Genomic DNA, 72089 nt, shown 5'->3' with positions numbered 1-72089 from the left:
ATGTTTGCTGCCATCTCTTCCATGTGCGATCATGCTCCAATGCTTGTCCCTCTCATCCATGCTAGGTCCATCATTCGCAAGAGTAACAAACACATCTCATGTATGTGAGGAATAGTTCCAAGAAACGAAAGTACCTGATAGTTAAGTTGTTTGACACGAGCTCGAGTAATTGGTCCTCGTATTTGTGTGGCTGTAGGTACAGCGGTTGTATCAACAGATGGGATGTCCTCATCATGCTCTCCTTCTTGAATTTAAGTCGTCCTCGACGCAAGCTCATCTTCTTCACCAAAGTAAGGCTTCAAATCTGCAATGTTAAATGTCGGACTAACCGGACACAATTCTGCAGGAAGCTCAAGTTTATATGCATTATCATTTATTTTCTCTAACACCTTAAAAGGACCAGCGGCACGTGGCATTAGCTTGGACTTGCGCAATTCAGGAAAACGATCTTTGCACAAATGCAACCAAACAAGATCACCAACATCAAACACAACATGCTTTCTTCCTCTATCCCCATCAATTTTATACTTAGCATTCATGCGTTCTATGTTGTCTTTAGTAGTCTCATACAATTTTAATATCAATTCAGCATGTTGTGTAGCATCCAAATTATTTTGCACCGAAGATGGTAAAGGCAACAAATCAATAGGTGCACGTGGAACAAAACCATACACAATCTCAAAAGGGCACATCTTAGTGGTAGAATGCAGCGAATGATTGTAAGCAAATTCAATATGAGGTAAACATTCTTCCCACAATTTTAAGTTCTTCTTCAAAACAGCCCGCATCATAGTAGACAATGTTCTATTTACTACTTCAGTTTGTCCATCAGTTTGGGGATGACATGTAGTACTAAACAAAAATTTAGTCCCCAACTTAGCCCATAAACATCTCCAAAAGTGGCTAAGAAACTTAGTATCACGATCAAAAACAATAGTATTTGGTACACCATGTAAACGAACAATTTCGTGAAAGAACAAATCAGCAACATGTGTAGCATCATCAGTCTTGTGACATGGAATAAAGTGTGACATCTTAGAAAACCGATCCACAACAACAAAGATACTATCCCTCCCCTTCTGTGTACGAGGCAATCCCAAAACGAAATCCATAGAAATATCCTCCCAAGGTACACTAGGAACAGAAAGAGGCATATATAAACCATGTGGATTAAGGCGAGACTTAGCTTTTTGACATGTAGTGCAGCGTGCCACAAATCTCTCAACATCTCGACGCATACGTGGCCAAAAGAAGTGTGCAGCAAGTACATCCTCCGTCTTCTTCACACGAAAGTGACCCATCAATCCTCCTCCATGCGCCTCCTGCAACAACAATAGACGAACATAACTATCTTGGATGCATAGCTTGTTAGCACGAAACACAAATCCATCATTGATGACGAATTTGTTCCATGTTCTACCATCTCTACAATTCAGCAACACAACTTTAAAATCAGCATCATGCAAGTATTGTTCCTTTATAGTTTCTAATCCAAAAATCTTGAAGTCAAGTTGAGATAGCATAGTATAATAGCGCGACAAAGCATCAGCAATAACATTATCTTTACCCTTTTTGTGTTTGATAACATAAGGAAAATACTCAATAAATTCAACCCACTTTGCATGGCGACGATTCAACTTAGCTTGACTACGAATATGCTTCAAAGATTCATGATCAGAATGTATAACAAATTCTTTAGGCCATAAATAATGTTGCCAAGTTTCTAATGTCCGAACCAGCGCATATAATTCTTTATCATAAGTAGAATAGTTCAGACTAGGCCCACTCAATTTCTCACTAAAATATGCAACAAGTTTGCCCTCTTGTAATAACACACCTCCCAAACCAATTCCACTAGCATCACATTCAAGCTCAAAAGTCTTATTTAAATCAGGAAGTTGGAGTAATGGAGCATGTGTTAACTTATCTTTCAATATCATGTAGGCTTCTTGTTGTGCATCGCCCCACACAAAGGGCACATCCTTCTTTGTAAGCTCATTCAGCGGCGCAGCAATGGATCCAAAATCTTTCACAAAGCGCCTATAGAACCCAGCGAGGCCAAGAAAACTCCTCACTTGTGTGACCGTCTTTGGCTACGGCCAACTCTCAATTGCCTCAATCTTGGCTGGATCAACTTTAATAGCCTGTGCAGTAACAACAGAGCCAAGAAACGCAACTCGATTGGTGCAAAAGGTGCACTTCTCAAGATTACCATACAAACATGCTGTGACACCCCAACTTTTGCAACCATGTTTAGTTGTCCTTAGTGCAAAAATCAGGGGGAACAAAAACTTTTTTCTAAAGACTATATAATAAGATGAATTGCCTTTATCTGTCTGTTGTAATGAATTGCTTTGATCTGTTGGTAGATGAATTGTATTGTTCTGCTTGTTGAGTTTTGACTTGAACTACCCCTTAGAACAACACCTCTAGTGGTCAAACAAGCAACTCTCCTAATAAAACACTTGTGTGGCTTAGGAAAAGTTGTTTTCCTTCTTACTACATCAAACTTTTCCACTTATGGCAACATGGGTGTGCCTACTTAAAAACTAATCTTTGTGGTATTAACTATCTCAACCCATCCTTGATTCAAAACTTGGGATCATCTACCCCTTACTACATCCTTCTCCCTTATCATAGTCAAAAACCCTCAAACATCACAATTTTGGCTAAGTCCTAAAATTGTTATCAGATTCACTTTTGGAGCCTTTAGATTAAGATATCCTTTTCCATCCAATGTACCTCACTTGGCCCTAGACCTACCTTGTCATGTGAACTCCCCAACCATACCAATGCCTTGGGTCAGATCACTCTCATACCTACTTATCCTTGTTGGTTTTGAGGCCAAGTCAACAATCTGTTTTGGCAGGCTTAAAAGATTCCAATTTTGGCAGTTGATCTCTAAGCACCCACAACTGTTATTGGTAACCTCAATGCATGGATCTCATCTATGCAACACCCTCTACAACTTCCACGTCTTGTATGTCTCATTCTACCCTTGCAACTCTTATAGTCACTTGGTCTTGTACCCTATTCAGTGTTTCACCACTAGATCACTTATTCCTCTTTTACCTCTTGTTTTTATTTTAATCCAAGTCTAATCTTCACAAAACCAAGAGTGCGAATGATGGGTACATTATGTAGTCACCATCTACCTTGAGATCACTCCTCCTTAAATTAGTTTTCTTTCTCAAGACCCTATTGTTTTCTTCCTTAGTTTAACCACAAAACCACTTCCAGTTTTATTAAATATTTTCAAAATATTTCTTCAAGTACAACAAGGAAAATGAAATGGGTTTTGTTTATCATCTCATTTCTTCTAAGTGATGATTTATATATCATTAGTTTCTACTTTCCTCTCCTTTTAACAAAAAGCTTGTTTATGGTACCTATACCACTTCATGTTGTTCTCTTGATTATTTTAAAGCTGAGATGATCCACCTTGCTTAGTAGAGTAAGTAGAACTTTTTGAACTCCTGTGTACTACCTTGAAACCCTCAACTTTCTCAAACTCCCTTTCAAATAACTTTCTTTCAAATGAGCCATAGGCATAGAAGGTGATCCAAACCTTTACCAAATGTTGTTCAAATTTTCAAAAGGCAACCGTTATGTAACAAATGTGCCTCCTCGATCAAATAACATCACCACACCCTTCAACCAATCCGTACTCCTAACAAAAACCTCTATGTGTTGAACCATACTCTCATCTAGCCCTTATCTCCTGGGCATTTTAAAACCTTCCAAAAATATCACCACTACTCCTTCTCCTCTACACTTTGTGCCTTGTAGATTCAGTTTGCTACCATCACCCTCTCTCTCACATCTTGCTATGAGTAGTTCCAGTCTCAAATCTTGTTGCAGCCATCTCCAAAATGGCATGCACATGAAACCTTGTACACCACCATCACCATCATATCCTTGGCACAAAACCTTCAAGCAACAAATACCATCATGGTGCATATCACCATCACACCCTCCTTCCATCTCTATCTCTTTCATATGTACACATACATCATATGAGCCACCATCTTGGCAAGAAATCATGCGGCTCCACCTAAATCGCCATGCATGATGGGAATCCCCTTTTTATCGTCCACCCATGTGCATAGCTTAAGGAGAGCCGACCATGTCTTGGTGATGGCATTGATGTTTCCTTTATCTCTCCCACATATCTCTCAACCTTGCTTAACCATCATTTCCTTGACAAATCTTGTATTATGTTGAAATGCCACCACCATCTACTTTATCACCCTTGTGCATTGTTATCACTTTGCCTAAATTTTATATCTCTTTAGGCCACCATTTTAGCAAACCTTGTGAGGCACTCAAACTTAGGTGTCATGCATGTGCGGCAATGCTCTCTAGTTGATCACTTGTGCATGGCCAAAAACTTGTGGCCGGCCATGCCATGACACACATGCATCATGCCTCCCCATTTCTATCTCTCTCCTATATTACTCCACCTTGGGAAGCCTCTCTTTCTTTGTCCCTTCCCAATGACACTAATGACAAAAGCTTGGGTCAAAGAGCCCCTCCTCACTTCCTTCTCCCACAAGCCTTACCACCCACCTTAGCCAATCAAGGAAGGGGCTGCCACCCCACTCTCCCTCTATAAAAGGCCCTTGGCCGGCCACCTCCTCCTCTCTTTCTCTCATTTTCCACTCTCCACTCATTCCTCCACCTTATCCACTCCCTCCCATCCTTCTTCTCCACTCCACTCACGTGGTGCAGCCTCCCCTAGGCTCCATGGCCGAGCCATGGCCATGGGAACACGCTAAGATGCAGCTCCCCTCCTCCCTCGAGCTCCTCCTCTCCCCGGGTCACCATGAGGAGCATCTCCCTCTCTCTTTTCCCCTAACCCTAGATGGCTCCTTCTCCCTTTCTTTTTTCCCCTCTTACTAGATTGGATCTTGATGCAGGTGCATGTTGAACCAAGCTTAGAGAAGCTTCAGCCACCCTCAGATCTGGATTCTTTGACCAAAGTTCGTGCAAATCCATTCTGTAATTTCTTCAATCTAGTTGTTTCAGATTCTGTACGAATTTGTAAAAACCGCCAAAACTCCTGTATAGCTCCGAATCGAGTGATTCAAAATTACACGGGACACCAAAATTTGCCTTGATTAATAAAGTTCTGAAAACATGCAGAAGCACTGTTTATTAGATCTCAATTTTTCTACAAAACATTTTTTCGCCAAACTCAACTTTGGGTGAAAGACCTTTGCTATAGCTTACTTTTGCCATAGGTTACGCTTCAAGTACCCACCTAAAATTGAAATGGTACACATAACAAGTTTTGGTCAAATATGACTTTGTCCAATTACACCAGGAGCTTGGAAATGAACTTTTGAGTGAAACCAATTGCGTTAGAACCAGACTTTCAATACCTTTCAGATGCCACTGACCTCATATTTTTATGATTTTTCTACGATTTTTGGCATACAGATCTTTCTCTATGTACAGTTCAGATTCAACCAAATTCCTAAATTTGTAGGATTAACCTTTTTGAGTGAATTCAATTGGGTTAGTCTTTTTTTAGTACTGGCCATCTAGGAAAATATTGTTAGTCTCTGTTCATGCATATTTGTTACTGTTAGTAATATGTGTGTGTTACATGAGTGGTTGAACCAAAACTTTTTGTTTATTTTAAAAAACCTTTGACCACCTCTTTTATTGAAAAAATGGTCAACCTATATTCTATTCTTGCAAAACAAAACCTCTGCAACTTAACCTTAGTTCTATTGTTTTGCTTAAGTTTCCAAATAGTGTGGTATAATGTTTACCTCCTATTTTTTGTCTAGTGTTCTATTAGCCAAATGAAGTAGGAAAGTGTTTTCTGCTTCTCCAAAAATGTTTGAAAATATAATATGAATGTTTTTGGTGCAAAACCAATGCACTTGTCTTCTTTGTGGTGTTATCTACCAGGGGATATTTAATTTATGCCATGGTGATAACCGGAGAGGCAATTGCTAATTTCTGAGGCTCTCATGCTTTTATTAAGTAAAATAAATTGGTTTTCTTTTGAAGAGTTGTTTTGAAGTAACTGTAAGTCCTTTGTATGTTAGCCCTTAGTAGAGTGGTTAGCTATTGATTGTTGATTGTTGAATGTTGTTTTGTTGGTACAATGTGTTGATTGTGCTTATTTTATATTTTCTGGCGATAGATGCGAACAATTTCGGAGAAGAAGAAGAAGAAGTGGTTCGGACGAGGATTTTATTTATATGTTGGAATTCTTATTTGATGGAGTTGAAGAAGTCCAGGGACAAATAAGCCAACCAAGGCAAGCCATCTTTTGATCTCTTGCTATTTATCCTTCTTGATGTGTTCATTGTTCCATTATATACTTGGTTCCTTGTATCTTGCGTTATGTTTGATCTTCTACACTATGCATACTTACTCCCAAGTATGTTGAACCCCTTGTTGATTTTATGCATATGTTGAACCCCTTGTTGATTTTATGCATACTTACCCCCAAGTATGTTGAACCCCTTGTTGATGTTATGCATACTTACTCCCAAGTATGTTGAGCCCCTTGTTGATGCTATGCATACTTACTCCCAAGTATGTTGAACCCCATGTTGATGTTATGCATGCTTACCCTAAAGCATGTATGCCCCCTTTTGACACCTCAATTAGCATCTCCTTAGTGGTATGGTGATTAGCATCATGACCCTTGTTGTATTGTCCCTTATGTTGACACTATGCATGCTTGCCCTAAGTATGTATGAACCCCTCCTTGACACCTCATTTACCCTCTCATTAGTGATATGATGGCTAGCATCACGCCCCTTGTTGTTTTAGTTCACTACAATAAATCCTTAGGTTGGGAACCCACTAAAGTTTATGTTTTGGAAAGGCTTTGAAAACCTTGGGAAGATGTGGTCTTGCCCAAGTGTGGCTTTCAAATGAAAGGTTTAAAAAGGAAGTGACAATGTGGTTGTGATGGAAAGGCAAGAATGGTTGTAACTTGGGTTTTTGGAGAAACAACACATGGTTCTATGTATTCGCCCGGAACAACCAACCCGCGCAACCACAATACCCCAACATGGGCACGGGGCTTAGCTCGTAGTTTGTTCTTCTTATCATGGGACACCGCACAACTATATAAGGATAAGGTTACCCCTGAATCCGGGTTGTCGTTGGTAGAGGCAATAGTATAACGGGATGCCTTCGGGGCTACCCGTCCGGAAGACACTATGGGTCTCCCGCTGTGGCAATGGAGTCACGCTCAAAGTGAGGTGAGCTGCCATGGTTTGCCGGGGAGGTATACTCCATAGGGTAGGATCCCGTGCTAAGATGAATAGGCGAAAGGTTATGTCCGAGTTTTTGTCATGGCATAGTTGATATGCAGGGATGATGCCCACATGATAGACTCGCGGATCTTGTGGGGAAAGTGTGCAAACTCTGCAGAGTATAATCTATTCGAATAGCCGCGTCCGCGATCATGGACAGTTGGGATGGCCGTTGCTTAGTTGTGTTGATTTTTTTTTTTGAAATGCTTTACAAAGCAAAAGAGGAAGTTGTTATCGGAGTACCGGAAGGGCATGGGAAAGTTTTGGTGACCATGTGAAGATGGTCGGAAGGGAAATAAAAAGGGTTACCCCCATCCTAGTGTTTTATGTCGTAGAACTCTTTTGATGTATCTTCTTCAACAAAGATATAGAGATGTCATAGAACCCCTTTGAGTATCCCCTTCTACCAAGATGTCGGGATGCTATATCCACAAGAGAAACTGCTTCTCTTCTTCATGCTATATCCACAAGAGAAACTGCTTCTCCTCTACATGATATATCCACAAGAGAAACTGCTTCTCTTCTACATGCTATATCCACAAGAGAAACTGCTTCTCTTCGATATGCTATATCCACAAGAGAAACTAGTCTTTCCCTCTTGTCATCCTAGATTAGCACTTGTTATCCTGCACTCTTGCAAAGTACCTTCTTTATGGTTTGCGAGTACAATTCCATTGTACTCGCGGCTTTGTCCCTGGCTATTTACTTGGCTAGACTTGGAGGAATTCGATTACTGAAGAAGGATTGGATGACGTCTATGCGAGCTAGGAACATTCTCCCAGTTAGTTGCCTGTAGGGTTATGGTAGATGACTTGGGCTCTGCGCTGTTGAAGTGATTCCGCTACTCTGGTGATTTAGTTAGGCCCTTCGAGGCTATTGTGTAAAGATTGGTCATGTGACCTTATTGTAATTTTCTTATTCCGTTTTGTAATGGATGATATAACTTTGATATCAGTTCGGTTATGTGTTCATGCCGCGCTGATCATGGGATCGTGAACTGTATACATAATGGGTATTTTGGACAGCTAGTCCGGGGTCCCCACAGAGCTGGTATCAGAGCCATCCTGATTGTAGGAGACCTTAATTAGCATGGACGTTAGTTAGGAAACAAGTACTTGAGGGAAAACTATTTACAAAACAAATTCTTTCCATAGTAAACGGTAGAATAGCTTCCAATTTTCTTATCTCGTCAAAACTTCAGATTCTTACCTCGCTCTCTGATTTCCAAAGAATTTGAAAGCTTTTGATTCTACTACCTCATCCTCTTCCAAACCAACATATTGGACGATGTCCCTGATACATCTCCGACGTATCGATAATTTCTTATGTTCTATGCCATATTATTGATGATACCTACATGTTTTATGCACACTTTATGTCATATTCGTGCATTTTCTGGAACTAACCTATTAACAAGATGCCGAAGTGTCGGTTCTCTGTTTTCTGTTGTTTTTGGTTTCAGAAATCCTAGTAACGAAATATTCTCGGAATTGGACGAAACGAAGACCCAGGTTCCTATTTTCACCGGAAGCATCCAGAACACCCGGGAAGGACCAGAGGGGGGGCACTGGGCCCCCAGACCATAGTCCGGCGCGGCCCAGGCCCTGGCCGCGCCGCCATATTGTGTGGCCACCCCTTCGACCCTCCTGCGCCGCCTCTTCGCCTATATAAAGCCTCCGTCGCGAAACCCCTGATGCAAAAAACCACGATACGGAAAACCTTCCAGAGCCGCCGCCATCGCGAAGCCAAGATCTGGGGGACAGGAGTCTCTGTTCCGGCACCCTGCCGGAGCGGGGAAGTGCCCCCGAAGGCTTCTCCATCGACACCGCTGCCATCTCCACCGCCATCTTCATCACCGCTGCTTGCTCCCATGAGGAGGGAGTAGTTCTCCATCGAGGCTCGGGGCTGTACCGGTAGCTATGTGGTTCATCTCTCTCCTATGTGCTTCAATACAATAATCTCATGAGCTGCCTTACATGATTGAGATTCATATGATGATGCTTGTAATCTAGATGTCATTATGCTAGTCAAGTGAGTTTTACTTATGTGATCTCCGGAGACTCCTTGTCCCACGTGTGTAAAGGTGACGAGTGTGTGCACCGTGTGGGTCTCTTAGGCTATATTTCACGGAATACTTATTCAACTGTTGAATGGCATAGTGAGGTGCTTATTTATATCTCTTTATGATTGCAATGTGTTTGTATCACAATTTATCTATGTGCTACTCTAGCAATGTTATTAAAGTAGTTTTATTCCTCCTGCACGTGTGCAAAGGTGACGAGTGTGTGCACCGTGTTAGTACTTGGTTTATGCTATGATCATGATCTCTTGTAGATTGCGAAGTTAACTATTGCTATGATAATATTGATGTGATCTATTCCTCCTACATATGCATGAAGGTGACAGTGTGCATGCTATGCTAGTACTTGGTTTAGTCTTTTGATCTATCTTACACTAAAGGTTACTAAAATATGAGCATTATTGTGGAGCTTGTTAACTCCGGCATTGAGGGTTCGTGTAATCCTACGCAATGTGTTCATCATCCAACAAAAGTGTAGAGTATGCATTTATCTATTCTGTTATGTGATCAATGTTGAGAGTGTCCACTAGTGAAAGTGTAATCCCTAGGCCTTGTTCCTAAATACGCTATCGCTCGCTTGTTTCTCGTTTCTTTGCGTTACTACTGACTGCGTTACTACTGCTTGTTTACTGTCGTGGGCAAAGCACTTTTCTGGTGCTGTTGCTACTACTTATTCATACCACCTGTATTTCACTATCTCTTCGCCGAACTAGTGCACCTATTAGGTGTGTTGGGGACACAAGAGACTTCTTGCTTTGTGGTTGCGGGGTTGCATGAGAGGGATATCTTTGACCTCTTCCTCCCTGAGTTCGATAAACCTTGGGTGATCCACTTAAGGGAAACTTGCTGCTGTTCTACAAACCTCTGCTCTTGGAGACCCAACACTGTCTACAAGAATAGAAGCTCCCGTAGACATCAAGCACTTTTACAGCGCCGTTGCTCGGGAAGAAAGGTAAAAGGCACTCATACACCGGTTCCGAGTAACGATGCTTTTCCGGCGCCATTGTGTTTGTGCTCGAAGCTATTTCCTTTAGATCCTGCAATTGCATCTTGTTGTTTCTTGTTTACACTAGTTTGGCATAATGTACAAGAGTGAGCTTCTTATTCTATTTCCTGATTTAAAACATGGATTGTTTGATGCGAAAATTAAAAAACCTATGAAATCTTATTTGCATGCTTGGTAGTAATATTAGTATGAACGCTTTGAACACCATTGTTGATAATGATATAGAAAGTTCTAAGCTTGGGAAAGCTGGTTTTCATGATCTTTTTAGTCCCCCAAGCATTGAGGAGAAAATTTTCTTTGATGATACTTTGCCTCCTATTTATGATGATTATAATAGTGGTCTTTTGGTACAACCTACTATGGAGAGTAATTTTTATGATGATTATAGTATGCCTCCTACACTTGATGAGAATAATAATGATAGCTACTTTGTTGAATTTGCTCCCACTATTACTAATAAAATTGATTATGCTTATGTTGGGAGTAGTAATAATTTTATGCATGAGACTCGTGATAAGAATGCTTTATGTGATAGTTATATTGTTGAGTTTGCTCATGATGCTACTGAAAGTTATTATGAGAGAGGAAAATATGGTTGTAGAAATTTTCATGTTACTAAAATGCCTCTCTATGTGCTGAAATTTTTGAAGCTACACTTGTTTTATCTTCCTATGCTTGTCACTTTGCTCTTCATGAACTTGTTTATTTACAAGATTCCTATGCATAGGAAGCATGTTAGACTTAAATGTGTTTTGAATTTGCCTCTTGATGCTCTCTTTTGCTTCAAATACTATTTCTTGCGAGTGCATCATTAAAACTGCTTGAGCCCATCTTAACGGCTATAAAGAAAGAACTTCTTGGGAGATAACCCATGTGTTATTTTGCTACAGTACTTTGTTTTATATTTGTGTCTTGGAAGTTGTTTACTACTGTAGCAACCTCTCCTTATCTTAGTTTTATGTTTTGTTGTGCCAAGTAAAGTCTTTGATAGTAAAGTAAGTACTAGATTTGGATTATTGCGCAGTTCCAGATTTCTTTGCTGTCACGAATCTGGGTCTAATTCTCTGTAGGTAACTCAGAAAATTAAGCCAATTTACGTGAGTGATCCTCAGATATGTACGCAACTTTCATTCAATTTGAAAATTTTCATTTGAGCAAGTCTGGTGGCCTAATAAAATCCATCTTTACGGATTGTTCTGTTTTGACAGATTCTGCCTTTTATTTCGCATTGCCTCTTTTGCTATGTTGGATGAATTTCTTTGATCCATTAATGTCCGAGTAGCTTTATGCAATGTCCGGAAGTGTTAAGAATGATTGTGTCACCTCTGAACATGTGAATTTTTATTATGCACTAACCCTCTAATGAGTTGTTTCGAGTTTGGTGTGGAGGAAGTTTTCAAGGGTCAAGAGAGGAGGATGATATACTATGATCAAGAAGAGTGAAAGCTCTAAGCTTGGGGATGCCCCGGTGGTTCACCCCTGCATATTCTAAGAAGACTCAAGCGTCTAAGCTTGGGGATGCCCAAGGCATCCCCTTCTTCATCGACAACATTATCGAGTTCCTCCCCTCGAAACTATATTTTTATTCCGTCACATCTTATGTACTTTACTTGGAGCGTCTGTTTGTTTTTGTTTATGTTTGAATAAGTTCATCATGCTTGTGTGGGAGAGAGACACGCTCCGCTGGTTCGTATGAACACATGTGTTCTTCGCTTTATCTTTTAGTGTTCATGGCGAAGGTTAAAACTGCTTCGTTCATTTTTATATGGTTGGATACGGAAAATGCTACATGTAGTAATTGGTATGATGTCTTGGATAATGTGATACTTGGCAATTGTTGTGCTCATGTTTAAGCTCTTGCATCATATACTTTGTACCCATTAATGAAGAAATACTCAGAGCTTGCTAATTTGGTTTGCATATTTGGTTTCTCTAGAGTCTAGATAACATCTAGTATTGAGTTCTGAACAACAAGGAAGACGGTATGGAATCTTATAATGTTTACAATATGTTTTTTATGTGAGTTTTGTTGTACCGTTCATCCTTGTGTTTGTTTCAAATAACCTTGCTAGCCTAAACCTTGTATCGAGAGGGAATACTTCTCATGCATCCAAAATCCTTGAGCCAACCACTATGCCATTTGTGTCCACCATACCTACCTACTACATGGTATTTATCCGCCATTCCAAAGTAAATTGCTTGAGTGCTACCTTTAAAATTCCATCATTCACCTTTGCAATATATAGCTCATGGGACAAATAGCTTAAAAACTATTGTGGTATTGAATATGTACTTATGCACTTTATCTCTTATTAAGTTGCTTGTTGTGCGATAACCATGCTTCGGGGACGCCATCAACTATTCTTTGTTGAATATCATGTGAGTTGCTATGCATGTCCGTCTTGTCCGAAGCAAGAGAGATCTACCACCTTCATGGTTGGAGCATGCATATTGTTAGAGAAGAACTTTGGGCCGCTAACTAAAGCCATGATTCATGGTGGAAGTTTCAGCTTGGACATATATCCTCAATCTCATATGAGAATAATAATTGTTGCCACATGCTTATGCATTAAAGAGGAGTCCATTATCCGTTGTCCATGTTGTCCCGGTATGGATGTCTAAGTTGAGAATAATCAAAAGCGAGAAATCCAAAATGCGAGCTTTCTCCTTAGACCTTTGTACAGAGCGGCATGGAGGTACCCCATTGTGACACTTGGTCAAAACATGTGCATTGCAAAGATCCGGTAGTCCAAGTTAATTAGGACAAAGTGCGGGCACTATTAGTATACTATGCATGAGACTTGCAACTTGTAAGATATAATGTACATAACTCATATGCTTTATTACTACCGTTGACAAAATTGTTTCATGTTTTCAAAATAAAAGCTCTAGCACAAATATAGCAATCGATGCTTTCCTATTTGAAGGACCATTCTCTTTACTTTTATGTTGAGTCAGTTCACCTATCTCTCTCCACCTCAAGAAGCAAACACTTGTGATTAACTCGTGCATTGATTCTTACATACTTGCATATTGCACTTGTTATATTACTCTATGTTGACAATTATCCATGAGATATACATGTTACAAGTTGAAAGCAACCGCTAAAACTTAATCTTCCTTTGTGTTGCTTCAATGCCTTTACTTTGATTTATTGCTTTATGAGTTAACTCTTATGCAAGACTTATTAATACTTGTCTTGAAGTACTATTCATGAAAAGTCTTTGCTTTATGATTCACTTGTTTACTCATGTAATTACCATTGTTTTGATCGCTGCGTTCACTACATATGTTTACAAATAGTATGATCAAGGTTATGATGGCATATCACTTCAGAAATTATCTTTGTTATCGTTTTACCTGCTCGGGACGAGCAGTAACTAAGCTTAGGGATGCTTGATACGTCTCCGACGTATCGATAATTTCTTATGTTCTATGCCATATTATTGATGATACCTACATGTTTTATGCACACTTTATGTCATATTCGTGCATTTTCTCGGAACTAACCTATTAACAAGATGCCGAAGTGCCGGTTCACGTTTTCTGCTGTTTTTGGTTTCGTAAATCCTAGTAACGAAATATTCTCGGAATTGGATGAAACGAAGACCCGGGTTCCTATTTTCACCGGAAGCATCCGGAACACCCGGGAAGGACCGGAGGGGGGCACCGGGCCCCTGCACCATAGGCCGGCGCGGCCCAGGCCCCGGCCGCGCCGCCATATGGTGTGGCCACCCCTTCGACCCTCCCGCGCCGCCTCTTCGCCTATATAAAGCCTCCGTCGCGAAACCCCCGATGCAAAAAACCACGATACGGAAAACCTTCCGGAGCCGCCGCCATCGCGAAGCCAAGATCCGGGGGACAGGAGTCTCTGTTCCGGCACCCTGCCGGAGCGGGGAAGTGCCCCGGAAGGCTTCTCCATCGACACCGCTGCCATCTCCACCGCCATCTTCATCACCGCTGCTGCTCCCATGAGGAGGGAGTAGTTCTCCATCGAGGCTCGGGTCCGTACCGGTAGCTATGTGGTTCATCTCTCTCCTATGTGCTTCAATACAATAATCTCATGAGCTGCCTTACATGATTGAGATTCATATGATGATGCTTGTAATCTAGATGTCATTATGCTAGTCAAGTGAGTTTTACTTATGTGATCTCCGGAGACTCCTTGTCCCACGTGTGTAAAGGTGACAAGTGTGTGCACCGTGTGGGTCTCTTAGGCTATATTTCACGAATACTTATTCACTGTTGAATGGCATAGTGAGGTGCTTATTTATATCTCTTTATGATTGCAATGTGTTTGTATCACAATTTATCTATGTGCTACTCTAGCAATGTTATTAAAGTAGTTTTATTCCTCCTGCACGTGTGCAAAGGTGACAGTGTGTGCACCGTGTTAGTACTTGGTTTATGCTATGATCATGATCTCTTGTAGATTGCGAAGTTAACTATTGCTATGATAATATTGATGTGATCTCTAGTGATGCTCCCCTACCCCCCTCTGCCTAGGGTAATAAGCTGGAGTATTCCTCCTACATATGCATGAAGGTGACAGTGTGCATGCTATGCTAGTACTTGGTTTAGTCTTTTGATCTATCTTACACTAAAGGTTACTAAAATATGAGCATTATTGTGGAGCTTGTTAACTCCGGCATTGAGGGTTCGTGTAATCCTACGCAATGTGTTCATCATCCAACAAAAGTGTAGAGTATGCATTTATCTATTCCGTTATGTGATCAATGTTGAGAGTGTCCACTAGTGAAAGTGTAATCCCTAGGCCTTGTTCCTAAATATCGCTATCGCTGCTTGTTTACTCGTTTTCACTGCGTTACTATCGCTTGTTTATCGTCGTGGGCAAAGCACTTTTTTGGTGCTCGTTGCTACTACTTATTCATACCACCTCGTATTTCACTATCTCTTCGCCGAACTAGTGCACCTATTAGGTGTGTTGGGGACACAAGAGACTTCTTGCTTTGTGGTTGCGGGGTTGCATGAGAGGGATATCTTTGACCTCTTCCTCCCTGAGTTCGATAAACCTTGGGTGATCCACTTAAGGGAAACTTGCTGCTGTTCTACAAACCTCTGCTCTTGGAGACCCAACACTGTCTACAAGAATAGAAGCTCCCGTAGACATCAGTCCCCAACTCAGACCCGGAGACTCGAAGTCGAAGATGGATCAACCTTTTTGGAAGTCTCATGTATCTCCAACGATAGCTATTGAAGATTGGATGCCGACTTAGTCATACACAAAAAAGGGATAATAAGATCATGTCTTTGGTTGTCACCAAAGTTTGTCAAGGAGATGACCTTGTTCCTCCGTGGACTTGCACCTTTTTGCAGTCGTCTGAGATCAAGTCCTTAGTTCTTGACTAGGAATTTTTAGGCCAGCCACCAGAAGTTGTCGACTTTGGGAGTAACTCAACAGCCACCCCTCTGAAGACCTCACATCCTCGGGATGATGAGACCATAAGTTCTACGCAGTTTTCGCCTCCGCCTCAACCTCAACAACCCAACACCAGGCCTGCGTCACCACCAACTACTACAAGGATCCTTGTTGACGTGGATGTCAGCCAGATGAAGACGTCATCATATGTGACCAGCCCCAAACCTATAGGATGGACATGACAAACTAAATCGCTTTGATTGAGCTACCCCCGCGTATTATGCATCCATGGGTACTTATGTTACCATGTCTGGTTTGATGATTGCTTGTAGTTCCCTAGTATGCTGCCTTGAGTGTTTTTATCTGTTTGTTGTGTGTTTTCATGTTTCAGTCTGAAAAACACTCTTTCTGTGATAACCCAGCGTAGGAAGCCTCCATAATATGTTTTCACCCTCATCTACCTCGTCGTTAGAATGCTAACTGCTAGTTACTGGATAAGATAAGGAAAGGCTCTAACTCTAACCCCATTAGAAGTTGTTTTTCAATCGTCAGGAAAACTAACCCAAACCCCTATCTGCACTATCTGCTTTCAAGACCAGCTGAAGAGACTCTACTACGTCACCGAAGCAGAAGCCGGAACCTTCAAGATGAACTGCACCTCTACGAGAAGCCATACTATTTTGGTCTAACCTTGGAGCATAATCGCGCTAACCTCGAGGATAACCTCTTGAAACCACCCTCTAACACATCGTCTGACAAGCTGAGAGAACAATAGCGTCAAAGCCAAGCTACATCACATGGTTCATCTCGTCCTCATAAAGTGAAACTCATGAAGATACCTCCAGACTCAAGATTAGGTGTAATCTACCCGCTCACTTAGCTAGTATAAGTCAGCACCGACCCTCAAGCTGAAGATTGTCTTCAACGACCTTTGTTGCTACTTCATATGGAGACCAACCAGGCGTTTCATCAACTTACTAACTTACCGCGCGTCCTATGGTTTAGTAAACGTCGTGTTTATCTATTGAAGCTGTGGACTACACATCGCTCCCTGAAGATGCTTCAACTCAAGACGAGAGAAAGATGACTTCCTCAAAAAGCTCCCGACAAGACCCCATGGCCGAAGCTTAGAGTTCAAAACCCCCGATGAACAATTTTAAGGGTGGAAGACTTCGTCTTCCCCTAAAAATTGGAGCTAACCCTAATTTTTGTTCAACCTTTCTAAAAACCCCGTTAGGATGCTCTAACTCTCCCAGTATTGTGAACCTCCTCTAGAATCATTAAGAAACTACAGATCTAACACCTGCATGGAGTAGTCAAACTCTTCATGAAGCTTGCCCTCGGCAGAATCTTATCGTGTCCCTCGGAAGTTGAAGCTTTGACCTGTCAACAACTGCACATCTACAGAAGGATGGAGTCTAACTTTAGTCAAACATTGTAACCCCTCTAGTTCTACGCTTAGTAATCTCGGGACAAGATAATTTTAAGGGTGGAAGAGCTGTGACACCCAAACTTTTGCAACCATGTTTAGTTGTCCTTAGTGCAAAAATCAGGGGGAACAAAAACTTTTTCTAAAGACTAATTAGATGAATTGCCTTGATCTGTCTGTTGTTATGAATTGGTTTGATCTGTTGGTAGATGAATTGTATTGTTCTGCTTGTTGAGTTTTGACTTGAACTACCCCTTAGAACAACACTTCTAGTGGTCAAACAAGCAACTCACCTAATAAAACACTTGTGTGGCTTAGGAAAAGTTGTTTTTCTTCTTACTACATCAAACTTTTCCACTTATGGCAACATGGGTGTGCCTACTTAAAAACTAATCTTTGTGGTATAAACTAGCTCAACCCATCCTTGATTCAAAACTTGGGATCATCTACCCCTTACTACATCCTTCTCCCTTACCATAGTCAAAAACCCTCAAACATCACAATTTTGGCTAAGTCCTAAAATTGTTATCAGATTCACTTTTGGAGCCTTTAGATTAAGATATCCTTTTCCATCCAATGTACCTCACTTGGACCTAGACCTACCTTGTCACGTGAAGTCCCCAACCATACCAATGCCTTGGGCCAGATCACTCTCATACCTACTTATCGCTGTTGGTTTTGAGGCCAAGTCAACAATCTGTTTTGAATTACATGTGATGTACGCATCACTTATTCATAGACTGCTACACATTCTTCTTGCTTGCTTGACATTGAAGCTTATATTTTGGAGCACCAGCTTACAGTTCTGAAATTTCTTGAGTAAGAAGCATTGACGTATTGTTGGCTATACAACCCCAAATATGTAAATTCGCATTTTAATGTTGTGCTTTGGCCTGTCGTTCCATTTAAGTACTATGTTTGGGTTAGTCCATCATGACAAGATATATTTCGTATTAGTCTCATCAACTTCACTTGCCATGCCAAATTCTTCTGTTATGCAGGGCATGCTTTACTTTGGCATGTCCAGGACTGTTTCTGATATCTGGCTGAACGTTATTTTATTTGCCACCACTTGGTTTCCAATATATGATTTTCTGTGTTTCAGGTTCTATGCCGCAGCAGGCGGTTGCTGCAACTATATCTTTGATATGTAGCTTCTCATGAATATAATTGCACTGAGTGATATTAATCTCACTTACTAGTGAATCAATATTTGATCTACTGGCGAATTATTCTTTGATCTATTGGTGAATAAGTCTTTCATATAGTTTGCTTGTCTAGTTCGTTTCCATGCCCTATGTTGATGCAAGTCTTGTGTAAACTGTTTGTAGGCACATGCCATTTTCACGCATGCGGAAGCGATGGACAAGAAGCATGCCTGAATAAAAGCCGGTATGATAAAAAGCAGGTATGTTGATGCTGACTTCGCTGAGTGGTGGACGCTGGTGCTGCGGTCCACACCCAGATCGATCCGCAAAGGAACTTCCCGATGTCCACACCGTCTAGATAGATATCGTCCCAATAGCACAATCTGAAGAGCAAGATGTTTCTCTCTTTCTCTCTCTTGTGAACATAATCCAGCCTGTGCTTGCTATTCAATTCTAATAACGTAAAGAAATCCTATGAAAAAATTATGTATTTGGCTACTTGGTTAATTTGTGTTTTGGAGTTGTTCAGACCATGATAACTACAAATGGAGTTGATCATGCTCACAGTGTGGTGGATTTAGAAGAATCATAAAGAGGTTGTCTCCGAGAATATTTGTAAACTGTTATTATTCAAGAGCTGAACATTCGTAAATGCTCGTGTCCCTTTTGTCAGGTTCTGTAGGCTTTTTTCAAAAATGCTTATCGAAATGGAACCCGGGGATTTAGCTATGGTTTTATTCTGTAGTTTGGTGTTTAGGGTTCAGCTTCATCTTCTGTTGCTCTGCAGTGCAAGCGTGATGTCTCGCTGGCTGATGTGCAGTACGTGGCAGGTTCTCAAAGTTGTAGGCGTGCTTCCATTTAACCCCAGATGAATAAGAGAAGAACTACTAGAAGTCTAAGGCCTTGGACTATGATTCCAATGGTCGTCCTATCGACTACAAGGTTTGATCATCGTTGACGAACCTGGAATTGCAACGTTTCTTGCTCCGTGAACCCTTTGTGTGCCCCTCTATGTATCAGAACCATATGTATGCTAATGACTCCTTTAATGTTGTATGCATCAAAATCGTATGCTAATAGTTGTTGCACTTCGTTTTCTGTTTCCATGCTGCTATGTATGTACTTCTTGCCCTCCCTATACTTGCGCCAACATTACTTAGGCCTTGTTCGGTTTTGCCAATCCCGGAGAGTATTGGGGAGATTTGAGGGAAATTAAATTCCATCTAAGTCAAAAGTCTCCCAAATACCTCCCAATACACTCGAATACATGCCTTAGGCAGGTGTTTGCAGGCGCTTGCTTCACGTTGACAACATGTCACACCTTTTGAACTCGGTTCAATAGTTTTGTTGTTTATTATATATATATGGCCTTAGGCAGGTGTTTGCAGGCGCTTGCTTCACGTTGACAACATGTCACACCTTTTGAACTCGGTTCAATAGTTTTGTTGTTTATTATATATATATGGATTACTAATGAGATTCACCAGAGGAGAGCCCAAGCGCAATTAGGCTTTTGGTCACGTGTGGCGAATGGCGTAATGCCGTCTTCTTCTCTCCTCCTCCTTCATGCCTCTCAATCTCAAGATTTCCACCAGATCCCATGAATCAACAGCAGCATCAACGATATCATTTACCCCACACGCAGCCTATAACTCCAGATCTACACCTTCATCCTTCTCCCACTCCAAATCAATGTTTGCTGCTTCAGTTCAAAGGAGCAAATAATCGATTCCTTCTAGGGGAAAGCACTGGCCCTGACGACCCTATGGAGGATCTGCCGCTCTCTCGTGCAAGGGCAGAAGGCAGGCCATCTGCGACTCAAGGCCCAACCAAAAGAGAGGCGCCGTTCGACATATCGCAGAAGCTGCAGTCAGGAAAGAGGAATGGATCGATTCGCGGCCATGGAGTGCAGAGAAGGGAGTCAGCGCTCCGGCTCGATGCATAACCACAATCGGGCAGAGCCCTTCAGATAAGGGCGCCAGGAGGTAGCGCCACAAAGGATTTTGGCCCCATTGGCCTCTCGGCAGGGGGTCGGATTGGATTTCACACTGGTTACGGAAGAAGGGCAGAGCGTGGAGCAGAATCATCGGGCAGCGGTGGCCTCGACTCGCATGAGGCGAGCCTTATCCAGCAGGTCGCCGCAGAGGAGCCCACCATTGCAGCGGCTGGGCTGTCATCCGCGACTTTCCTGATCGATATGCAGGTTTCTCTGAACGAAGGTATGCATCCTTCTTGTGCAAAGGCAATGGCGCCAGCCTTTGAGGCGCCGCCGAGACCATGAGGGCCCTAGGATGGAATTGCCAAGGTGTAGGCAAGGGCCTTGGCAATCCAAAGATGCAGCACCTTGCCAAGATGCTCGCCGCCACGAGACCACAGGTAACTTTTCTCTCCGAAACAAAAACAAGTAAAGTTAGTCAATCAGATGTTTGCACTCGTTTTAATATGCATGATGCTATCATAGTGCCCTCTCGGAGTAGATCTGGGGGCCTTTGGTTGATGTGGTCCGATGAGCTTGATGTTTCATACCGCCTCATTTCATGTTATTCTAGTTGTAGCTAAGGATCGATCTATGAACCGTCGGTTTGGTCTAATCTGTATTTATGGTGATCCTTATCATCGTCAAACTGCTGCTATATGGGAGCAGATTGCCAATTTTGTGTATGATAATAGCAATCTGCCAATGATCTGTATTGGTGACATGAATGACCTTATGTATGACTCCGATAAAAGCACTCCAAATATTAATCGTTCTCGCATGTTGCAATTTCGATCGTTTGTAAAAAATTGTGGCTTGTTTGATCTGGGTTACAGTGGTCCGGCCTATACATGGACTAACAGACGTTTTTCGTCTAAACCGCTCTTTCAGAGGTTGGATAGATGCTTAGTTAATCATGATTGGTGCGCCATAATGTTTACAATATGCCTCTTATGCACTGTTTTAGCGACCATGCCCCTATTCTTATGTCAACTACGGGAAACATCAACAAACCAAAAAACTCTTTCAAATTCGAAAATTGGTGGCTAAAAGAAGAAGATTTTAAATATTATGCCAAAACTTGCTAGAATCAATCATCTAATAAACCTTTTCATCAAAGGACTAATGATCTTTCAACCAAGCTAAAAGTGTGGTGCAGGAAAAAAAGCCTCTACAGGAACAGCTCAAGGAAGTTGAGGAGCAGATTCGTACAATTCAAAAGCAGCCACTCCATATGCAAAACCAAGCTCAAGAAGCAGAACTTGTTGCAAGGTATGAGCAAAATATAACGAAACTTAATGATTTCTATCTGCAGAGAGCAAAAAAACATTGGATAAAAGATGGAGATAGAAACACATCGTTCTTTCACAGATCGATTGCAAAAAGAAGAAGGAGGAACACCATTATGTCAATCAAGGATGAAAATAATCTCACGCATTTTATGCCTGATCGTATTGCCAATACCTTTGTGACTTATTTCAGGTCCATCTTCACCTCTTCTATCAATGGCTCAACTTTCTCTCCCAATCAAGGCACTCCTTCCGCTTCGGAGGATTTCACTTATTATATCCCAGACAAGGACGAAATCTGCGGAGTTTTGAATGAGATGAAAAGAAATGCGTCTCCTGGTCCAGATGGGTTTAATGTTGAGTTCTATTTGGCTACCTGGGAGTGGATCGCGGATGATGTTTATTCTCTGGTGAAAACCTTCTTTGTCTCAGCCACTCTTCCAGCTCATGCAAATGACACTAATATTGCTCTGATCCCTAAAAAGTTGGTTCCTCTTGTACCAGCAGACTACAGACCTATCAGTCTCTGCAATGTCATCTACAAAATCATTGCCAAATGCCTAGCAAATAGACTGAAACCACATCTCCCAGACTATATCCATCCTTCCCAGCAAGCGTTCATTAAGGGTAGAAGAATTAGTGATAACATTATTATAGCTCAAGAAATTACTCACTCTTTTCAGCTTTCTTCCTGGGAAAATAAAGCTTTCATGCTAAAAATTGATCTGGCAAAGGCCTTTGATAGGTTGGAGTGGAGCTTCATTGATGCAGCCTTGGCTCGTAAAGGGTTGAATGCTCATTTCATTAATCTTGTTCGCTCCTGTGTGTCTTCTCCGAGATTCTCAGTTATCATTAACGAACAATCTTGTGCAAATTTTGTCAGCTCTAGGGGAATAAGACAAGGCTGTCCACTTTCTCCTTACCTGTTTGTTTTGGCTATCAATGAGTTGTCTCTTGCTCTACAGGATGCTATGGCCAGCTCGATTTTGTCAGGTATATCTCTTGGACCAAATTGCCCTCCAATTCACTCTCTGTTGTTCGCTGACGACCTTCTCATTTGTGGGACTGCAACTTTACAAGAAGCCCAGACTATGCATCAAATCCTCCATAGTTTCTGTTTATCCTCTGGTCAAATGCCTAATTGGTCCAAATCAGGCATAGTTTTTAGCAAGCATGTTGATCCAATGACGGCACAAGACATCTTATCCATTTTCCAGTCCCTCTCATTGATGACTCCTTCATCCATCTAGGGCACCCCTTAATCCTCCCTGCAAAACACAGATCTGAGGCCTACAACTTCATACTTGAGAAATTCAAATCTAAGATTTCAACCTACAAGGCCAATTCTTTGTCCCATGCCGTTAGGGTAGAACTTATTAATTCTGTTTTTGCTTCGATTCCTGTCTACTACATGTCAAATATAATTTTCTCCAGGAAGTTTCTTGCAAAGATTACAGCGATCATCCGCAACTTCTGGTGGACAGGAGTCGACTCAGAGCCTTCTTCAAAGCCACTTTGTCTTGCAGCTTGGAAGAACATTTGTACACCAAAAAGAGAAGGAGGGCTTGGCATTCGAAACTTGCAGGCTGTAAATCAAAGGCTTATTCTTTCAGCGGCCTGGAGAATTGCAGAGAAGCCCACAAGCCAGCTCTATGGTATTCTCAAATCCAAATACTTCAGTGACTCATCCATCTGGAGGCCCAAGCCCAATATCCCAAAATCTGCTTTTTGGACTTCTATTCTTAAGGTGGTCCCTTTGCTTCAACAGAACTCTTTTTACCAAATTGCAGTGGGAAATATTTCAATCTGGAGTACTCCTTGGTGCTCTTCTTGGACCAGAATATATGACGATCTCATTATTCAGCCTCAGGGCTACTCTTACCCAGCTCTTGTTAAGGATCTTTGGCTCCCTCATCAAAAAGCTTGGAATGTTCCCCTGATTGATTCCTTGTTCCTTCAGCCCACGTCAGATAGCATCAAATCCTCTCTGATTATAGACTCCCAAGTTGAGGACATTCTTTGTTGGAAACTGACTCCCAATGGCAAATGTAATTCAAAGTCCACTTATAAAACTTGTTTGCAGTCTTTGTATAATGCAGGTATGCCAAGACCTGTACCCATTGATGAAATCACAAAAAAGTTGCTTAATGAGGTTTGGAAGTGCAAAGCTATGATCCCAAGGGTTAAAACTTTTGTATGGAGACTCCTATGGAAAGCAATTTCTACAAGTGACAGAGCAGCCAGGTACTCGAAACTCATTGAAAATCTATATTGTAGGTGTGGTTTACCTGAAGATGATTTCCATTTATTTTTCAACTGTCCATTTGCAAGGGCTGCTTGGTTTCATGAACCTTGGTTTATTAGAGCTGATTTTTTCACCCAGAATTCAAGTTCCTTTGCCCAAATTATTCTTAACTTGCTGGCTATAAATCATCCTTACGCTAATCTTCTCAACATATGTACCTTCCTTTGGTGTCTTTGGAAGGCAAGAAACGAAGAGCTTTTTTGCAGGAAAAAAGGGCAACCTTATCAGATAGCTTTAAGATCTCGAGCGTTGCTGAAGGACTTGGAGATGGTTGACACCATGCACACAACTATTCAGCAATACAACCCTTCTTCAGTTGGTTCTAAGCCACTGCAAGGTGCTTCAGTGCCTACAGACTTTGTTTTCACGGGTCCAAAGATTTACTCTGACGCGGCTTGGAAGAAAAGAGGCAACTCCAAGAATGCAGCGGCGGGGTTAGGAATCTACTTTCACGTGCAGGATCAAGATGCTTACACGGATGTCTTCATCCGAGCCAAGTCCCTGCCTGTTTCTTCAGCAATTCAAGCGGAGGCCCAAGCGATGCTTCTTGCGGCGCAATTTGCTTATGCAATGAACCTACAGAATCCAGTGTTCTTCACGGATAACAGCAGCTGGCAAGAGCAGTGGCTTCAGTAGGAGCAAAAGATCCAGCATTGCTTTGGGAAATCAGAAGACATGCTATTAAGTTCCAGAATCTTACTAGCCCGTTGCACTCCACGGTTTATCACATCAGTAGAGAAATCAACGGAGTGGCTCATTGTTGTGCTCATCAGGCGAAACGATCTTTTAGATCTCAGCCTACTAGTTCATGCAGGAACACAACTCACGACAATTTGCTTTGCCCAGTGTTGGTTGCTGTAGGTTAGTTGCAGCTGCTGGGTTTTGTAATTTTATCTATTGAATGCTTCTGAGCTGAATGAAAAGTTTGGTTGCTCCGCACCCTTCCACGTTCAAAAAAAAAGGATTACTTGATGAGGACATCCCTACTACACCACTACCTCCATCATTGATTAATGAAGATGAACCTGCTGTGAAGCTCAAGTCCAATGAAGTTCGGATTGGACCAATTACAAGGGCTCGTGCGAAGCTACTTAAACAACAGGTGAACTTGTTTCTAAACGGTACTTTGATTGATGAGAACTTTATACTGCCTAAGTCCTATTACTTATGTATCATCAGGTATCAAGAGGAGACGAGCGTCGCACGAGGAGTAGAGGAGCAGCTGGACATGAAGACGGACGTCAAGATGGACGTGAAGATGGACGTAAAGCTGGACATGGAGCTGGACATGAAGATATCTCATGGTCGCGCAAGGGAGGAGTGGGAGGCATGCGCGAGAGGAGGAGACGACGTCCAGGCCGGTCCAGAACCCGGTCAGACCGGCCTCCAGACCGGCCAGTCCGGTCCCTGGCCCGGTTGACCGGTCGCCAACCGGAAGGGTCGGATCGTACCGGGCAAAAACCGGAAAGTTGCGAGGTTTCCGTTTGCCGCCCGGTTGACCGGACGCCAGACCGGCCGACCCGGACCCTGGCCCGGTTGACCGGACTCCAGACCGGATTCGTCCGAGTCTGTCTCGACCAGATCTATTCTGGGTCGGTTATTTTTTGTATCTTTTCGACCAGAACTCGTCCCGGACACCTATATAAGTGCCCAGGACGCCCCCCTAGCTGCTTTAGACCACGTTTAAGATAAACCCTAGTTCTTAGTTGTTTGCTCTGCAAAACTATTGAATTCCCTACACCATATTGCTTGATATTGTGTAGATCCTGTTAAAGTCTTGTGTGATTATCTGTTCCATTGGGAATTAGACGGTTGCAACTTACCGCTTCGTGGTCGGCGGCTACGTGCGCAAGTGTGTGGAGTTGCGAATATCTTGCAGGGTTGAGAGCTGTTGCATTGGCGACAGGGACCAATCGAGAGATCTCGTTGCGTCATACAAGTTATCATCCACTTCATCGTCGTGTATCTCCGCTGCCATCACCCCGTGATCTCCATCACCGTTGTTGCTTACTGAGAAGATCGGGCCACCCCATATCATCTTGGTATCAGATTTCCACTTTTCCTCGGTAAGCCATCCACAATCCATCCCATAGTTGAGTTGTGCATGTTTCCTATCCAGAAAAAGCCATAAAAAGTTAGGGTTAGGGTTTGCCATAGCCTTAGATTGCACTAATCTCGAGTTTTAGTTGCTTTTCGTAGTTGTTTTTGCGTATTGATGACCCACAAGTATACGGGGTGTATCGTAGTATCTTCGATAAGTAAGAATGTCGATCCCAACGAGGAGCAGAAGGTGTTGACAAGCAGTTTCGATGAAGGATTCACTGTAAATGCTCACAGACAAGTATTCAGGGGGTTTTGATGTAACAGATGAATAAAGTACGAGTAAGTAAAATGCGAGAGAAATAATTGCAGCGAGTGGCCCAATCCTTTTTAGCACAAAGGACAAGCCGGTTTGTTTACTTATAATGACCAATCGTTCTCGAGGACACACGGGATTTTAGTCTAGTGCTTTCGCTACATACGGCTTGATTAATCTTCATTGTTTTGATAAGTGTTGTGTGGGTGAACCTATGCTAATGTACCGCCCTTCCTAGGACTAATACATACTTGTGATTATACCCCTTGCAAGCATCCGCAACTACAAGAAAGTAATTAAGATAAATCTAACCACAGCTTTAAACTCTGAGATCCTGCGATCCCTCCTGCATCAATATACCAACGGGTGTTTAGGTTTCTGTCACTCCGGCAACCCCGCAATTGGCAAACGAGTACAAGATGCATTCCCCTAGGCCCATAAATGGTGAAGTGTCGTGTAGTCGACGTTCACACGACACCACTAGAAGAATAACACCACAACTTAAATATCATAACATTGAATATTACTCAACCATAGTTCATTACTAACATTTAGACTTCACCCATGTCCTCAAGAACTAAACGAACTACTCACGAGACATCATATGGAACATGATCAGAGGTGATATGATGATGAATAACAATCTGAACATAAACCTTGGTTCAATGGTTTCACTCAATAGCATCAATAACAAGTAGAAATCGATACTGGAGAGTTTCCCCTATCAAACAATCAAGATCAAACCCAAATTGCTACAGCGGTGACGATGTCCAGCGGTGGAGATGGCGGTGATGATGGTGGAGATGATGATGATGGTGATGGAGATGATGTCCAGCTCGATGGCGGTGACGATGGCGTCGATTTCCCCCTCCGGGAGGGAATTTCCCGGCGGATTCGTGCCCGCCGGAGAGCTCTTTCTCTCTCGGTGTTCTCCGCCCCGCGAGGCGGCCGTAACCCTTCGTGAGGATTCCTCCGTGGCTTAGGTCTTCGGGACGAAGGGTTTCGCGAAGAAAAGGAGGCGAAAGAGGCCGAGGGGGCCCCACACCACATGGTGGCGCGGCCAGGCCATGGGCCGCGCCACCCTATGGTGTGGGCCCACCTTGGGTCCATCTGGCTCCCCCTTCTGGCTTCCTCCGTTATCTGGAAAAATAGGATTTTTGGTAAAACTTCCTTCCACAGTTGATCTTCCGAAATATAGCATCCTGACGGTGCTTTTTCCAGCAGAATCCTGGCTCCGGTGCTCGATCTCCAAATAATCATGAAACATGCAAAATAGATGAAATAACATAAGTATTGTGTCCCAATATGAAATATATCAATGAATAACAGCAAATTATGATATAAAATAGTGATGCAAATTGGACGTATCAACTCCCCCAAGCTTAGACTTCGCTTGTCCCCAAGCGAGACTGAACTCGATAAACAGGACCACATGTTTATGGAGTGAAGAGTCGATAAACAAAATACGGACAAGAAGCATCATATTCATTCACACAAGACATTATAGTAAACAATTTCCTCATATAACTCAACTTGAAACAAGTATAAGGTAATCACAAATAAAGGTGCATAAGGAATCATAATTGGTGATGGCAAACTTTGTTCTTGGTCAGAGAACATTTAACAGATTATATTCATCTATTGAGCAGCGCTCTCATATTAAAACTTATGGTAACTTTCAAAGCTATATTCATTCAGGGTAAAACTTGTACTAAACAAGAAAGAGTAAAAACATGATGAAGCAAATCACAATATAATAATTTGATCACAACAACTCAAATGCTTGCTTGAGATGGAGGGAAATAGGTTTACTGACTCAACATAAAGTAAAAGACAGGCCCTTCGCAGAGAGGAAGCGAGAGATTAAATCATGTGCTAGAGCTTTTTCAGTTTTGAAATCATATAAAGAGAATAAAAGTAAAGTTTTGAGAGGTGTTTGTTGTTGTCAACGACCGGTAGCGGGTACTCTAACCCCCTTGCCAAACAGACCTCCAAAGAGCGGCTCCCATGAAGGACGTTATCTCTACCAGCAAGGTAGATCATCCCTCTTCTCTTTTGTTTACACATGTATTTTAGTTTATTTAAGGATGACACTCTGATACGTCTCCGACGTATCGATAATTTCTTGTGTTCCATGCCACATTATTGATGATATCTACATGTTTTATGCACACTTTATGTCATATTCGTGCATTTTCTGGAACTAACCTATTAACAAGATGCCGAAGTGCCAGCTTGCTATTTTCTCGCTGTGTTTTGGTTTCGAAATCCTAGTAACGAAATATTCTCGGAATCGGACGAAATCAACGCCCGGGTTCCTATTTTGCCCGGAAGCATCCAGAACACCCGAGAGTCGCCAGAGGGGGGCCACACAGGCCCCAGATGATAGGCCGGCGCGGCCCACCCCCTGGCCGCGCGGCCCTATGGTGTCGTCGCCCCTTCGACCTTCTGATGCCGACTCTTCGCCTATATAAAGGTCCCAGACCTAAAACCTCGATACGAAAAAGCCACGGTACGAGAAACCTTCCGGAGCCGTCGCCATCGCGAAGCCAAGATCCGGGGGACGAGAGTCTCTCGTTCCGGCACGCCGCCGGGACGGGAAGTGCCCCGGAAGGCTCCTCCATCAACACCACCGCCATCTCCATCAACGCTGCTCGTCTCCCATGAGGAGGGAGTAGTTCTCCATCGAGGCTCGGGCTGTACCGGTAGCTATGTGGTTCATCTCTCCCCTATGTACTTCAATACAATAATCTCATGAGCTGCCTTACATGATTGAGATTCATATGATGATGCTTGTAATCTAGATGTCATTATGCTAGTCAAGTGGGTTTTACTTATGTGATCTCCGGAGACTCCTTGTCCCACGTGTGTAAAGGTGACGAGTGTGTGCACCGTGTGGGTCTCTTAGGCTATATTTCACAGAATACTTATTCACTGTTATGAATGGCATAGTGAAGTGCTTATTTATATCTCTTTATGATTGCAATGTGTTTTGTATCACAATTTATACATGTGCTACTCTAGTGATGTTATTAAAGTAGTTTATTCCTCCCGCACGGTGTAATGGTGACAAGTGTGTGCATCCGTGTTAGTACTTGGCGTAGGCTATGATTATGATCTCTTGTAGATTATGAAGTTAACTATTGCTATGATGGTATTGATGTGATCTATTCCTCCTACATAGTGTGAAGGTGACAAGTGTGCATGCTATGTTAGTACTTGGTTTAGTCGTGTTGATCTTTCATGCACTCTAAGGTTATTTAAATATGAACATTGAATTGTGGAGCTTGTTAACTCCGGCATTGAGGGTTCGTGTAATCCTACGCAATGTGTTCATCATCCAACAAAAGAGTGTAGAGTATGCATTTATCTATTCCGTTATGTGATCAAAGTTGAGAGTGTCCACTAGTGAAAGTCTAATCCCTAGGCCTTGTTCCTAAATATCGCTATCGCTGCTTGTTTACTCGTTTCTTATCGCGTTACTACTGCTCCGTTACTACTGCTCATATATATTCATACCACCTGTATTTCACTATCTCTTCGCCGAACTAGTGCACCTATTAGGTGTGTTGGGGACACAAGAGACTTCTTGCTTTGTGGTTGCAGGGTTGCATGAGAGGGATATCTTTGACCTCTTCCTCCCCGAGTTCGATAAACCTTGGGTGATCCACTTAAGGGAAACTTGCTGTTGTTCTACAAACCTCTGCTCTTGGAGGCCCAACACTGTCTACAAGAATAGAAGCACCCGTAGACATCAAGCTATTTTCTGGCGCCGTTGCCGGGGAGGAAAGGTAAAAGGTACTCACACTCCGGATCTCGGCTACTAAGCTATTTTCGCAGTTGTAAGTACTCTAAGCTATTTCATTTAGATCCTGCAATTGCATCTTTTTGTTTCTTGTTTACACTAGTTTGGCATAATGGACAACAATGAGCTTCTTATTCTATTTCCTGATTTAAGACATGGATGGTTTGATGCGAAAATTAAAAACCCATGGAACATATTAGCATGAATACTTTGAATACCATTGTTGCTAATGATATGGAAAATTCTAAGCTTGGGGAAGCTGGCTTTGATGAGCATGATATTTTTAGTCCCCCAAACATTGAGGAGAAAATTTTCTTTGATGATGCTTTGCCTCCTATTTATGATGATTATAATGATAGTGGTCTTTTGGTGCCACCTACTATGGAGAGTAAATTTTGTTGTGATTATACTATGCCTCCTACACTTGATGAGAATAATAATGATAGCTACTTTGTTGAATTTGCTCCCACTACAACTAATAAAATTGACTATGCCTATGTGGAGAGTAATTATTTTATGCATGAGACTCATGATAAGAATGCTTTATGTGATTGTTATATTGTTGAGTTTGCTCATGTTGCTACGGAAAGTTATTATGAGAGAGGAAAATATGGTTGTAGAAATTTTCATGTTACTAAAATGCCTCTCTATGTGCTGAAATTTTTGAAGCTATATTTGTTTTATCTTCCTATGCTTGTTACTTTGTTCTTCATGAATTCATTTGTGTACAAGATGCCCCTGCATAGGAAGCATGTTAGGCTTAAATGTGTTTCTAATTTGCCTCTTGATGCTCTCTTTTGCTTCAAATACTATTTCTTGCGAGTGCATCATTAAAACTGCTGAGCCCATCTTAACGGCTATAAAGAAAGAACTTCTTGGGAGATAACCCATGTGTTATTTTGCTACAGTACTTTGTTTTATATTTGTGTCTTGGAAGTTGTTTACTACTGTAGCAACCTCTCCTTATCTTATTTTGTTGTATTGTTGTGCCAAGTAAAGTCTTTGATAGTAAAGTCAATACTAGATTTGGATTACTGCGCAGTTTCAGATTTCTTGCTGTCACGAATTTCGACCTGCCTCCCTGTAGGTAGCTCAGAAAATTAAGCCAATTTACGTGCGTGATCCTCAGATATGTACGCAACTTTCATTCAATTTGGGCATTTTCATTTGAGCAAGCCTGGTGCCTCAATAAAATCCATCTTTACGGACTGTTCTGTTTTGACAGATTCTGCCTTTTATTTCGCATTGCCTCTTTTGCTATGTTGGATGAATTTCTTTATTCCATTAATGTCCAGTAGCTTTATGCAATGTCCAGAAGTGTTAAGAATGATTGTGTCACCTCTGAACATGTTAATTTTTTATTGTGCACTAACCCTCTAATGAGTTGTTTCGAGTTTGGTGTGGAGGAAGTTTTCAAGGGTCAAGAGAGGAGGATGATATACTATGATCAAGAAGAGTGAAAGCTCTAAGCTTGGGGATGCCCCGGTGGTTCACCCCTGCATATTTTAAGAAGAATCAAGCGTCTAAGCTTGGGGATGCCCAAGGCATCCCCTTCTTCATCGACAAATTATCAGGTTCCTTCTCTTGAAACTCTATTTTTATTCGGTCACATCTTATGTACTTTACTTGGAGCATTTGTTTGCTTTTATTTTTGTTTTTGTTTTGTTATTTTCATTCTCTCGAATAAATACATGCTTGTGTGGGAGAGAGACACGCTCCGTTGGTTCATGTGAACACATGTGTTCTTAGCTTTTAATGTTCATGGCGAAGGTTGAAACTTCTTCGTTAAATTGTTATATGGTTGGAATTGGGAAATGCTACATGTAGTAACTCTAAAATGTCTTGAATAATTCGATACTTGGCAATTGTTGTGCTCATGTTTAAGCTCTTGCATCATATACTTTGCACCTATTAATGAAGAAACACCTAGAGCTTGCTAAATTTGGTTTGCATATTTGGTCTCTCTAAAGTCTAGATAATTTCTAGTATTGAGTTTTGAACAACAAGGAAGACGGTGTAGAGTCTTATAATGTTTATAATATGTCTTTTATGTGAGTTTTGCTGCACCGGTTCATCCTTGTGTTTGTTTCAAATAACCATGCTAGCCTAAACCTTGTATCGAGAGGGAATACTTCTCATACATCCAAAATCCTTGAGCCAACCACTATGCCATTTGTGTCCACCATACCTACCTACTACATGGTATTTCTCCGCCATTCCAAAGTAAATTGCTTGAGTGCTACCTTTAAATAATTCAAAATTTATCACCTCTTATTTGTGTCAATGTTTTATAGCTCATGAGGAAGTATGTGGTGTTTTATCTTTCGATCTTGTCATTTACTTTTGACAGACTTTCACAATGGACTAGTGGCTTCATCCGCTTATCCAATAATTTTGCAAAAGGAGCTGGCAATGGGGTTCCCAGCCCCGATTAATTAACTTGCATTAATAATTCTCTTCACATGTTTTGCTCTGATTCATCAGTAAGCAACTTAATTTTGCAAATAGACACTCCTTCATGGTATGTGATTGTTGGAAGGCACCCGAGGATTCGGTTAGCCATGGCTTGTGTAAGCAAAAGGTTGGGAGGAGTGTCATCCATAAATAAAGAAAAACTAAACTAAAGTACATGTGTAAACAAAAGAGAAGAGGGATGATCTACCTTGCTGGTAGAGATAACTTCCTTCATGGGAGCCGCTCTTGAAAGTCTGGTTGATGAGGTAGTTAGAGTGCCCACTACCATTCGTTGACAACAACATACACCTCTCAAAACTTTATTTTTATGCTCTCTTTATGTTTTCAAAATAGAAGCTCTAGCACAAATATAGCAATCGATGCTTTCCTCTTTGAAGGACCATTCTTTTACTTTTATTGTTGAGTCAGTTCACCTATTTCTCTCCATCTCAAGAAGCAAACACTTGTGTGAACTGTGCATTGATTCCTACATACTTGCATATTGCACTTGTTATATTGCTTTGCATTGACAATTATCCATGAGATATACATGTTATAAGTCGAAAGCAACCGCTGAAACTTAATCTTCCATTGTGTTGCTTCAATGTCTTTACTTTAAATTATTGCTTTATGAGTTAACTCTTATGCAAGACTTATTGATGCCTGTCTTGAAAGTGCTATTCATGAAAAGTCATTGCTTTATGATTCAGTTGTTTACTCATGTCATTACCATTGTTTTGATCGCTGCATTCATTACATATGTTTCAATATGATCAAGTTTATGATGGCATGTCACTCCAGAAATTATCTTTGTTATCGTTTATCTGCTCGGGACGAGCAGGAACTAAGCTTGGGGATGCTGATACGTCTCCGACGTATCGATAATTTCTTGTGTTCCATGCCACATTATTGATGATATCTACATGTTTTATGCACACTTTATGTCATATTCGTGCATTTTCTCGGAACTAACCTATTAACAAGATGCCGAAGTGCCAGCTTGTCGTTTTCGCTGTTTTTGGTTTCGTAAATCCTAGTAACGAAATATTCTCGGAATCGGACGAAATCAACGCCCGTGTTCCTATTTTGCCCGGAAGCATCCGTAACACCCGAGAGTCGCCGGAGGGGGCCACACAGCCCCAGATGATAGGCCGGCGCGGCCCACCCCCTGGCCGCGCGGCCCTATGGTGTCGTCGCCCCTTCGACCTTCTGATGCCGACTCTTCGCCTATATAAAGGTCCCAGACCTAAAACCTCGATACGAAAAAGCCACGGTACGAGAAACCTTCCAGAGCCGTCGCCATCGCGAAGCCAAGATCTGGGGGACAGGAGTCTCTGTTCCGGCACGCCGCCGGGACGGGGAAGTGCCCCGGAAGGCTCCTCCATCAACACCACCGCCATCTCCATCAACGCTGCTCGTCTCCCATGAGGAGGGAGTAGTTCTCCATCGAGGCTCGGGGCTGTACCGGTAGCTATGTGGTTCATCTCTCCCCTATGTACTTCAATACAATAATCTCATGAGCTGCCTTACATGATTGAGATTCATATGATGATGCTTGTAATCTAGATGTCATTATGCTAGTCAAGTGGGTTTTACTTATGTGATCTCCGGAGACTCCTTGTCCCACGTGTGTAAAGGTGACAAGTGTGTGCACCGTGTGGGTCTCTTAGGCTATATTTCACAGAATACTTATTCACTGTTATGAATGGCATAGTGAAGTGCTTATTTATATCTCTTTATGATTGCAATGTGTTTTGTATCACAATTTATACATGTGCTACTCTAGTGATGTTATTAAAGTAGTTTATTCCTCCTGCACGGTGTAATGGTGACAAGTGTGTGCATCCGTGTTAGTACTTGGCGTAGGCTATGATTATGATCTCTTGTAGATTATGAAGTTAACTATTGCTATGATGGTATTGATGTGATCTATTCCTCCTACATAGTGTGAAGGTGACAAGTGTGCATGCTATGTTAGTACTTGGTTTAGTCGTGTTGATCTTTCATGCACTCTAAGGTTATTTAAATATGAACATTGAATTGTGGAGCTTGTTAACTCCGGCATTGAGGGTTCGTGTAATCCTACGCAATGTGTTCATCATCCAACAAAAGAGTGTAGAGTATGCATTTATCTATTCTGTTATGTGATCAAAGTTGAGAGTGTCCACTAGTGAAATTCTAATCCCTAGGCCTTGTTCCTAAATATCGCTATCGCCGCTTGTTTACTCGTTTTTATCAAGCTACTATCGCTCCGTTACTACTGCTCATATATATTCATACCACCTGTATTTCACTATCTCTTCGCCGAACTAGTGCACCTATTAGGTGTGTTGGGGACACAAGAGACTTCTTGCTTTGTGGTTGCAGTGGTTGCATGAGAGGGATATCTTTGACCTCTTCCTCCCCGAGTTCGATAAACCTTGGGTGATCCACTTAAGGGAAACTTGTCAGCTGTTCTACAAACCTCTCGCTCTTGGAGGCCCAACACTGTCTACAAGAATAGAAGCACCCGTAGACATCAAGCTATTTTCTGGCGCCGTTGCCGGGGAGGAAAGGTAAAAGGTACTCACACTCCGGATCTCGGCTACTAAGCTATTTTCGCAGTTGTAAGTACTCGAAGCTATTTCCTTTAGATCCTGCAATTGCATCTTTTTGTTTCTTGTTTACACTAGTTTGGCATAATGGACAACAATGAGCTTCTTATTCTATTTCCTGATTTAAGACATGGATGGTTTGATGCGAAAATTAAAAACCCATGGAACATATTAGCATGAATACTTTGAATACCATTGTTGCTAATGATATGGAAAATTCTAAGCTTGGGGAAGCTGGCTTTGATGAGCATGATATTTTTAGTCCCCCAAACATTGAGGAGAAAATTTTCTTTGATGATGCTTTGCCTCCTATTTATGATGATTATAATGATAGTGGTCTTTTGGTGCCACCTACTATGGAGAGTAAATTTTGTTGTGATTATACTATGCCTCCTACACTTGATGAGAATAATAATGATAGCTACTTTGTTGAATTTGCTCCCACTACAACTAATAAAATTGACTATGCCTATGTGGAGAGTAATTATTTTATGCATGAGACTCATGATAAGAATGCTTTATGTGATTGTTATATTGTTGAGTTTGCTCATGTTGCTACTGAAAGTTATTATGAGAGAGGAAAATATGGTTGTAGAAATTTTCATGTTACTAAAATGCCTCTCTATGTGCTGAAATTTTTGAAGCTATACTTGTTTTATCTTCCTATGCTTGTTAGTTTGTTCTTCATGAATTCATTTGTGTACAAGATGCCCCTGCATAGGAAGCATGTTAGGCTTAAATGTGTTTCTAATTTGCCTCTTGATGCTCTCTTTTGCTTCAAATACTATTTCTTGCGAGTGCATCATTAAAACTGCTGAGCCCATCTTAACGGCTATAAAGAAAGAACTTCTTGGGAGATAACCCATGTGTTATTTTGCTACAGTACTTTGTTTTATATTCGTGTCTTGGAAGTTTTTTACTACTATAGCAACCTCTCCTTATCTTATTTTGTTGTATTGTTGTGCCAAGTAAAGTCTTTGATAGTAAAGTCAATACTAGATTTGGATTACTGCGCAGTTTCAGATTTCTTTGCTGTCACGAATTTCGACCTGCCTCCCTGTAGGTAGCTCAGAAAATTAAGCCAATTTACGTGCGTGATCCTCAGATATGTACGCAACTTTCATTCAATTTGGGCATTTTCATTTGAGCAAGCCTGGTGCCTCAATAAAATCCATCTTTACGGACTGTTCTGTTTTGACAGATTCTGCCTTTTATTTCGCATTGCCTCTTTTGCTATGTTGGATGAATTTCTTTATTCCATTAATGTCCAGTAGCTTTATGCAATGTCCAGAAGTGTTAAGAATGATTGTGTCACCTCTGAACATGTTAATTTTTTATTGTGCACTAACCCTCTAATGAGTTGTTTCGAGTTTGGTGTGGAGGAAGTTTTCAAGGGTCAAGAGAGGAGGATGATATACTATGATCAAGAAGAGTGAAAGCTTAAGCTTGGGGATGCCCCGGTGGTTCACCCCTGCATATTTTAAGAAGAATCAAGCGTCTAAGCTTGGGGATGCCCAAGGCATCCCCTTCTTCATCGACAAATTATCAGGTTCCTTCTCTTGAAACTCTATTTTTATTCGGTCACATCTTATGTACTTTACTTGGAGCATTTGTTTGCTTTTATTTTTGTTTTTGTTTTGTTATTTTCATTCTCTGAATAAATACATGCTTGTGTGGGAGAGAGACACGCTCCGCTGGTTCATGTGAACACATGTGTTCTTAGCTTTTAATGTTCATGGCGAAGGTTGAAACTTCTTCGTTAAATTGTTATATGGTTGGAATTGGGAAATGCTACATGTAGTAACTCTAAAATGTCTTGAATAATTCGATACTTGGCAATTGTTGTGCTCATGTTTAAGCTCTTGCATCATATACTTTGCACCTATTAATGAAGAAACACCTAGAGCTTGCTAAATTTGGTTTGCATATTTGGTCTCTCTAAAGTCTAGATAATTTCTAGTATTGAGTTTTGAACAACAAGGAAGACGGTGTAGAGTCTTATAATGTTTATAATATGTCTTTTATGTGAGTTTTGCTGCACCGGTTCATCCTTGTGTTTGTTTCAAATAACCATGCTAGCCTAAACCTTGTATCGAGAGGGAATACTTCTCATACATCCAAAATCCTTGAGCCAACCACTATGCCATTTGTGTCCACCATACCTACCTACTACATGGTATTTCTCCGCCATTCCAAAGTAAATTGCTTGAGTGCTACCTTTAAATAATTCAAAATTTATCACCTCTTATTTGTGTCAATGTTTTATAGCTCATGAGGAAGTATGTGGTGTTTTATCTTTCGATCTTGTCATTTACTTTTGACGTACTTTCACAATGGACTAGTGGCTTCATCCGCTTATCCAATAATTTTGCAAAAGGAGCCGGCAATGGGGTTCCCAGCCCCGATTAATTAACTTGCATTAATAATTCTCTTCACATGTTTTGCTCGATTCATCAGTAAGCAACTTAATTTTGCAAATAGACACTCCTTCATGGTATGTGATTGTTGGAAGGCACCCGAGGATTCGGTTAGCCATGGCTTGTGTAAGCAAAAGGTTGGGAGGAGTGTCATCCATAAATAAAGAAAAACTAAACTAAAGTACATGTGTAAACAAAAGAGAAGAGGGATGATCTACCTTGTCGGTAGAGATAACGTCCTTCATGGGAGCCGCTCTTGAAAGTCTGGTTGATGAGGTAGTTAGAGTGCCCACTACCATTCGTTGACAACAACATACACCTCTCAAAACTTTATTTTTATGCTCTCTTTATGTTTTCAAAATAGAAGCTCTAGCACAAATATAGCAATCGATGCTTTCCTCTTTGAAGGACCATTCTTTTACTTTTATTGTTGAGTCAGTTCACCTATTTCTCTCCATCTCAAGAAGCAAACACTTGTGTGAACTGTGCATTGATTCCTACATACTTGCATATTGCACTTGTTATATTGCTTTGCATTGACAATTATCCATGAGATATACATGTTATAAGTCGAAAGCAACCGCTGAAACTTAATCTTCCATTTTGTTGCTTCAATGTCTTTACTTTAAATTATTGCTTTATGAGTTAACTCTTATGCAAGACTTATTGATGCCTGTCTTGAAAGTGCTATTCATGAAAAGTCATTGCTTTATGATTCAGCTTGTTTACTCATGTCATTACGGCAATACATGTACTCCTAAGCATGCTTCGTTCAGTTACGTATTGCTCTTATACTGTGTTGCCAATGACCATGCGACGAGAATTTGAGTTAAATCCGGCTGACATTTCTTTCCTTTGCGTTGTGGACAACGATTAGCCCAATGGCCGGTCTCGTCACACACCCAGCAAGGATCTTTCTTCTCCGTTTTCCCCTTCTTCTTGAAGTTGGTAGTCTGGGTGACTCCCTTGTTCTTTCCCTTGGACTTGTGGGCATTTTTACGCACCATATTGGCGGCAGAACGTCCCTCGGTTCCTCCGAGTGTGTTTGTCTTTTGCCCTCGCCTTCTCCTCAACATCCGGAGAGCCCATGATATTCTCAACGGAAAACTCATGCCTCGATGTTTCGGGGAAGTGACAAAGTTCCTCCATGAAGGGGAAGCTTAGCGACAATGCATCCCGCGACAAACTTGTCCGGTAGCACACACTTGAGGAGCTCGAGTTCCTTTGCCATGATCCGTATCTCATGAGCTCTGTTCTACTACGAGATCGGTTCTCAACCATTCTGTAGTCATTGAAGCTGCTCCATGGCATACGGTTCACCTCCGGCATCGGCGGCACCAAACTTAGCGTCCAGTGCATCCCACAGTTCCTTCCCATTTCGGATGTGCGGATAAGCATCAACCAACTTGTCTCCAAGCACACTTAGGACGGCACCCACAAAGATTACGGTGGCATCCCCGAACGCTTTATCCTCTTCGGGAGTAAGCGGACCTCCGGGAATACCTTCCGCAACTCGGTGCACACCCATAGAAGTGAGCCACAAGAGGGTCTTACTCTGCCATCTCTTGAAATGAGAACCCGTAAACGGGCTCGGTTTGAGCGCAGCAGCAAAACCAGATGGTGAAAATTGCCTAAGCATATAAGGTTTTTGGATTGTTGGATTATTAGGCAATTTCCGTGTGAGTTTAATTACCGAAATCAACATTACAGATGCACAAGCATACTTAACCATACTCATCAGACTAAGCACATGCATCAGATCTGAACATGGAACAAGTAGCAGCGCAAGGTAGGAGAGGAAAAGCACGTACATCGCGACCGGGAAGGTCGCACCAACAGCACCACCACCATGGGTATTGTTGATGTCGCCCATGGTGTAGTCGGATCTGTCGATGAAGCAACCGGGTCGTCGAAGAAGAAGACGAACGATGGCGAGCGATCGCGCCGAGACGCTCCCCAAAAACCTTATCGCCGTCTCCCGGTGCGGGATCTCAACGGACGGAGTTTCGGAGGCCTGCTCTCCCGGACGGTTGTGCACGCGATCGCCGGGATGGGGAAGACTAGAGAGTAGCGCAGCAAAAGGAACTTCGCGAGAGAGAGAACTAGAGAGTTACGAGGACGGTGTTTTCTCTAGATCCGATCGGTCTCCTTGCATAGGGAAGCCGACCCGACCCAACCGCGTTGACACGCGTAGGAAGCCAGGGACACGCGGCGAACATGCACATGCAGGTCGACACGTACCCAACACGGTTGGTGCACCAAGCAAAAAGTTTAGGCTTCCTTGAGTGTGTCTCGAACTCGAACTCGAGTCACGAAACGCGACGTGCGTGCGTGACGAGGCGAGGCGGGGCGGGCGGAGGAGGAGTGCGCGAGGGCTCTTTCTATTCTCACTCACTTGGAATGACTAGAACAGCAGCCCTTATATACCACTCCAACTCTCTCCCAACTAGCAATGTGGACTAAACTTTGTCCTCCAAGGCTGTCCCAAGCTGCCAACGTGATGGGCCTTGAGATTTCAGGAATTGTAGACTATATGGGCTGTCTTACTCGGCTGCAGCCCATCTACATTCAACATGTGGTTCACAGTTAAGCATTTTGGTAAAGCTAGTTTAGGAACTTTAATAGAAATCTTTTCTGGGACTTGAATTATTTTTTGCAAATGCACAATGCATGTAAAACCGTCCATTGCCCTTGTTTCCTAATCGGTATATTCAAGTGCGAGTATTATGGATATAATACTTGCGCCTCAATAACATTTGTCCACATACGCAAACATAAATATTCAAACTGAACCCGATAGCTCTGAGTTTGCAGATAAGGCCGAGAATTATATCACCTATCAAAGGCCAACCAGCTGATAAACCTTGCCCATCAATTAAAGACGGAGGTGCAGGAACACTTGAACAATTCCCATGCAAAGCTGAAGGAATACAGAAGATGAAAAGAATCTGTTAGATTATATGTTTCGGTTAAGCTAGACTTGTAACACAAGCTAGGGTTTTAGGCTTAGTCGGTTGGCTCTACTATTTATATCCCTTGTACCCCAAACAGTTTTGTATCAATTGTGTGACATAATACAATCTTACATGGTATCAGACTAATCGATCCTGACCTATGGCGCCGCCGCCTAAGCCGCCGCCGCCGCCGCCTGGTTACTTCGACCCTTAAGCCAAGGCCGCTGCCGCCACCGAGGCCTCGGCCTCTTCTACCCATCCCACGGCTACTCCTCTCTCCTACACAGACACCATAGCCGATGTCACCCCCTTCATACCTATTACTTTAGATCTTGCCCAACACAACTACTACCATTGGCGCCACCTCTTTGAGGTTCACCTCGGGCGCTGCAACCTCCGTCATCACATCGCCGCCGACGCCGCCCCTCGTCACGACGACGCTCGCTGGATCACGGATGATCTCGCCATCATCCAATGGATCTACACACGCGTGTCCACGGAGATTTTCAATCTCGTTTTCCGTGAGGCCGCCACCGCCGCCGCCCTGCGGGCGTCCCTGCGCCCGGCTCTTCCGGGACAACGGCGCGCCCGGATCAACAACCTCCACTCCGCGATCCGCAACACCCCTCGGGGGACTCCTCGCTCGGCGTCTACGTCGGCGCATCCGGACGATGGCGGATGAGCTCCGCGAACTAGGCGATCCTATGCACGATCGCCGGCTTATCAACATCCTTCTCCAAGGGCTCGGCGACCGGTTCAAGACTCAAGCGGCCATGATTCCCTTCATGCAGCCTCGCCCTTCCTTCAAGGAGATCCGGTCCCTGCTTGCGAATCGCCGATGATGACCTCACACGGCGGGAGGCGCGGCCTCACGTCTTCGCCGCCTCCACCCGGCCGCCCCTGCTGCCCACTCTCTGCCGGCGGGCCCGACGAGCCAGCCCATGCTGCCGCGGCGGGACCCCGGTACCGTTTCCGGCCTCGGCAGAGCAGCCTCCTCTCGGCTGGCGTCCCGGCCCCAACTACAAGGGCAAGAATCCGATGTGCGGCCGCCGCGATCTGCCACTCCACCCGGCCGCCTCGACGCCCGCGCCGGCACCTGCCGCTCCTCCCGCTTGGCGCCCGCCACCGGCGGTACCGGCGCTCTGCGCCCGGCACCTGCCACGCCGCCTACAGGCGCCCTCCTCATGATCCACTGGACCGGCTTGGTTCGGGCTTGGTCCATGCCACAGGCGGCCCCCTCTCCGATCGGCGCTCCTCCGGCTTACGCGGGTGCTCGGGCGCCGGGTCTTCGCCCCCACACTGGTTCCCCTGGACTCCTCGGCCAGCGCGCCCCGCCGAACGCCTACCACGCCGCCCCGGCCTACTACGACGGGGGGATGCCATACATACCATATCAGCACCCCCAGATGTTTCAGCCTTCGCCTGTCCTCATGCCGCCTGCTCCAACTGCCCCGATGCATCAACCGACCTCCGCTCCTTCACCGAGCTGGGACCAATCTGCGTTCTTGCGAGGCCATGAACAACTTCGCTGCCCGGGGAAACTCGGGTATGGACTGGATTTTCGATTCCGGTGCTTCTAGTCACATGTCTGCTTCTAGTAATATGCTGTCAAATTTTTCCACCACACCACTTTCATCCATAGTCCTAGGAAACGGCACTACTATACCTATATATTGCACCGGTCAAACCACCATACCTACACCCACTAAACAACTCCTCCTCCGTGATGTCCTTATTGCACCCGCGCTAATCAAAAACTTAATTTTTGTTCGTCAGTTCACCCGTGACAATCTTGTTTCTATGGAATTTGATCCGTTTGGTTTATCTGTGAAGGACTACCAGACCAAAGCGGAGATCGCTCGGTTCAATAGCTCCGGCGACCTCTACACTCTCCATGGCGCCGCCACCCACGACCCACCCACCTCCATGGCGGCGTCCAGTCGACCTCCGGCATCACCGTCTCGGTCACCCCCACAACGCTACCTTGTCTTCTATACTTAGCGAATTTTCAATAAATTGTAATAAGGATAGTCATAATACCTCCATGTGTCCCTCTTGTCGGCCAAGAAAAACATGTTCGCTTGCCCTTTAGTTCCTCTACTACTTGTTAGTACCTTTCCTTTTGAACTTTTGCACTGCGATTTATGGACATCTCCCCATACTAGTGTCTCCGGCTTTAAATATTATCTAGTCGTTCTAGACGATTTCACACACTTTGTCCGGACTTTTCCTTTACGCAACAAATCGGACGTACACACCATTTTCCTAAACTTTCAAAAATATGTCGCCACACACTTCTTTCTTCCCATTAAATTTATCCAATGTGACAACGGCAAAGAATTTGATAACTTTCAAAACCGAAACTTCTTTCTTTAACATGGCATTCTTCTCCGATTTTCATGCCCATACACTTCACCTCAAAACGGCAAGGCGAACGCTCGCTTCGCACAATAAACGACATCATTCGCACCCTTTTAATCCACTCCTCAATGCCACCAAAATTACTGGGCCGAAGCCTTACGCACAGCCACCTACTTACTTAACATCCGGCCTCACAAGTCCAATACAAACTCTACACCATTCTACTCTCTTTACCTTAGTCATCCCAACTACTATGAACTTCGCGTCTTTGGCTGTCTTTGTTTTCCAAACACTGCACGCCATCTCCACCAACAAACTATCACCTCGCTCCATTCCCTGTGTCTTTCTAGGATACTCTGATGAACACAAGGGTTATCGCTGCCTGGATCTCGTCTCTGGCTGCGTCCACATCTCTCGGCACGTTACTTTTTCCGAGCATATCTTTCCTTTCTCCACACGGACACCCTCCCAAACTCCCATTGACCCATCGCCTACCCTCCATCATCCCATAGCTCACCCCGCTAGGTTTCCTCACCACTACACCGCTCCTACCGCCACCCCAGTGCCCTCCTCGCTGCACGCGGCAGACCCTTCAGCCGACTCCACTGCCGCGACGGCGGAGTCGGCTGCTTCCTCTGCCGAGTCCGCACCTCCACCCGATACACCCATCTCCCCCGCCGCTCCTTCTCCACCTATTCCACCATCTTCGACGTCGACTCATCCGCTGCGCTCGACGTCGTTGTTCATCCCACTCCACCTCTACCACCCCATGCTTGTTCCTACCCAAGCTCCCACAAATGATCACACAATGCGCACTCGGGCCAAAACGGGATTTCACGTTCCAAAAGGGCCGCGTCTCAATCTTCATGCCACCACTTCTCCGATCTCCCCCATCCCTAAAACCTACAAAAGTGCTCTTCTCGATCCTAAGCTCGGGCTGCCGCTATGCGTGATGAGTTTTACTGCTCTCATTCACAATGATACATGGCGCCTTGTTCCTCGCCCTGTCGGTGCAAATATTGTTTCCGGCAAATGGGTTTTCCGCCAAAAATTTCTCTCCGACGGAACTCTCTCTCGCTACAAGGCTCGCTGGGTTTGTCGTGGTTTCTCTCAGCAGCACGGCATCGACTACGACGAGACCTTCTCTCCTGTTGTCAAGCCTAGCACTATTCGCACTGTTCTTAGCATCGCCCTCTTCTTGGCCCATTCACCAACTCGATGTCAAAAATGCCTTTCTTCATGGTGCTCTCCAAGAAACTGTTTATTGTCAACAACCTTTAGGCTTCGAAGACTCCTCTGCTCCCGATCATGTTTGTCTCCTTCAAAAATCTCTTTATGGTCTCAAACAAGCCCCTAGGGCTTGGTTCCAACGTTTTCAACTTACATTCAAACAATCGGTTTCACTCCCTCTCTCACCAGACACCTCTCTTTTTGTCTATCACACTTCCACACACACGACTTATCTTCTTCTTTATGTTGATGATATCATTCTCACTTTGCTTCCACTAAGACTTTTCTTGATCATATTATTACAACTGCTTAACTCTGAATTCTCTATGACTGATCTTGGTGTGCTTCATCATTTTCTTGGCATCAACTGTTACACGTGACTCTAATGGTCCTTTTCTTTCCCAACGTCGGTACATTCTAGATCTTCTCAACCGCGCGAGGCATGATTGGTTGTCAGCCTGCTCGTACACCTGTTGACACTAGCGCCAAACTCTCTGCTGACGGCCAACCATTCTCAGACCCAACTCTCTACCGTAGCATTGCGGGTGCACTACAATACCTTACTCTAACACGCCCAGAAATATCTTATTCTGTCCAACAAGTCTGCCTATATATGCATGATCCACGAGTTCCTCACTACAATCACATGAAACGCACTCTTAGATATCTAAAAGGAACATTAGATTATGGCCTTCACATAAACACCACTTCACCTACCGGTTTGACGACATACTCGATGCGGACTGGGCTGGATGCCCAGACACTCGTCGGTCCACGTCCGGATCTTGTGTTTTTATGGGTAACAATTTGCTTTCATGGTCTTCTAAGCGACAGGTTACGGTTTCACGCTCGTCTGCGAAGCTGAGTATCGAGCTGTTGCACATGCGGTTGCTTGAGACGAGTTTGGCTACGGCAGGTTGTTGGCTGAACTTCATCGTCCCATCCAGCAGGCCACTATTATTTATTGTGATAATATTTCAGCGGTTTACATGTCCAGCAATCCAGTTCAGCATCGGCGGACAAAGCATATTGAGATAGATATTCACTTCATCAGGGAGAAAGTTGCTTTGGGCCAAGTTCGAGTTCTTCATGTTCCCACTACAGTGCAGTTCGCCGACATCTTTACCAAGGGACTGCCAACACAGCCGTTTCATGACATTCGTTTCAGTCTCAACGTGATTGAACCCCACGTCGACACTGCGGGGGGATGTTAGATTATATGTTTCGGTTAAGCTAGACTTGTAACGCAAGCTAGGGTTTTAGGCTTAGTCGGTTGGCTCTACTATTTATATCCCTTGTACCCCAAATAGTTTTGTATCAATTGTGTGACATAATACAATCTTACAGAATCCACCAAAATTAGAGCAAATAAGGAACATCTTATACTATTTAACTTATTTTTCCTATCCATGCACGTTTCCGAAAGAGATTAATTGCTTCTGGAATAGATAAAAAAAGAGATATAATATGTACTTGTGTAGAATTTAGTATTTACGCTAATTATATCATTTTCTAAAAGAGCTACTCAAAGATAAATTTCGTTGTAGGTATTTAAAAAGCATAAAAGTCAATGGGATTCTGACCAACTTTGCAAGCACTTCATTGCAAAAAGAAAACTGTAGTAACAAAAATATGGTGAATAGCTTCAGGATCTGCAGGCCTAACAAAGTTAGCCTTGTATAGTTTCTTTTTTTCTTTTCTTTGAACTTCTAGTGTAGCTCTGCTACCTCCCTGTATGCTCCCGTCTTCTCGACGGCTTCTTCTAATATACAATGACGCGTGCTTAGGCATGTGTTCGAGGAAAAAAAAACACCTATGATTTCAGTGAACTGTCCTGTGAGCTTGCTATATGTTCTGAGAAAGGACATACACTTTAGTGGCCACCATCTGCATGTGCAAGAGGCATTGTATTGATTGAAGTGGTCTAGCTCTCAGGTATAAAATGATTCATAGTAAGTTATCATTAACACTGAATTAGAGGATGCTTGGATGGGAAGTGTCCGTACCTTTTTTTTAATAGTTAAGTTCCAACATATACTAAGTCCAGAAATTTCCTATATCCCGTTTGCAACTGCAAGGTAGGAATTCCATGTCAATATGAACTGATTGCAAAAAAGAAAACATTAGTACCTCGCTACAATATCATCACAGGTACAGTATTTCTCTCGTAAAGATCCTTCTCCTTGTTAGCAATCTACCAAAAATAAAAATTGCTATTAGTGGGCAAACATAGCATCCACAGAAAAGACAGGGTGTACATACAGTAGTGTGCACACATATGAATTCCATATTTCAGGTGTAATTGTCTCTTAAACCTTGACATTATTAAAATGCATTCCACACTACAATAGTACTTATATGTGCAGGAAATCTATTTGGTATAGTCATTTCCTTGTTTACGCTATAGAATAGGTATATGAAAGTACTAAGTTGTTTCTTGGTTTATACCAAGTCATATCCTCCTAGAGAGATAACACATGAATTGATCTAAACTGAAGAATAGGATACCAACTGGCTGGCCGATGCAGGTAATGACTAATGTGTTGCTTGATTAAAAAGACTAAATTCAACTGTATTCCTATAAATGAACTTCTCTGAGTTCTAACTAATGAAACAATGTATTTAAAAAAAAGGTAAAACTGTGGATCTCCTGAACTGCTACTGAATCGAAAAGTACAAATCTCACTTCATGTCTTTTGTGGTCACCATGAACATTTATGCAGTTCAAACAAACCCACAGAGTCTGGCACATTGGGTCCTTAATTTTTAATGGATAGCTATATGAAGCTAAGGCATAGAACTAACTTAGCATGATGGTTAAAAAAGCAAATAGCAGATAATTCGTGATAATAGCTCATCTGTTTTCATCTTCCTCCTTGGGCCGTGCACCGATGCAACGACATAGAACTAACTTAGGCTGATGGTTAAGAAAGCAAATAGCAGATAATTAGTACTATATAGCTCACCTGCTTTCATCTTCCTCCTTGTTCCGCTCACCGATGCAACGGTACTCCACGTGCTCCTTTCTTGCCACCGTCAACGGCGTCTCAATGCCGAGGATGAAGGCGATATGTATGGCATGTACCACACCTGGTCCTACAATACCTGGAACACATGGTTGTCAATGCTCGCGGCAAGGTAAAGTCAGCAGTGAGCAGTGACGGAGAATGGAAAAAATTAAGGTAGGGCAAACTTAAAAACATAATAAAATTGATAAAATCATAATACTTGTTTATGCTTGATCCATAAAACTGTTATTGTTGCAGAAATCTAGATACCTGTTTCCCCCTGTCAATCTTGCTAGTGCCCATGGAACACCAATCTTCAGTTGAAGGCCTACGCAGCTGCGCAAGCTTGCTACAGACGTGAGCGCTGAGATGGGAATTGGACAAGTGACACTGCCGCCATCTCCGTGCTCCCTTGAAGCCGTCGGTGGCAGCCGCTGCCGTCAAAGTTTCTATTTCATGGAACTCGCTTGCTCGATGCCTGTGTGTGACTTCATGTCCTAGGCCAAGCACATTCACAAGACCATGCAACCAGCTGCCCATCTCTTCCAGGCTCCAACTCGGTCCAGTGAATGCCCAGTCCATCTCTTTCCTCCTTCCTTTCTCCAAACGCAACCAACAACAACAAATCAGATCAAGGAATGAACAGTGGCTGATGCATATACAAACTATTTTGGCAAAAATCAAGGCCGGCCGCCCTACCTCACCCTATTGGGTCGTCGATCCGTCCCTGGCAGCAGAGGCAGCAGAGAGATGTGAAGGGCAAACAGAGGAGGGCGTACCTTGAGGAAGATTCCAAGGGAGGAGGCAACGGGTGCCCTTGGTGGGCTCACTCCTGCGGAGGATGGCCTTGATGGCGCCGAGCTGGAGGATGGTGGAAGAGGACTTCCGGCCAGGCAATCTCCCGCTTCGGCCTCCGCCTCCTCCTCCTCTTCCCAACGCTGCATCCCATGTCCGCGGCCTCCGCCCTCCAGCAATCCGCCACCGCCGCTCGACCTCCTGCTATAAAGTGTCCCCATCTTTCAAAATACAATCTCCGAAGGTTCGCCCAGACGTAGATGGTGCCGTGCCACCGGGACGCGGTGGCCCTACGCGGAGCGCCAGCAGCAGCTCTGCTGGCGCGCGGGGTGCATAGCTCGACGGTTTGCCTAGTGGGAGAGGAGCATGGGCAACGAAGTGATATGGGGGAGCGCATGAGGCATGCTCCAGAGGCTGCGCGTGACACCAGGGGAGGAAGAAGGAGAAGAAATAAGTGAGACTGGAATCTTGGGTGGATTCTAGAGACCGACACGCAGAAGGATACAAAATCAGTCAAAGCGATGCATGGCTAGGTGTCAATAAAAACGGATCGGTGCCCACCGTTGTTTAATCGGACTATGACTACAGGCACACCACCACAAAGAACACACCAAGCCAGCCCACTAGTGAAGCTCAAGCATTGGCAGGACATCAATCAAACTTTTCTCAAAACGCTACAAAGCACCAAAAGCTACACAAGAAAAAGCCATCAGAAAATAACCATGTGAAACAACACGTGTCATCACCAGATAAACTCTGTAAAAGGTCTCAAAATTATGGGAAAAAAGAAGTTGGTTGCCCTATAATATAGTACGGTGTGACTTCATGTCCTAGGCCAAGCACATTCACAAGACCATGCAACCAGCTGCCCATCTCTTCCAGGCTCCAACTCGGTCCATTGAATGCCCAGTCCATCTCTTTCCTCCTTCCTTTCTCCAAACGCAACCAACAACAACAGATCAGATAAAGGAATGAACAGTGGCTGATGCATATACAAACTATTTTGGCAAAAATCAAGGCCGGCCGCCCTACCTCACCCTATTGGGTCGTCGATCCGTCCCTGGCAGCAGAGGCAGCAGAGAGATGTGAAGGGCAAACAGAGGAGGGCGTACCTTGAGGAAGATTCCAAGGGAGGAGGCAACAGGTGCCCTTGGTGGGCTCACTCCTCTGGAGGATGGCCTTGATGGCGCTGAACTGGAGGATGGTGGAAGAGGACTTCCAGCAGGCAATCTCCCACTTCGGCCTCCGCCTCCTCCTCCTCTTCCCAACGATGCATCCCATGTCCGCGGCCTTGCAATCCGCCGCCGCCGCTCGACCTCCTGCTATAAAGTGTCCCCACCTTTCAAAATACAATCTCCGAAGGTTCGCCCAGACGTAGATGGTGCCGTGCCACCGGGACGCGGCGGCCCTACGCGGAGCGCCAGCAGCAGCTCTCCTGGCGCGCGGGGTGCATAGCTCGACGGTTTGCCTAGTGGGAGAGGAGCATGGGCAACGAAGTGATATGGGGGAGCGCATGTGGCATGCTCCAGAGGCTGCGCGTGACACCAGGGGAGGAAGAAGGAGAAGAAATAAGTGAGACTGGAATCTTGGGTGGATTCTAGAGACCGACACGCGAAGGATACAAAATCGAGTCAAAGCGATGCATGGCTAGGTGTCAATAAAAACAGATCGGTGCCCACCGCTGTTTTAATCGGATTATGACTACGAGGCACACCACAAAGAACACACCAAGCCAGCCCACTAGTGAAGCTCAAGCATTGGCAGGACATCAATCAAACTTTTCTCAAAACGCTACAAAGCACCAAAAGCTACACAAGAAAAAGCCATCAGAAAATAACCATGTGAAGCAACACGTGTCATCACCAGATAAACTCTGTAAAAGGTCTCAAAATTATGGGAAAAAAGAAGTTGGTTGCCCTATAATATAGTACGGTGTGACTTCATGTCCTAGGCCAAGAACATTCACAAGACCATGCAACCAGCTGCCCATCTCTTCCAGGCTCCAACTCGGTCCAGTGAATGCCCAGTCCATCTCTTTCCTCCTTCCTTTCTCCAAACGCAACCAACAACAACGGATCGGATCAAGGAATGAACAGTGGGTGATGCATATACAAACTATTTTGGCAAAAATCAAGGCCGGCCGCCCTACCTCACCCTATTGTGTCGTCGATCCGTCCACTGGCGGTAGAGGCGGCGGAGAGATGTGAAGGGCAAACGAGAGGAGGCGTACCTTGAGGAAGATTCCAAGGGAGGAGGCAACAGGTGCCCTTGGTGGGCTCACTCCTCTGGAGGATGGCCTTGATGGCGCTGAACTGGAGGATGGTGGAAGAGGACTTCCAGCAGGCAATCTCCCGCTTCGGCCTCCGCCTCCTCCTCCTCTTCCCAACGCTGCATCCCATGTCCGCGGCCTCCGCCCTCCAACAATCCGCCGCCGCCGCTCGACCTCCTGCTATAAAGTGTCCCCATCTTTCAAAATACAATCTCCGAAGGTTCGCCCAGACGTAGATGGTGCCGTGCCACCGGGACGCGGCGGCCCTACGCGGAGCGCCAGCAGCAGCTCTGCTGGCGCGCGGGGTGCATAGCTCGACGGTTTGCCTAGTGGGAGAGGAGCATGGGCAACAAAGTGATATGGGGGAGCGCATGAGGCATGCTCTAGAGGCTGCGCGTGACACCAGGGGAGGAAGAAGGAGAAGAAATAAGTGAGACTGGAATCTTGGGTGGATTCTAGAGACCGACACGCAGAAGGATACAAAATCAGTCAAAGTGATGCATGGCTAGGTGTCAATAAAAACAGATCAGTGCCCACCGCTGTTTTAATCAGACTATGACTACAGGCACACCACAAAGAACACACCAAGCCAGCCCACTAGTGAAGCTCAAGCATTGGCAGGACATCAATCAAACTTTTCTCAAAACGCTACAAAGCACCAAAAGCTACACAAGAAAAAGCCATCAGAAAATAACCATGTGAAACAACACGTGTCATCACCAGATAAACTCTGTAAAAGGTCTCAAAATTATGGGAAAAAAGAAGTTGGTTGCCCTATAATATAGTACTTATATGAGTGAGTAGATAGTAATCCTATTTAGTTTCACATTTGTCCCCGTGGAAAATCGAAATACTCTGAACAACCAGCCTAAAACAAGTGGAACTAGAAATCTAGGTCGTCCTCCAGCCCTGAAAGAACCCAAAGCCAAAAGCCTTCCTCGCTCTGCTTCGTCGTCCTCGAGCCCAAAGAGCAGGCCGGGAATCCGCCTGAAATCTAGGTTGTCGCAGCTCCAATGGTGACCAGGTGGAACCAGAAGAGCCCCGGCCTCAAGATCCTGTGGATCTGGACCCTGGGCACCGCCGCGAGTAAGCGACCCCGTCCCCTCCCCTCTCTCCCCGTCGCTCTAATCCCGCCGCTGCCCGCTGATTTTGCCGATTTCTGCGCGCAGTCATGATCGGCAACGTCGTCCGGACGCGCGTCAACGATATGGAGATGATGCTCCGGGAGGAAGACGAGGCTGCTGCTGCTGCTGGCGGCGGCGGCACCGGCGGCGGGACGACCTCCGGCGAGCGCGTCATGAGAGACGACGAGTTAAGCAGGTACGGCTGCTCACTTGCCCCCAGTGACAGAATCGTCTTGTGAGCAGTTTTACCATAACTAAGATAGAACCATATATCATGTGAAATCCTGTTGTTTTTTCATCTAAAATAGTGGAGATTAATAGACTAAATCTTGATTCAGCACCGGAATCGGCCCCAATCGAGGAGTGAATAGTTCAAATGTATATTTATGTTCACTTTACTGATCAGCTGTACTCGCTTCTGAACACAAAACAGAACGGGTCTCTTGGGTCGTTTATGTTGCCATGGTACATCCATGCTGCTATAATTTAGGGGTATCCCCTGTGTATAAAGTACAAACTAGCCCTGTTTCAGGTTTCAGATACCTCCTGTCATGCACATTTTCTCTTCGGCCACTTAAGTAGAAGTAATCATGACCGGCAACGGTCCACGGAAGCTCCGTGTTTGCATGCCTTCATGCTAGCCAGCATGAGAAATGGCTTCCAACTATAACTATCTTTTAACCTTTAAGGTCACAAAGTGTAAAGGTCTGTTTTTGTTGTTCTGAGAGTATGATATGGCAGCCCAAGTTGGCGTCATCTCAATCGTACCACAGATGATTAGGACTCTGAGTTTTTCCTTAGACAACAAATGAACTATCTAGTTCCAAGGGTTCACACTTGCTATTGACTCTGAAAAATTAACTTGTCCTGGTTAGAGTTGTATTGCTGTAGGGGAAGCAATTCTGTAATGAAAGATGCACCATTCGCCATATCGCACGGGCAGTTACCGGTCGTTCAAATCACAGTAAATTTTTGAACTCTATAAAATAGGAGAAGGAAGTGTAACCATCATATCGCAAAGATTCTGGCTGGGCAGTTAATGTGGCTTTTCAAAGCATACACTCCAAGAGTCAGCAGAAACAGAAAATAGCTCCTTCTGGTTGTCATGATTGGAAGCCTGTACATGACGGGTAACATGTTATTCTCATGTAGACAATCAACAGAGGGTTTGTAGGGAGTTTGTCAGTGATGTTTGTTTTGGTTAAGAGTGGATAAGAGAAACAATTGTGTAGACAGATTGCGTGAGGAGCTTGAGAGGGTTACTCCTACTATATGATAAATTTTCTTTCACACCTGGCCCACAACTACCGGTCTCATACTCTTATTCATGTGAATAAATGGTAAATGACAATCAACAAAGGGCTTGAGAAGCTACTAGTATATTTACTACTCCCTCTGTGAGTCTGTTCCATATTAGTTGTCACAGATTCAGAGGGAGTGCTATGCTTGTTACATGGGACTACAAAAGAGAGGTGGAACACGATTACAGAACAATAAATTAGCTTGTGTATATACTTATGGCTGTAGATATACCTTTGGTCCCTACATTAAGGTCTGTAGATATACCTTTGACTCAGATGGCATGTGGTATATACTTATGGCGAAATATTTATCGCTTACCCTCAGACTATCCATACCCTCTGTATATTTACAAATTACAACTGGTACAATGTTACAGACATAAAATGAAAATAAAACCAGCTACTCGACTATTTAGCCCCTACTGATCTTTTACAGCTATCTTTCTGCTACAGTGGACAGATGCCCATACTACGTATGCTTACCAGAATTTCCCGAACAAACCTAGTATTCTGTCCTCTCTTAAATTTATGTGGTCTGTGAACTGTAAACCGGATCCAACTTTCTCTGAATTTCTTGCATGTTCCCCATATTCATTGGTTTATACCATCTAGTCCTCTTCATTCTGATCTTTGCAAAAACTAGTTCTCCAAGTCATGCCTCCACAAATGCTAACCCAATTTGTATGCTTATCACTCGATCAAATGGTACATCTGCCAGACAATTGACAAAGCAATGCTAGGCAACAGTTATTGCAATATTATTTGCCAAGCATCATAGCTGTTGTAGTGATCTGTGGTTTTGCTTAGTAATTCCTTATTAGAAAAAGAATACATCAGTACCTGTCTATGCTAGAGTTGGTCGTGCTAAACTATGAGAGTGGTGGCAGCTGGCAGCTGCACAAGGAAATTACAACAATGGCATGACTGATGATGTATCTTCCTGCACATGAATAATACTAGCTAGTATATAATTTTAAATGAGAATACTAAGGACAGGGTTGGAGATATGGTTCTTCTGACCAACAAAAGTATTTCTTGCGCTACTTTTATGTATACAACATCCTGACTGAAGTCCCTATTATTGCAGTGAATGAAGAGTTTGCTTGAGCTTGAGTGGCTCCACATGGCAAAGTTCGTCGAAGCCTGCATTTAGCCATCCAAGCCTATATTCGTCATCCGGTCTATCTTTTAATGTCTCCAAAGACCATTTTCTACAGGATTTTACCGGGTAGAAGTGTAGAACGGTGAGGCATCTGCGTGGGGCATGAAACTATGGAATTGCTTCTTTCCTGGTACTGATTCGTGTACCTGTTGCTTAGAAACAAACCTATAACTCTACACAGTGAACTTTTCTGCTGATTGAAACAAAGAGTATCAAATGTTGTCGTACCTTTTTCCTGGGGCACTTGCACATTGGTTTCGAGTGGTCATCACTTGTGTGGTGTGGTTGGTGACGCACAGAGCGTGACCGCCGGGCTGCTGTTTTTTTGTCCAAATTGAGGACCTCGTGCCCCCAATTTCTTTGTCATCAAACTGATAACACAAACACAAAGCGCTTGCTCCTGTTTCAAAATAAAATAAAATAACACAAGATCCACATGTTCACAGGGAATAGCTGCTCATTTCCTCATATCGACAAATGCACAACCTTTGCCAAGCAATGCAGCACAAGATAGTGAGTGCTTGACCTGAACCTACAACTCTCCGCGGACCACCACTTCGTTGAATTGATCACGTTTTGTCAGTTTTGCAGAGGCTGCAATCTGTCAATCTCCACCAGGGATCTTACGGATTATACATTGCAATTTGCAAAGTCTGACTACATCGCCTGGTTCGCTGGTTCCATTTTTAAGCATGGCTAGCACCCCAAAACCGTCTCCGTCTCGCTGCCAGGAGCTGATCCCACCAGCCTCGCTGCCAGTTATGCAAATCGGCGAGTCCCTTCGTATTTAATTGCCGTGGCGTTCGTCGTTTTCTACGGCGGCGCCAGGGGCCGGGGCGAGATGGATGCTCTGGAGCGAGGATGTTGGTCCGGAGGTGGTGGGTCTGTCGCATTTCCCCGACTTCATCGGTGGGATGCGGTGGATCTTGGTTCAAGGAAGCACGGGAACGTCCCCCGGTCAACGTGCCACAGCGACATGTGTCTTGCTGCTCGCAGCGGGCCTGTTCATTGACTCACAAAGCCTCTTTGGCGAGGGTGCTTATTTGGATCTGGCAATGGTGGAGGTTCGGCGTCTCTTCTAACGTCTGTCTAGGCGGCGTTGGAGTTTGGCGGCGGCCGCTGGCTTCGGCGAGTGCAGGAAACCCTAAGAATGATTATGTATTTTTTCATTTTTTAGGATTTTACTTGCAAAGTTTCCAGGACAACTGTTTTCTCCTGGTCTATCTTTCAGTTTCCACATTTGTATTCATGTAACTTGATTTTCAATAATTGAAATATACGTGGTTGCTCTCAAAAAAAAAAAAATTGCCGCTACTCGGAGAGAACTTGGGTTGGCGTTGGTTACTGGTTGGCTGGGAAATTCACATTTTTTCGCCCCTGTTGGGTGTTCCAACGATGTCACCTAGATATAGACGGGAATCCTTTGCGACGCAGCCAGGTGTCCCTTCTAAAGGTCTAGTAGGCTCGGTGGTCATGCTTGTTTGCCGGAATTTTCATCAACCTCTTTCCTTCCCTACATTGGTTTAAAAGGATGGTATCTCTAGTACTAGTCCATGTCATCTATATACGATGATATAGACAGTGTATACAATAGTCTATCTGTAAATTGTCTATTTTTAGCCATATAGCTATATGTGAGTATAAATTATAGACACCCTTCATATAACAACAAAAATGGTGTCCAAACTGTCTGGAACTTTACATACAGTCTCCTTCTCTCTTCTCATTCTCTTTCCCCCACATCATCAAAATCACCTATAACTATCTCTTACAGATAGCTGACTCATCACCATTGTACATGCCATAAGGGCATGTGCATTAGTTTAGACGGCAATCGTCTCCACGTCACGCATACCTAGCGCTATAGACACATCCTACAATGGGTTGTCTTTTTATTCGACACTCCACGACAGTTATTTATCGCGACCGAATCAGACGAATTCTTTGGAAACATACGACGCCTCTGCGTACGACGGAAAGAAGGCAGTTTCTAGGCGCCGATTTCCACGGGAGCAGACCGTCTGCAATCTTACCGACGGACTCGCTCCTTTTCTCGTTACTCTTTTTACACGTCATATAATTTCTTACATGGAGCACATCACAGACGGCTGACTGTATATCATTGTACATGCCCTAAGTGATAACCGAGAGGATTAAGGATGAAGGCTGTGTTTGGATCTCGGCGGTCCGTGCAAAGAGTTTAGCGAATCTCATGCCTTATATCATTTCCCTGTGTTTTGATCTTCTTTGTTTTCGCTTGCCGCTCTATGTTTGCACTCATTCTTAATCAATAAAAAGGCACAACTCCTACCCGTTTAAAAAAACAATTTGATTAAGAATGGGCAATAGTAATTGGGTTGGGCTGTGCTACATCGAGGTCGACCTCGATTCCTGGTAAAACGAGGTCAGTCCGACCAGGTGGACTTTCCTTTTCTGGCCCACCGTGGGGACCACGCACTTTCCTTTTTTGGCCCACCGTGGGGACCCCGCAGCATACTGATGGCGTGCAGTCGACACGTCCGTTGAGAACCCCAAGAGGAAGGTGTGATGCGCACAGCAGTAAGTTTCCCTCAGTAAGAAACCAAGGTTATCGAACCAGTAGGAGTCAAGGAACACGTGAAGGTTGTTGGTGGCGGAGTGTAGTGCGGCGCAACACCAGGGATTCCGGTGCCAACGTGGAACCTGCACAACACAATCAAAGTACTTTGCCCCAACGTAATAGTGAGGTTGTCAATCTCACCGGCTTGCTGTAAATAAAGGATTAGATGTATAGTGTGGATGATGATGTTTGTTTGCGAAGAACAGTAACAAACAAGTATTGCAGTAGATTGTATTTCAGATGTAAAGAATTGGACCGGGGTCCACAGTTCACTAGTGGTGTCTCTCCCATAAGATAGATGGCATGTTGGGTGAACAAATTACAGTTGGGCAATTGACAAATAAAGAAGGCATAACAATGCACATACATATATCATGATGAGTACTATGAGATTTAATCAGGGCATTACGACAAAGTACATAGACCGCTATCCAGCATGCATCTATGCCTAAAAAGTCCAAGTTATCATCCGAACCCCTTCCAGTATTAAGTTGCAAACAACAGACAATTGCATTAAGTATGGTGCGTAATGTAATCAACACAAATATCCTTAGACAAAGCATCGATGTTTTATCCCTAGTGGCAACAGCATATCCACAACCTTAGAGGTTGCTGTCACTCCCTGCATTCAATGGAGGCATGAACCCACTATCGAGCATAAATACCCCCTCTTGGAGTTACAAGTATCAACTTGGCCAGAGCCTCTACTAGCAACGGAGAGCATGCAAGAACATAAACAACATATATGATAGATTGATAATCAACTTGACATAGTATTCAATATTCATCGGATCCCAACAAACACAACATGTAGCATTACGGATAGATGATCTTGATCATGATAGGCAGCTCACAAGATCTAACATGATAGCACAATGAGGAGAAGACAACCATCTAGCTACTGCTATGGACCCATAGTCCAGGGGTGAACTACTCACACATCGATCCGGAGGCGATCATGGTGATGAAGAGACCTCCGGGAGATGATTCCCCTCTCCGGCAAGGTGCCGGAGGCGATCTCCTGAATCCCCCGAGATGGGATTGGCGGCGGCGGCGTCTCTGGAAGGTTTTCCGTATCGTGGCTCTCGGTACTGGGGTTTTCGCGACGAAGGCTTTAAGTAGGCGGAAGGGCAGAGTCGGGGGCGTCACGAGGGACCCACATGCTAGGGCCGCGCGGCTAGGGCCTGGGCCTCGCCGCCCTAGTGTGGCGTCGCCTCGTCGCCCCACTTCGTATCTCCCTCGGTCTTCTGGAAGCTTCGTGGAAAAATAAGACCACAGGCGTTGATTTCGTCCAATTCCGAGAATATTTCCTTTGTAGGATTTCTGAAACCAAAACAGCGAGAAAACATCAAACTGGCTCTTCGGCATCTCGTCAATAGGTTAGTGCCGGAAAATGCATAATAATGACATAAAATGTGTATAAAACATGTGAGTATCATCATAAAAGTAGCATGGAACATAAGAAATTATAGATACGTTTGGGACGTATCAAGCATCCCCAAGCTTAGTTCCTACTCGCCCTCGAGTAGGTAAACGATAACAAAGATAATTTCTGAAGTGATATGCTATCATAATCTTGATCATACTATTGTAAAGCATATGAGATGAATGCAGCGATTCGAAGCAATGGTAAAGATAATGAGTAAACAAATGAATCATATAGCAAAGACTTTTCATAAATAATACTTTCAAGACAAGCATCAATAAGACTTGCATAAGAGTACTCATAAAGCAATAAATTCAAAGTAAAAGCATTGAAGCAACACAAAGGAAGATATAAGTTTCAGCAGTTGCTTTCAACTTCAACATGTATATCTCATGGATAATTGTCAACACAAAGTAATATAACAAGTGCAATAGGTAAACATGTAAGAATCAATGCACACAGTTGATACAAGTGTTTGCTTCTAAGATAGAAAGAATAGGTGACCTGACTCAACAATAAAGTAGAAGATAGGCCCTTCGCAGAGGGAAGCATGGATTACTATTTTTGTGCTAGAGCTTTTCATTTTGAAAATAAGAAACAATTTTGTCAACGGTAGTAATAAATCATATGTGTTATGTATAAGATATCCCATAAGTTGCAAGCCTCATGCATAGTATACCAATAGTGCTCGCACCTTGTCCTAATTAGCTTGGATTAACATGGATTATCATTGCATAGCATATGTTTCAACCAAGTGTCACAAAGGGGTACCTCTATGCCGCCTGTACAAAGGTCTAAGGAGAAAGCTCGCATTGGATTTCTCGCTTTTGATTATTCTCAACTTAGACATCCATACCGGGACAACATAGACAACAGATAATGGACTCCTCTTAATGCATAAGCATTCAACAACAGATAATATTCTCATAAGAGATTGAGGATTAATTGTCCAAACAGAAACTTCCACCATGGATCATGGCTTTAGTTAGCGGCCCAATGTTCTTCTCTAACAATATGCATACTCAAACCATTTGATCATGAAAATCGCCCTTACTTCAGACAAGACGAACATGCATAGCAACTCACATGATATTCAACAAAGGTGTAAAAGTTGATGGCGTCCCCGTAAACATGGTTACCGCTCAACAAGCAACTTATTAAGAAATAAGATACATAGCTACATATTCTTCACCACAATAGTTTTTAAGGCTATTTTTCCCATGAGCTATATATTGCAAAGACAAAGGATAGAATTTTTAAAGGTAGCACTCAAGTAATTTACTTTGGAGTGGCAGAGAAATACCATGTGGTAGGTAGGTATGGTGGACACAAATGGCATAGTTTTTGGCTCAAGGATTTGGATGCACGAGAAGAATTCCTCTCAATACAAGGCTAGGCTAGCAAGGTTGTTTGAAGCAAACTCAAGTATAAAACGGTGCAGCAAAGCTCACATATGAACATATTGTAAGCATTATAAGACTTTACATCGTCTCCTTGTTGTTCAAACACCTTAACCAGAAAATATCTAGACTCTAGAGACCAATCATGCAAACCAAATTTTAACAAGCTCTATGTAGTTCTTCATTAATAGGTGCAAAGTACATGATGCAAGAGCTTAAACATGATCTATATGAGCACAACAATTGCCAAGTATCAAATTATTCAAGACATTATACCAATTACCACATGCGGCATTTTCCGTTTCCAACCATATAACAATGAACGAGGTAGTTCAACTTTCGCAATGAACATTAAGAATAAAGCTAAGAACATATATGTTCATACGAAACAGCGGAGCGTGTCTCTCTCCCAAACAAAGAATGCTAGGATCCGATTTTATTCAAACAAAACAAAAACAAAAACAAAAACAAACAGATGCTCCAAGTAAAGCACATAAGATGTGACAGAATAAAAATATAGTTTCACTAGAGGTGACCTGATAAGTTGTCGATGAAGAAGGGATGCCTTGGGCATCCCCAAGCTTAGATGCTTGAGTCTTCTTAAAATATGCAGGGATGAACCACGGGGGCATCCCCAAGCTTAGACTTTTCACTCTTCTTGATCATATTGTATCATCCTCCTCTCTTGACCATTGAAAACTTCCTCCACACCAAACTCAAAACAATCTCATTAGAGGGTTAGTGCATAATTGAAAATTCATATATTCAGAGGTGACATAATCATTTTTAACACTTCTGGACATTGCACAAAGCTACTGAAAGTTAATGGAACAAACAAATCCATCAAACATAGCAAAACAAGCAATGCGAAATAAAAGGCAGAATCTGTCAAAACAGAACAGTCCGTAAAGCCGAATTTTTTAGAGGCACTGGACTTGCTCAGATGAAAATGCCCAAATTGAATGAAAGTTGCGTACATATCTGAGGATCACGCACGTAAATTGGCAGATTTTTATAAATTTTCTACAGCAGGGGTGGCTCAATTTCGTGACAGCAAGAAATCTGTTCCTGCGCAGTAATCCAAATCTAGTATTGACTTTACTATCAAAGACTTTACTTGGCACAACAATGCAATAAAATAAAGATAAGGAGAGGTTACTACAGTAGTAACAACTTTCAAGACTCAAATATAAAATAAAGTGCAGAAGTAAAATAATGGGTTGTCTTCCATAAGCGCTTTTCTTTAACGCCTTTCAGCTAGGCGCAGAAAGTGTGAATCAAGTATTATCAAGAGACGAAGCATCAACATCATAATTTGTTCTAATAATAGAATCATAAGGTAACTTCATTCTCTTTCTAGGGAAGTGTTCCATACCTTTTTTGAGAGGAAATTGATATTTAATATTACCTTCCTTCATATCAATGGTAGCACCAACAGTTCGAAGAAAAGGTCTTCCCAATATAATGGGACAAGATGCATTGCATTCAATATCCAAGGAAAATCAACGGGGACAAGGTTATTGTTAACCATAATGCAAACATTATCAATCCTCCCCAAAGGTTTCTTTATAGCATTATCAGCAAGATTAACATCCAAATAACAATTTTTCAATGGTGGCAAGTCAAGCATATTATAGATTTTCTTAGGCATAACGGAAATACTTGCACCAAGATCACATAAAGCATTACAATCAAAATCATTGACCCTCATCTTAATGATGGGCTCCCAACCATCTTCTAACTTCCTAGGAATAGAAGTTTCAAGTTTTAGTTTCTCCTCTCTAGCTTTTATGAGAGCATTTGTAATATGTTTTGTAAAGGCCAAATTTATAGCACTAGCGTTGGGACTTTTAGCAAGTTTTTGTAAGAACTTTATAACTTCAGAGATGTGACAATCATCAAAATCTAAACCATTATGATCTACAGCAATGGAATCATTGTCCCCAATATTTTGAAAAATTTCAGCAGTTTTATCAGTTTCAGCAGTTTTAGCAATTTTAGCAGTTTCAGGCAGTTTTGCACGCTTTGCACTAGGAGTAGAAACATTGCCAACACCAATTATTCTAACATTGATAGTAGGAGGTGTAGCAACATGTGAAGCATTATCATTACTAGTGGTGGTAATAGTCCAAACATTAGCTACATTATTCTCTTTAGCAAGTTTTTCGTTTTCTTCTCTTTCCCACCTAGCATGCAATTCAGCCATCAATCTAATATTTTCATTAATTCGAACTTGGATGGCGTTTGCTGTAGTAACAATTTTATTATCATTATGCTTATTAGGCATAACTTTCAATTTTAAAAGATCAACATCAGAGGCAAGTCTATCAACCTTAGAAGCAAGAATATCAATTTTATCAAGCTTTTCCTCAACAGATTTGTTAAAAGCAGTTTGTGTACTAATAAATTCTTTAAGCATGGCTTCAAGATCAGGGGGTACACTCCTATTATTGTTGTAAAAATTCCCATAAGAATTACCATAACTGTTACCATTAACAGAAGGATATGGCCTATAGTTGTTACCAGAATTATTCCTGTAAGCATTGTTGTTGAAATTATTACTTTTAATGAAGTCGTTCACATCAACATGTTCTTCTTGGGCAACCAATGAAGCTAAAGGAACATTATTAGGATCAACATTAGATCTACCATTCACAAGCATAGACATAATAGCATCAATCTTATCACTCAAGGAGGAGGTTTCTTCAACAGAATTTACCTTCTTACCTTGTGGAGCTCTTTCCGTGTGCCATTCAGAGTAATTTATCATCATATCATCAAGGAGCTTTGTTGCCGCCCCCAAAGTAATGGACTTAAAGGTACCTCCAGCAGCTGAATCCAATAGGTTCCGCGAACAAAAATTCAATCCTGCATAAAAGGTTTGGATGATCATCCAAGTAGTTAGTCCATGGGTAGGGAATTCTTCACCAAAGATTTCATTCTCTCCCATGCTTGAGCAACATGTTCATTATCTAATTGCTTAAAATTTATTATGCTACTCCTCAAAGATATAATTTTAGCGGGAGGATAATATCTACCAATAAAAGCATCCTTACATTTAGTCCATGAATCAATACTATTTCTAGGCAGAGATAGCAACCAATCTTTAGCTCTTCCTCTTAAGGAGAAAGGAAACAATTTTAATTTTATAATGTCACCATCTACATCCTTATACTTTTGCATTTCACAAAGTTCAACAAAATTATTAAGATGGGCAGCCGCATCATCAGAACTAACACCAGAAAATTGCTCTCTCATAACAAGATTTAGTAAATCAGGTTTAATTTCAAAGAATTCTGCTGTAGTAGCAGGTGGAGCAATAGGTGTGCATAAGAAATCATTATTATTTGTGCTAGTGCAGTCACACAACTTAGTATTCTCAACAGTACCCATTTTAGCAGTAGTAAATAAAGCAAACTAAATAAAGTAAGTGCAAGTAACTAATTTTTTTGTGTTTTTGATATAAAGAACAAGATAGTAAATAAAGTAAAGCTAGCAACTATTTTTTTTGTATTTTTGATATAGAGAGCAAACAAAGCAGTAAATAAAATAAAGTAAAGCAAGACAAAAACAAAGTAAAGAGATTGGATGTGGGAGACTCCCCTGCAGCGTGTCTTGATCTCCCCGGCAACGGCGCCAGAAATTTACTTGATGGCGTGCGGTCGATACGTCCGTTGGGAACCCCAAGAGGAAGGTGTGATGCGCACATCGGCAAGTTTCCCTCGGTAAGAAACCAAGGTTATCGAACCAGTAGGAGTCAAGGAACACGTGAAGGTTGTTGGTGGCGGAGTGTAGTGCGGCGCAACACCAGGGATTCCGGCGCCAACGTGGAACCTGCACAACACAATCAAAGTACTTTGCCCCAACGTAACAGTGATGTCGTTTCCTAATCGACGGTACCTCGGAGGAGGGATCCTCACGAGGGGGAGAAGAAGTAGGGGCCATAGGGCGGAGTGCACACGGGACGGTGGTACGCGATTTACCCAGCTTCGGAACACCTGCACGATGACAGGGCCTACTGCTGCTTGTCTGGAATTATCTGGGCGCTTGCGCGTTGTTACAATGAGTTGTGGTTGTGCCTCTAGGGCTCCCAGGATCCGGCTTATAAAGACGCACAGATCTAGGGTTTACACGGAGAGTCCTAGCCGGAATACAAGTCACCTATCTACGGTACAAAGTCTTGCCGTGTACGTCAAGGATCCGCCTTCCTCCAAGTACGTGCTGGATCCGGATACTTCATGGGCCATCACGGATCCGGCCTCCTTCGTAGGTCGGTGGAGATCCGGCTTCTCGTTCCCGGGCTGGACTTCATCCTTCAGGATCTACAGCAACTGGGCCGCCCGATGGGCCACATGCCTCATCACCAACTGTGGGCCACCCGGGCTTGCCGGATCTAGGCCATGCCGTTGATATACCCATAAAGTATACCCACAACAGTAGCCCCCGAAGTTCTCCAAGATTCATCATTCCTCCGACTTCATTCAGCTCGGAAACGAAGAGAATCTTGAAGAGCTTCAAAACTTTTACTTGATTCCGGGTTCATTCACTCGGAAATCCTTCGTCTTCAGATTAGGTATCGCAACGGAGATTCCGCTTTTCCCGCGCACAACTTCCTTTTTTCCCGCGCTAAATTTTCGCAGATGCAAATCTTTAGCCGGAAATCTCGGGAGTGCATGGTTAAGTTACCTCCACGTCGTTTTACCGCACTTGACCTAAGACACGTGTCATCCATCCAATGGTGCGACCGTTCCATTTCCACCGTTGGATCCGAATCCCGAATCTCCGCGCATAGCCTATATATAACCCTCGCCCGCGGTAATTTCTCATTCTTTCACCTTCTCACCCACGTCGTCTTCTTCCTCGCGCCGCACCGCCCGACAGATATCATCTCCGGCGAACTTTGCCACGGTGAGCTTCACGCGCCGCCGGCTCAAGCCTCTCCTCGCGCCAAGATTCCCTCGGTTGAACGGGAAATCCTTCCCGCCGCCGATTTGTGGTCACGCGAAGCGATTCCCTGCAAGTCCGGCGACCTCGACTCCACCGGAGCTCCGTCGAGCCACCGCGCCATTAACGGTACGTGCGCCAGCCTCGTAGAAGATAAACTTAGTGTGGATCCGGATACTCAACTTAGCTCGCATGGGTGCAGCCGGAAGGATGCCTCACGGTTCTCCTCACTGCACTGGTAGTTCTCCGAGTAGCCCGGATCCCAGTGCCGTGGAACCAATTTGCCCGGATCCCATGGCGTACCTACCACCATATGTTTCCGACATTAGGCTTGCTCAACCGTTCTCCGCCTCTTCCAGTACTTTACTAGGCTGGATCCCAACAGCCCAAGAGCTCGAAGAGGAGCTACAAGGCCAAGCTAGAATGGCAGCCAAGGTACAAGAGGTGGAAAACAAGAAAGCTTCCAAGGCCCGGAGCCGTGAAGGGGTGTGGGGTCAATGGTGGCCCTGCGAGACAACTGACGCAGAGCTCCGGGAGCTTCAAAACGAAGGCATGATCTCCGAGCATTGGAGTTTCACGCGCGACTCCGACATTCCCAAACCCGACACAGATGAACGCGTTATGACAAAGGCGTGGGTCGAGCGCGGATTATCGCTCCCCTGCTCGGAGTTCTTCCTCTCCGTCCTCGACACGTACGGGCTCCAGCCCCACAACATCTGCCCCAACTCCTATCTCCTGCTCTCGAACTTCGCAACTCTTTGCGAGGGGCATCTTGGAATCCGACCCGATGTAAAACTATGGCAATTCTTTTTCCGAGTATAGAAGGAGACGAAGGACAAGGCCATGCTAAACTGCGGAAGTATGACGTTCATGCTCCGCTCTGGTCGGATGTATCCTTCTCACGACTCCCACGAATCCGTCCGGTACTGGAACGCCGGATGGTTTTATGTGAAGAACGCGCCAGTTCCGAGAGTCCACGATGGACTCCCGCCCTTCAGCAACATGCCTCCGGAAGAATTGGCGAGCTGGAGCTTCATCCCCACGCTTGCCCAAACGCCCATACTGGAGAAGGCTGCGCGGAGGATTTCCTGGTTAGTTCATGATGGACTAACCGGAGCCCAGCTCACCCTCAGCTGGTTTACCCGGAGGATCCAACCCTTGCGCTACAACGCACGCCTGATGTGCGCTTACACTGGGGCGGACGATCTCCTCCGGGTCACTCGCCACGATCTTCCGGCCGACTCCCTCAAGAGAAGGTTCAAGACGTTGGTGAAAATTGCTAGGGGCCAACAGGTCCCGGAACTGATTAAGGATATCAGCACACACGACAAATGTCCTCCGGTAAGCGCTTATACCTTCGCATTCCTTTATCCTTTCACAATTTTCTAAGTGTTTAACTTGTTCCGCTCACTCTTTTCGCAGCTTGACTCTTTGGCGGAGGAAAACCTGCGCACCATACTCCGAGTTCCCGTTAGCGGTGACTCGGTGGAAGAGGATCCGGAGGACCCTGAGGAGGAAGAGGAACGAATGCCCCGAAAAGCTGCTCCTCGACCCACAAAGCGTTCCCGCGCCAAAGTCTCCGGCTCCGACACCGGAGGCAGCGGCGAGGCTTCCGCCAAGAAACCCAGGGTGATCAAACCACCTCCACTCGACTCCAGGAAGGCGGAGCGCCAGCGCCTGAAGATGCTTTCGACAGCATGAAAGCCCTCACGTCCCAACATTCCGGGTGCAGCGTAAGTTTCCGAGTAACGTGCGTTGTTTATCTTGGTAAGCTGTGTTATGTATATTTTTCTTTTACTTGCTCACAGGAATCCAAACCCTACCACCGCGCGGACCAATGTTCAGGAGCATATCACTAAGTATATGCAGAAGAAATCTCCCGCCGTTGGTCCTTTGACGCCAACTCCGCCGAGCGCTCCACAAGCCCCCTGCAGCCTTCTCCTCCTCCCGCGGACCAGTCTCCAGCTCTCGCCGCACCCACTCCACCGGAAGTAATTCCGGTTAGCGAGCGACGGAGCGGGCGGAGATGGTTCCGGCGGCAAGGGTCCCATCAACGACGAAACTGAAGGACGAAGCCAGGGGGAAGCAGAAGTTAATTCCTCCGGCAAAGCTGAAGCCACCACAGGTGATATGGTCGTTTTTCCCAAAAACTTTGGAGATCCGGCTGATCTTACTTCCACCCCGAAAGCCTATGCCACGAAGTTTTTTAACAAACTAACGGAGGCAGAGAAGTGGGAGCTGGAGCAAGACTTGCTCAATGCTATGCTAAACAATGCCTGGGGCAAACCGGACGTTGAAACGTCGGAGATCCAGGACGTCAAGACATTGGCCAATTCTTCGACAAGCTAGTTTGCAAGCAAAAGGTAACTCCCCAGTAGCCCCCAAGTATTTAGGCGGAAACTGTATTAGTTAGCGTCTGAATACTTTTAGAGAACTCAACCTGAAAGGAAACTTTAAATGTCGTGGTAGCCCCCAAGCATGATGGCGGAAAAAATTTCCAGCGACAATGCTTTAGAAAGACTTAAACCATGATGGCGGAACTCACTCCGTTTACGATCGTGTTTGCGGGAACAAAAAGCCCTGCATTACGAGTTGCACAAAAACATTGCGCTGCAGCGTCGTGTGACCATCGACCGGGCGGAGAAAATCCAGCGCTTCCAGGGCGGAGAATGCGGATTTGAAGAAACAACTATCGAAGCTCAAGGTTGGTTTCCGATTATCCGACGATTGTGGGTTATGTTCCGCATTTTCCGAACTTGATGCTTTATGTAACTATGAGCAGGTGCCTCCTCTTCTCTCGCTGCAGACTTCCTCCGAGTTGGAAACTCTACGTGCTTCACGAGAAGAATCTTGAGGCAAAACTCGCAGAAGCGAACGGAAAATTTCTGAGAAGAACTCGGAGCTTGCTCGGAAAACTGGTGAGTTTGAGCTGAAAAGGCAAACTGACAGCGACATCATCCAGAAGCAGCAAAAAGAACTTGGAGGTCTTCGCAAGTATATGAAGACAGTGGAGAGCTGCTGGGACCTGCTCAACTCCGACGTCATGGGTAAGTCCTCGAAACTCATATGACAGCATATGTGTAACTTGTTGTTTTTAACAAAACTTGCATCTTCCAGATCCACTCGGATATGATGAGGAACGTCGGAGCCAGTTCCCGCGCGATGACCTGCTACAGCTGGCCGGAGAAGACTGCAAGGATCTCATCTCCGCCTCCAGGAAAATCTGTCACAACCTCAACATTAAGAAGAGACGAACCTGCGATGTGCGCAAGCTCATCAAGAGGATGGATTTGCTTCCGGAGCTGGTTGTGGACCTGCAATCTTCTTCAGCACGGGGTGCAGCTGCCATGTCCTTGGCTATGTGCTTAGCGCATAATCCAAGTTTGAACCTGGACCGGGTAACTTCTGGCGTTCCTCCGGATGCTGATGTCAATGCGCTGCTGGACGCGGTTAGCGGCTATGATACACGCATTGCTCGGAGGATCCGCCATGATGAATTCTATGAGAAGGTGGTTCTTCCTGCTGACGAGCCTCTCGAAGCTGAGCTTTTGAAGGATCGCGAAGCGAAACCAGGCCCGCCCAATCCGGAAGCCGGTATACGTGGACAAGCTCAAAGAATCAAGGTGGCGCCGCTTCTCCGACCTGCAGCTGAAGCGGAAGAAGATGAAGATGTCTCTTCGCCTGCCAAAGACGCAGAGAAGGAAGCTCCGACTGACGCAGGAGGAGCTGATGCCAACGTGGAAACTTCTCCGGCTAAGGAGAAGTAAAGACTTAGCCCTGCGGAAAAATAATGCATCATTTTGGCCCCAGCGAGGGTTTGTAATATAACTTTAAATTCTTAAGTAGCTAGGGACGAAACATTTATGCATGGGCGGAAACAACTTATCCTGCTATCCTTTAATAGTATTTGCATGTTTCGTTTTGTTGGAAAGCAAGTGCTGATTTTGATGTTTTCTGGCTTACGCGCTTGACCTTCCCCGAGCCGGAAGACCTTTGGCCGGAAACGCTCGCCAGCGGCGACGAAGCCCAATGGCAATCCGTCAATAACCGCGGAAACAAGCCCCCAGCCAACGTGCCGGAAATCGCTACTAGGAATCCACGAATTCGCAACAGAAAACATTTCGACTAGAAAACTTAAGCTTACGTCCTAAGGGACGATTTTTGAAAATCACAACTTTCATACACGCCTAGGCGGAAATGTCCAGCTCTGTGGTTTTAGTCAGAAAACATACATGATCTAAAAATGAACAAGTAAAGGAGGTAAATGACTCATAGAGTGAACCAAAAGCTTTATTTCATTGATCATATATAATATTGTTACAAAGTATGTAATTCTACGCTAAGTGTGGAAAGGACATAGCTGTGCAATGTTCCAAGGACGCTCTGTTTCATCGTAGATGTCATCCGGATCCTCCCGTTTTCGTTTCCGGTGCCAATTGGCAGGTCTGTCTTTTAGCTCTCGGAAATCGACAAGGTAGTACGATCCATTGTGAAGAACTTTGCTAACGACGAAGGGTCCTTCCCATGGAGATTGCAACTTGTGATCTTTCACCTGGCGAAGGCGGAGAACCAGGTCTCCGGCCATGAACGAGCGATTCCGGACTCGACGGCTATGATAACGCCGGAGCTTCTGCTGGTAAATGGTGGAGCGTTGGTCTGCTAAGTTCCGAGCTTCTTCGATCAGGTCCACAGATAGCTGTCTGGCCTCGTCAGCGGTTTCTTCATCATAGGCGGAAACTCGCGGTGAATCGTGGATGATGTCGGAGGGAGCACGGCTTCGGATCCGTATACCAGGAAGAACGGAGTGAATCCTGTTGACCTGTTGGGGGTAGTTCGTAAACTCCACAGGACGGAGTCTAACTCCTCTGCCCAAGCTCCAGCTGCGCGTCGCAGCGGTTCTTCAAGGCGTGGCTTAATTCTTGATAATATTAGGCCGTTAGCCCTTTCAACTTGACCATTGGATTGTGGGTGAGCCACGGATGCAAGGTCCAGTCGAATCCCTACTGTCTCACAATAATCCTTCAATTCTCCTTGTGCGAAGTTTGTGCCATTATCTGTGATTATGCTGTGTGGGATGCCGAATCTCATCACGAGGCTGGAGACAAATTTTAGTGCCGTAGCACCGTCGGCTTTTCTCATCGGCTTTGCCTCGATCCATTTGCTTGAACTTGTCAACGGCGACCAAGAGGTATTCAAAACCGCCAGGAGATGATCTTTTTAACTTACCAACCATATCGAGCCCCCGGACCGCAAACGGCCAGGTGATAGGTATGGTCTTCAGCTCTTGGGCTGGAGCGTTTGGTTGAGTAGCGTAGTACTGACAACCTCGGCAGGTCTTGACTATCTTGTCAGCATCTTCTTTTGCTGTGAGCCAGTAAAATCCTAGCCGAAAAGCTTTTGCAACGAGTGACCTGGGAGCGGCATGATGCCCGCAATCCCCTGCATGGATCTCTCTGAGGATTTCAATGCCATCTTGATTAGAGACGCATTTGAGAAATACCCCTGTTGCGCTTCGTTTGTAGAGCTGTCCATCAACAATTGTGTAGGATCTTGCTCGTCTGACGATCTGACGTGCGAGGACCTCGTCCTCAGGCAGCTTTTGATCGATGAGGTAGTCCAGGAAAGGCTGCGTCCAAGCCGGAATGATAGCCATCACCTCTTTAGCCGGAGACACTGCCACCTCTGGGTTTTCCGGGTTAGCGCCCTTCACCGAGGGTATCCGGAGATGCTCCAGGAAAATTCCAGGCGGAATTGGCTTCCTGCCGGATCCGAGCTTGGATAGCATATCTGCCGCTGCGTTGTCGTCTCTCCGGACGTACTTGACTTCGTATCCTAGAAAGCACTTGGCGATCTCGTCAACTTCGTCTCTGTAAGCCGCCATGACGGAATTTCTGGCGTTCCAGGTTCCGGCTACCTGCTGTGCCACCAGGTCGGAATCTCCGCAGCAGATAATGTGCTTGATCCCTATTTCCTTAGCGATGCGCAGTCCGTGTAGTAGAGCCTCGTATTCCGCCATATTGTTTGTGGCTTCGAAGTGGATCTGCAGAACATACTGCAGTTCTTCTCCGGTAGGGGACTTCAGGGTGACTCCGGCTCCTGAGCCTTGATGCTGCTTGGATCCATCGAAGTGCATAACCCACGTTTCTGGTTCCGGCTCCAGACTTGCATCCGGAGCTTCTGTCCAATCTGCGACGAAATCTGCCAAGACCTGGGATTTGACCGCGGTCCTGGCTTTGTAGTTGATGTCGAAGGCGGATAATTCAATGCCCCATTTTGCTGTGCGTCCTGTTGCGTCTGCGTTGTTGAGAATCGTTGACAGCGGAGCTTTGCTCACGACTGTTACTGGATGCTCCTGGAAGTAGTGTCTCAGCTTCCTGCTGCCCAGGAATACTCCATAGGCTAGCTTCTGAAAGTGAGGGTATCTTTGTTTGGATTCCGTCAGCACTTCGCTGATGTAGTAGACTGGTCTTTGGACTCCGTACTCGTGTCCTTCTTCCTGTCGTTCCACCACGATGACGAGACTAATGACCCTGTTGGTAGCTGCCAGGTAAAGGAGCATAGGCTCCGATTCTCCTGGAGCTGCTAGGATAGGTGGGGAGGTGAGTATATCCTTCAACCCTTGCAGCGCTGCATCCGCTGCCTCGTCCCAGACAAACTTGTCTGTTTTCTTCAATAGCTTGTATAGGGGAAGTGCCTTCTCGCCAAGACGGCTAACAAACCTGCTGATTGCTGCGACACAACCAGTGAGTCGTTGCACATCTTTAATACAAGTTGGCCTTTTTATGCACAAAATTGCCTTGATTTTTTCTGGGTTCACTTCAATGCCCCTGTTAGAGACAATGAAGCCAAGGAGTTTTCCGGCTGGCACGCCAAAGACGCACTTCAGCGGATTCAACATCATCTTGTACCGACGGAGATTCTCAAAGGTTTCTGTGAGATCGCTAATCAAGTCGGATCCTTTCCGAGTCATGACCGCGATGTCGTCGACGTAGGCGTGTACGTTCCGGCCAATTTGGTCCTTCAAGCAACGCTGCATCGTACGTTGGTAGGTGGCACCTGCGTTTTTCAAGCCAAAAGGCATAGTAACATAGCAGTAAGTGCCAAAAGGGGTGATGAATGAAGTCGCCTTTTGATCCGACTCCTTCATTCGGATCTGGTGATACCCGGAATACGCATCAAGAAAACACAGAAGTTCCGCCCCTGCCGTCGAATCAATGACTTGGTCAATGCGCGGCAGGGGAAACGGATCTTTCGGGCAATGTTTGTTCAAGCCGGAGTAATCGATGCACATTCTTAGTATTTCGGTGTTCTTTTTGGGTACAAGGACGGGATTTGCGACCCAATCAGTGTGGATTACTTCTATTACAAAACCTGCCTCTAGTAACTTTGCTAATTCCATTCCTATGGCGCGGCGCTTCTTGTCTCCAAAGCGTCGCATAGCTTGCTTCACCGGTTTAGCCCCGGATTTATGTTGAGGTAGTGCTCGGCGAGTTCCCTTGGTACTCCGGACATGTCAGAATGCTGCCATGCGAAGATATCCATGTTAGCGCGGAGGAACTCGACGAGCGCGTCTTCCTATTTGGGGTCCATGTTGGCTCCGACTGAGACTTGCTTGGAATCGTCGCCTTCCTTGAAGTTGACTTTCTTGGTCTCTATTGCGGCCTGAAGGAGTTTTTCTGTTCGGAGATCTGCTTCTTGGTGGTCTGCATTTCAGTCGGATCCACCGCGGCTCTGTAGCCTTGCAGCTCCTCTGCAGATAGTACAGACTCTGCGAAGGCGGCTTCGCCTAATTCGCACTCATGAGCCTTTTTGTAGTCTCCGGATATGGTAATCATACCCTTAGGACCCGGAATCTTGAGCTTGTTGTAGATGTAGCACGCTCTTGCGTGGAACTTGTGGTAGGTGGGCCTGCCGAAGATGACGTGGTAGGAGCTCTTGAAAGGCACAACTTCAAACGTGATCTTTTCTTCGCGGAAATTGTGAACATCG

General features: G+C 44.2%; 1 protein-coding gene across 1 annotated transcript; it reads left to right on the top strand.

The window, feature by feature from the left end:
* The first annotated feature begins 51123 nt into the window (after positions 1-51123).
* LOC124687974 lies at positions 51124-53960 on the top strand. Its single transcript, XM_047221695.1, has 3 exons — positions 51124-51230; positions 51314-51464; positions 53657-53960. The coding sequence occupies exons 1-3, from the start codon at positions 51158-51160 to the stop codon at positions 53661-53663; spliced, it is 231 nt and encodes a 76-aa protein (XP_047077651.1). The 5' UTR covers positions 51124-51157; the 3' UTR covers positions 53664-53960.
* The last annotated feature ends 18129 nt before the right edge of the window (positions 53961-72089 follow it).

Source organism: Lolium rigidum, chromosome 2 (assembly GCF_022539505.1).
Source record: "Lolium rigidum isolate FL_2022 chromosome 2, APGP_CSIRO_Lrig_0.1, whole genome shotgun sequence".
Classification (NCBI taxonomy): Eukaryota; Viridiplantae; Streptophyta; class Magnoliopsida; order Poales; family Poaceae; genus Lolium; species Lolium rigidum.
Note: the sequence above shows the minus strand (reverse complement) of the source record. Positions and strands in the feature narration are given on the sequence as shown.

Coding starts and splice junctions, on each gene's coding strand:
- LOC124687974 (XM_047221695.1), top strand. CDS start 51,158: ATGGTGACCAGGTGGAACCAGAAGAGCCCCGGCCTCAAGATCCTGTGG. Junction 51,231..51,313: donor GACCCTGGGCACCGCCGCGA/GTAAGCGACCCC, acceptor TTCTGCGCGCAG/TCATGATCGGCAACGTCGTC.